Source organism: Lemur catta, chromosome 8 (assembly GCF_020740605.2).
Source record: "Lemur catta isolate mLemCat1 chromosome 8, mLemCat1.pri, whole genome shotgun sequence".
NCBI classification, from domain to species: Eukaryota; Metazoa; Chordata; class Mammalia; order Primates; family Lemuridae; genus Lemur; species Lemur catta.
Window position 1 is genome coordinate 71010757 of NC_059135.1, and position 72089 is coordinate 71082845.

The 72089-nt window shown below is 39.1% G+C and overlaps 2 protein-coding genes across 3 annotated transcripts; both read left to right on the top strand.

Moving 5' to 3' along the window:
- The first annotated feature begins 25056 nt into the window (after window positions 1-25056).
- Window positions 25057-42753, top strand: NMI (N-myc and STAT interactor). 2 transcript variants are annotated; one of them, XM_045559192.1, is made up of 9 exons: window positions 25057-25327; window positions 30300-30320; window positions 30770-30856; window positions 31692-31787; window positions 34664-34826; window positions 37488-37594; window positions 37682-37868; window positions 40718-40824; window positions 41588-42753. In XM_045559192.1, the coding sequence occupies exons 3-9, from the start codon at window positions 30776-30778 to the stop codon at window positions 41795-41797; spliced, it is 951 nt and encodes a 316-aa protein (XP_045415148.1). In that variant the 5' UTR covers window positions 25057-25327; window positions 30300-30320; window positions 30770-30775; the 3' UTR covers window positions 41798-42753. The 2 variants fall into 2 exon arrangements, with proteins under 2 accessions (XP_045415148.1, XP_045415147.1); XM_045559191.1 differs by lacking the exon at window positions 30300-30320.
- A 7456-nt stretch (window positions 42754-50209) lies between these two features.
- On the top strand, window positions 50210-59171 carry RBM43 (RNA binding motif protein 43). The gene is made up of 4 exons (XM_045558756.1): window positions 50210-50401; window positions 53620-53830; window positions 57212-57300; window positions 58157-59171. The coding sequence occupies exons 1-4, from the start codon at window positions 50399-50401 to the stop codon at window positions 58907-58909; spliced, it is 1056 nt and encodes a 351-aa protein (XP_045414712.1). The 5' UTR covers window positions 50210-50398; the 3' UTR covers window positions 58910-59171.
- Window positions 59172-72089: the final 12918 nt, after the last annotated feature.

Genomic DNA, 72089 nt, shown 5'->3' on the forward strand with positions numbered 1-72089 from the left:
TCCCTGAGGGTGAAGAAGCAAATACACAAGGGTTGGATAAGCTATTTGAGGATATAATGGAGGGAAATGTTCACAGCAGTATTATTTATAACAGTAAAAAGTGGAAATAACCCAAATGTCCATTAACTGATGAATGAGTAAGCAAAATGTGGTATATGCATACAATGAAATATTCAGTCACAAAAAAGAATACATCAAGTTAAGACATGGATAAAAACATGATGCTAAGTGAAAGAATCCAATGAGAAAAAGTCTATATTATCCTATTATATTCATATGAAATGTTCAGAATGGACAAAATATAGACACAAAAAGTAGCTAAGTGTTTCCTTAGGACTAGAGCATTGTGAGGATTAGGGAGTAAAAGCTCAAGGGTGTGGAGTATCTTTTTGAGGTAATGAATGTTGTAAAATTGATTGTGGTTATGATTGCACAACTCTGTGAATATATTATACTAAAAAGCATTGAATTATACTCTTTAAATAGGTGAATTATATGCTTTATGAATAAAGCTGTCACAAAAAATACCTCAATAAGCAACTACTGTATGATCCCAAAACTTTACTCTTGGGCACTGATCTTAGAGCAGTGGAAAACATGTGTCACATAAAAACCTGCATACAAATCTTCATAGCAGTTTCATTTGCTGCCCTGAACTGGAAACAAGCCTGATGTCCTTCAAAGTGTGTATGATTAAATAAACTGTGATACATTCATAGCTTGGAATACTATTCAGTATAAAAAAGAATGAATCATTGATATGCACAACCAAGACAGATCTCCGGGGATTTATGTTGAGTGAGAAAAACTAATCTCAGAAGTTCACATACTATACGATTTCATTTATATTATATTTCATAATGACAAAATTATAAAAATAGAGAATAGGCTAGGTGTAGTGGCTCACACCTGTAATCCTAGCACTTTGGAAGGCCAAGGCAGGAGGATGGCTTGAAGCCAGAAGTTTAAGGCCAGTCTGGGCAACAGAGCAAGACCCCATCTCTACAAAAAATTTTTAACAAAACAAAAGCTTAGCCGGGTGTGGTGGTGCACTCCTGTAGTCCTAGCTACTCAGGAGGCTCAGCCAGGAAGATTGTTTGAGCCCAGGAGTTTGAGGTTGCTTTGAGCTATGGTGACATCACTGCATTCTAACCCAGGCAATAGAGTGAGACCCAGTCTCATAAAAAAAAAAAAAAAGGAACAGATTAGTCGTTCCCAGGGGTCAGATATGGAGTGTGGGGTGGAGAGGTGTGTGTCTATAAAAGAGTAATGTGAGGGATTGTTGTGGTGAAGGAACTGTCTGTATCCTGATTGCATCAGTGTCAATAATCTGGTTGTGATATTGTACTGTAGTTTTGCAAGGTGTTACCATTGAGGGAAACTGGATAAAGGGCACATGGCACTATATATTGTCATTAAATACGAAATGTCTGATTTTGAATCAGAAGTTTAGTTTATTATGTCTCAAACAAGAAGCAGTACAATTAATCAAAGTATGTGCCTAAACTATCAACACAGTTTTGCCATCTTAACGGTAGCTTGTTTATGCCAGCAGCAAAGAAGCCTAGAGAGCAAGTGGCGATGAAATTGTGAAAGGTGTTTTCCACAGTTTGTTGAGAATTGAATATTTTTCCTTGCAAGAAGTGGTCCAAAGCCTAAAAGAAGTGGTAGCCAGTTGGTGCAAGGTCTGTTGAATATGGTAGATGACTGAGACTTTCCAAGTCCAGCCTTTATTTCCAAGTCCAGTTTGAGCAGCATTGCTTGTGCAACATGTGGTTGAGTGTTGTCTTGCAAGAGGGTTGGCCTGTCTCTAGTGACTAAATCTGGGCTGTTTAATTGCAAGCATCCTCATCGATTTTGTCCAATTTGTTGCTGTAGACATACGCTGTAATCGACTGACCAGGTTTCATGAAGCTGTAGTGGATAATACCAGCTCTGGACCACCAAACAGACACCTTTAGCTTTTTTTTGACGAATATTCTGTTTTGGACTGTGGTTCTGCACTTCAACTTTATCCAACCACTGTGCTGAACGCTTGTGATTGTCAAAAAGAATCCATGTTTCATCACAAATAACAATACGGTGTAGAAATGGTTCACTTTTATGTTGTGACAGGAAAGAAAGGCAAGCTTTGGGATTTCTCTTCTGAGAACCCATGCAGAACCCATCTATCCAGCTTCTTTACCTGGCCAATTTGTTTCCAATGGTCCAATATTGTTGGAATAGTAACGTCAAAGCTTGCTGCTAACTCATGCATAGGTTGAGATGGATTTGCTTCCACTATAGCTTTCAGCTCATCATTATCCACCTTGATCTCAGGTCACCCACATGGTTCATATTCAAGACTAAAGTCAATAGAACGGAACTTCTCAAACCATGGACATACTGTGTATTCATTAGCTACATCCTTCCCAAACACTTTGTTGATATTTGAAGCTGTCTGCACGGCGTTGGTTCCATGATGGAACTCATATTCAAAAATAACATGAATTTTTGACTTATCCATGTTTTCACAAAAATTGCTATTAAAAAAATTTTTGAAAGATAATCACAAGCCAAAACATGCCTTTGAAAGAATGAAGATGTACCTTCACACACACACACACACACACACACACACACACACACACACACACACACAAAGTGTCAAAGTGAAATGTCAGAGATATCAACTGTCAAACTTAATACTTAAGGAAATTGGACATTCCATACTTAATAACCTATAATTTCTTTCAACTACATGTGAATCTCTAATTATCTCAAAATTTAAAAGTTTAATTAAAGAAAAAAACACACACAAAGAAGGTGGGGATTTTGTTTAATATTTAACAGAAAAATTAATAATTAAAAAATTATGGTGGATATCTTCAAGCCAACTTTATATTCAGAAATGTTCCTTCTTAGAAAAGAAACACCCATTTCAACACCCTTTTTTTTTTAAATTTAATTTTTATTTTTATCCAAGTTTTAAAAGTGAGACAGTTCTAGAAGGCTGAAAATATGTCAACTTCTTGCCAGACCTCTCAACTTCTGCCTCCCATTCCCACTTTCAGAGTCAATCATTTAAAATTATTTCAGTAGTTTCTTCAGGTATTTACTTATGTTTTTCTATTATAATAGACTTATATGGCTATTTCTTAAATTTTCATTGTAGACACCATTCATTGATTTTCTACTATTTCATCTACTTTGAAAAATGAGGACTTAGCTCTCTTATTTCCTACCTTCCATCTCTACACGTCCCTATTTCCATCCTCCTTATATGGTTATATTAGAAACATAAACAAATATTAAATACTTATATTATTATGACTGTGCAAATTATATTCTCAGCTGAGTATACTATGGTTAAATATTCATTCTTACACAGATTTTTGTTTTTCTTTGGAGGTGATAATTGTCTTCCCCCCACTCCCCATTTATTTTGTTTTCTATGTACCTATTACTAATTTAGCTCCAAAGTTTCCACATAATTGTAAAACTGCTTTCAATACACATAAACGTATGAGCTAAATTTTCAGTTCAAATATCCTTGGAGACATCCCTACTAAAGTCCTGTATCCCCATGTTCTAATTTAGATAGTTTCTCTCAAGACCTCCTGGGAATTCCCTCTGTCTTGCTCTCCTTTTGAAGACTGTTTCCTGGATTTTATGTATTTTCCTTTCTTGATTTGTCTCATCTTAATGTAACAGGAGCTTCCTGAGAAAGGGGACATGGAAAGTTAATTTTTGAGAACTTACCGCTTACAATGTTTTTATGAACACTAGATTTGATAGTTTGCAAGAGAATATGGCTCTATATTGTTCATCATTTTCCCTCAGAACTATGAAGGCATTGTTTCCTAATTTTATTGAAAAGACTGTTTTCATTATTTTGTATGTGACCTATTTTTTCCTCTGTCTGGAAGCTTTTAGGATCTTTTCTTTACCCCTAATGTTCCGAAATTTGTCAATGTCAAGCGTTGCTCTGAGTCTTTTTTATTCATTGTGGTAGGTCCTTTGAAATGGGAACCGCATGTGCTTCATTCTGAGAATGTTTTTTTTTTTTCACATTTTACTTCTTTGTTCATTTCCTCCTTTAAATTTTCTCTATTTTTCTGAAATCCCTATTATTTGGATATTGGAACTTTTAGACTGATCCTCAAACTTTTTTTTCCTGTCTTATTTGAATGCTTTGTCTTTTTCCTCTTTGTGGGAGATTTTCTCAATATTATCTTCCAAACATTCCACTGAAATTTAAATTAAATTTTTCTGCCATAGTATTTTCAACCTCTAGCTAATAACTTCTTGTTCTTTTTTCTTAAATGCTATATATATTCTCTTATCCCTCTGAGAATATTAATTATAAGTTTAAAAAAAAATTCATGTGTTCCTTGCACTGTTGTGCACATACACATTTGTTTGTTTCTCTCTTCCAAACCAGAGGCTTTTCTCAAATGTCCAGTGATCCTTGGCAACTGGAAGCTCTGTACGCGTGTGAGGCCTGGCAGGTGGTGGAGTTTATAGCAGAGTGACTGGTCAGAGATCTGGCTGTTCCTGAGCAGTATCTGTTGGCCTTCTTTTCTGGGGCTGGTCACTTTCTCCAGAAAGGAATCTTCTACTCTTTTCCCAGGATGTCGGGGGTGGGTTGATCTGAGATGTGTGGGTTGGTGAGTCTCATTGTTCAGAATGTAGAATTTCACTTCATCTTTGTGTTGCCAGTAAATTACCTCAATCATGCCTCCGTATGTGCCTGCTATCTCTGAGTTTAGAGATTTTTCTGGTTTAATCTCCCCTGGAAATAATTTTAAGCCTTCTGCAGAAGATGGAGGGTCAGTTACCTGGCTGGGCAGGTGGTGAAGAGATCTAGTGGTTGAAGTGCTTTTACGCAAGCCATCAACAAGTCCTGTTTTCAGCCTGGTCCGCTTGCCACATTCATAGACAACTTGTGGCTCTACTTTCTGGGCCTGTGAAAGGCTTGGCAGCCAAATCTGCATGGTTCTTGGCATTGTCCACCCTCAACCCTACCGCAAACATTTAGTTTCGGCTTTCTCTAGTCTGCTAAGTCAATTATGGTAAGTATGTTGGGTTGACATAGCTTGGCTGCTATGATCCCTCCTATTCTCTCTGTGCTTATAAATTTTGAAGTGTTCCATTTTAAGTTTCTTTTTTTTTGTTTTGTTTAGTTTTTCCAAGTTCTCTCATGATATTTCACCTTTTAAAATTTCTTTATCATCATTTCGGTGAGATTTTGGGTAATAATGAAGGTAAAAGAGTGTTTTACCTTGCCATATTTGAATAGAAGTGCAAACTTCTTGCATTCTTATTGAAATATAAATGGTGATTGCTTCCGTAGGATCAATCTTTATGGAATATCTCTCTTCTCAGAAAGTCAGAAAACTACCGTGACACCATTTACTAGTTGTTCTCTGCTATCTGTTCTCCTATTCTTCTGTAGTAGGAATTTTCAGGTAGACATGAGGCCACATGCTTAAGGACTGTGTGTGACTTAAGCACACTTAAGCTCTGTGTGCGAGGCTTGCCAGGTGGTATATTTCACAGCCAAATAGAGGTGTGTCTGTGTGACTAATTTCTGGCCAATGAAATGTAATGAATTGATGTGTACCAATTCTGCTATCTAGAATATAGAGCAACGAGACAGAAAACAATCCTAGATAGCAACTGTGCAGCGCAGCAAGATAGGAAATGTGGATCCTTGACACCAAAACTGCTACCTCCTTATACTTAAAAGGTTATGTGGGGAAGAAATTAACTTTAACTCATATTTTGTACGAACCTCTCCTATTGCTTTTTGTTTATTTGTTCATTTTGCTCTCTGCCACCAAATCAATGTTTTAAATAATAAACAAAAATATTTCATGTTGAGGAAGTTGAGAATTATGAGACTTGTGATAAGGTGCTAAAGAGAAAGGTAAAAACAAAAAGAAGAAAGAAGAAATTGTTAAGAATAAAATTTTCCCATTAGTGATTTTATGTTTCACTAAGTTAAAACATCATTCCCTTAAGATTTAGAGAATACAAATTCTCATCCTGTTTGTGGGATTCTTTTTACCAAAATCTGTGTACCATGTATCTTTGATTTTTTTTTAATATGAAAATGTTGGAAAAAATAGTATTTTGTAATACTTGGTAGTTGACTAATCTTAGACTTATTTGAAAGTCCCATGAAAAATGGGACTCCTTTCTTCCACCCCTACATTTTAGTCAGACATGATATCATGCAAACCTATTACATTTTTAATAGTTTTTCTCTGGTGATTCAGCATCTTTCTCATTTATTCCTTTACCATGTCTAGGTTCTTGGGTTTGGAGAAGGTGATGTTAGACTGATATGTTTTATTTAACATTGACCAAAAATGTTCAGGAAGTTGATATTACAATTTTTGTTTTTAAGAAATAAGACTAGATCACTCTCTAAAGATTTTTGTTTTTCTTTATTATTATAGTTATAGGCATATAATTTACATACAATGAAATTCACAGACATTATATGTTTAATTCAATATATTTTGATAAAACAAGACATAAAATACTTCCAGTACCTGAGCAGTTTTCCTCATGTTTCTTTCCAGACAATATCCTTTGCTACGGTTTGGACGTTTGTCCCCCTCCAAAACTCACATCAAAATTTAGTTGCCATTGTAACAGCATTAAGAGGTAGGGCCAGCCAGGCCCAGTGATGTGCACCTATGGTCCCAGCTACTTGGGAGGCTGAAGCAAGAGGATCACTTGAGCCCAGGAATTTGAAGCTGCAATGTGCTGTGACCGTGCCTGTGATTAGATGATGCACTCTAGCCTGGCAACATAGCGGGACCCCATCTCTAAAACAAAACTTTAAAAAAAGAGGTGGGGCCTTTAGAGATGCTAGATCATGAATGGATTATGCTATTATGCACTCTTTCCATCTCTTTGCCCCTCCACTCTTCCACCACGTGATGATATAGCAAGAAGGTCCTTGCCAGATGCCAGTACCTTGTCTCCAGAACTGTGAGCCAATAAATTTCTTTTCATTACAAATTACCCAGTCTGTGATATTTTATTATAGCAGCACATACAAACTAAGACAACTCTCAGAGTTAAGCACCGTTTTGATTTCTATCCACAGATTAGTTTCACCTGGTTTTGGACTTCATATAAATGAATCATATAGTGGATATTCTTTGGCAGCTACTTTACTTTGCTAAATGTAATTGAGTACAATTTTTGAGATTCATCTATGTTGCTATGGGTATTGTTTGTTTTTTCTTTTTACTGATCCCATTCTATGAAAATATCACAATTTTAAAATGGATTTTCCTGTTGACAGATGTGGTAGGAGCTTCTGTCATGGTTTCCAGTGATCCTTACCTCTTGGTATTCATATTCTTGTATAATCCTCTTCCTTGGAATGTGGGCTCACCCTAGTGAATTTCTTCTAATGAATATCATGTGGCAAATGCAATTGCATGTCACTTCCAAGATTTGGATTGAAAATACTTGACTTCCACCTCTCTCTCTCTCTCTCTGGTTCTTGCTTGCTTGCTCTGATGAAGCATGCTGTCATGTTTTGGGTTGCCCTTTGGAAGGGTGAACATGGCAAAGAACTGAGGAAGACTTCCAACCAACAGCCAGTTAGGAACTCAGGCCATCCTTCCAACAGCTTGTAAAGAACTGAATCTTGCCAGCAGCCATGTGAGTTGGCTTGAAGTGGATCCTTCTCCAAGTAGAGCCTAGAGAGGATTGAAAATCCAATCAACATCTTTATTGGAACTTTATGAGAGAAGATGTTGTGGGTTTTTTGCTGAGATTCTTGATTCACAGAAACTGTGAGACAATAAATGTTTTAATCCACTAAGTTTCTGGGTAATTTGTGATGCACCTGTGGATAACTGTTACAACAGATATTCGGTTGTTTTTAATTTTTGGCTATTATAAATAACACTGCTATGAAGATTCTGTTTAGTTCTTTTATGAATATATGTTTTATTTAAAAATTATTTCTTGTAAATAAGATATAGTTGGATCTTGCTTTTTTCCACCCAGTCTGACAATCTCTATTTTTAATTGTGGCATTTAGTCCATTTGTCTTTAATGTAATTATTGATACGGTTGGGTTTAAGTTCACTATTTTCTATCTGTTCTTTGTTTCTCTGTTTCTCTTTTCTTGCCTTCTTTTGGGTAATATATATTAATTTAAAATATTTTATTCTATGTCCTCTATTGACATTTTTAATTATACCTCTTTGGTATTATTTTTTAGTAGGTGTTCTAGAGATGACAATATCATCTTTAATTTATCACTAACTATAAATAATATTTTACTATTAGTAAATAATGTAAGAATCTTATAACTGTATAATTCCATTTACTATTCCTGTCTTTGGTGCCATTGTTGCCATATATATGTTGCTTTTGCAATACATTGCTATTCTTTTTGCATTAAGTATATTTTATATATTTTATGTATTTGTACTTAAATATATTTGAAGCAAAAAGAATAGCAATGTATTGTAGAATATATATATAATTTATAGCAAAAATAATAGCAATGTATTAACTAAAAATGGCTTTTTATTTTTATGTAGATATTTATTAGGTGTGGATCTCATCTTCAGAGTATTCAGAGGTGCCTAATAATAAGATCTTATTTTGGAAGAAGAATAAAAGCCCTAGAATTCATTATCCCCAAAGAATAAATGATACCACAACATAGTGGTTACTTGGATTTCAAATTGTAATCCCAGCTCTGCCACTTACTGGTTGATGTGGCAATGTACTTATCCTACCTGGTACTTACTTTTCCCATCCGGAAGATGAAGATGAGAAAATCTACTTTACATGGTGGTTTTGAGGATCAAATGAAATAATCATTGTAAAGTCCTGTACCCTTAGTATACTCTCTGGCATATAGTTATCCATCACTAATGGTAGCTACTATCATTGCTGCTGCTGCTGTTGCTGCTGTCCATTTCATCTGTCTATTGGGGTATATTTTACACATAACACTTACCTTATCGTGTTAAAAACTTTTCTTGGCTCTGTTCCCCACCTTTGAGTTGAAGAAACCTAAGTTTCATGGGGATGAAGATTCAGCTGTATTTATTTTTGTTTTTTAAAGTAGTACCAGGCATTTAATAGCAATTCAAAAATGTTTTTTGAATAAGCGAATGAATGAGTGAGCATGTGTGATGAAAACAAGATTCAGCCCACTCAACTCTGGAGTGAGAACCATCTTCTTTTACTCATTGAACACATTTATTCAGCAGTTATTTGTTTTACGGCTACTCGATGCCAGGCATCAGTTCAGCACAGCAATGAGCAAGACACTCAAAGTCACTGCTTTCATGGAGCTTACAGTCTAGTGGCAGTGACAGATAGTAAACCAGGAAATAAGTAAACAAGGAAGTTATCAGATAATGGTAAGTGTTTTACAGAGACTAAAGAAGGATAATATGATAAAGAAAGACTGGGTGATTACTAGAAAAGAGAGTTGGGAAAGGCCTCTCTGAGGAGTTGAAATTTGAGCTTAGATGTGAATGGCCTGAAGGGGCCATGCAGAGATCAGCAGCGAAGTATGCCAGACAGAGGATGGGAAGACTGGAGCAAAAGCTCTGTGGCAAGAATGAACTTGGCCTGCTCTCTAGGAACAGAAAGGAGACCAAGGTGATGGAGCTTAATCAAAGGGAACTTAATGAGAGGGGAAGAGTGGGCAGTGGCTGGGACTGTGGGGCTGTGCAAGCCAGTTCAGGGATATGGAGTTGAGTCTATGTGCAGGTTTTTAAGCAGGAGATGACATGACTTAATTTATGTTTTAAAAAGATCCTTATTTAGGGATCTATTCAGAGAACAGGCATCTATTAGGCATCTATTCAGAGAATAACTTACAGTGAGTTAATAGGGGAAGTAGGGCATCATCTAAGGGGGCTTCTGCAATTGTCTAGGGAGAGCTGATGGATGGTGGCTTGCACAGTGGTGGCAACAATGGACAAGGGGAGAAGTGCACTGATTCGGGAATATTGTGGAGGTTTGATCTTGAATTGGCTAAACAGATTGAGGTATTAGGAGCTTTTAAGGATGGTTGATGAGTCTAAGTCCTTTATTCACCTTTGTTACCAGGAATTTAGCACTAAGTATTAGTCAAAAGAAAAGGATGTGGCAAGACTCAAAGACTTTGCTTATGGCTATTGAATCAAATGTAACGGTGGAGGAGAGTGTTGACTTGGGACTGTACATGGGAATACTGAGTATTTCCTTGGGAAGAAGAGGCCCTTGGCTAACAATACTTAATACATCCAGAACAAAGATACCAAAACAGACCTGCAGGAGATGCACAGAATCTACTGACATTCCAGCAATATCAGAAGTTGAAGATGCCAACATAAAAAGACCTCCTGGGCCTTTCTTTTAAGTGCATCAATGACTATGAGATGTGGAGAGACAATGGACATGGTCAACTAAAGTCTTTTTGAAAACACTTTCTAAGAGAAGACCATCAGGGTCCTGATGGAATACTTTTCTAGCTAAAAAGGAAAAGTCTGAGTGCCTTAAGGGTTAGGCCCAGTTTTAGCCATATGTGAATTCCCACCCAGGGCTTGGCACAATGCTTAACACACAATAAACCCTAAAAGCTGGGTGGAGGTTCAAGTTAAGGGAAAAATGACACTTGTCCCAGAGGGTAGCCCAGCCCTTTGTGCTCTGGAACTCAACATAAAATTTATGATTTTGGTCTTGGCTTTTATCCTGTTAAGGCTTAAGGCTAATCTCTCTTTCCTTGGAAATGGGAGGTCATAATCAATTCCAATTTTCCTAGGTACATTTAAAAATTAATTCATGTTTTTTGTTCAGTTGACAATTTTTGTGACATTTGATAATTGATTACCTCAATTCTATTCACTTATATAATAAACATACTTTATAAATACTTTCTTCATTTATTGAAGAAATAATGAATCTTAATTGGATAAAAAATGGAAAATACAAATAAACAAAGGTAGAAATAAAAGGCACCCATGACTTTACTTCCAAAGAAGCTTTATATATTTATGTAGGAGTTTTCTTTATGTATACACACACACACACAGACATACACACACATTTTGGGGAGAGAGACAAAAATGGGATCACTCTAGACCTAATGTTTTACAATTGGACTTAAATACTGTTTTAAAATATAATTAATAAGTGAGAAGAACTTTGAGTTTGAATTAGAGTGTGCTTATTTCTTCTTTTCTCTCTTTTCCTTGAGAGTATTTTTTCTTGTACCTTTTATAACATAGAAAATTATTCTATGAGACCAAGTGGGAAAAATGAATGAATGTTTAACTAAGGAAGATGTCAACCCAACTTACGGATTCAGGCATCTGGTGAGCAGTTGGGTGAGATGACCTCTGATTTCTCCAGCTCTGAGATTCTGTGAATGAAGACAGGAGACAAGAAGGAATTTGTAAGGACAGTTGAACAGAAAAGCGTGACAATGTAAGGGAGTTCTGGGAAAACAGATTGGGAAGATAGAGTAGCCTGGCTGCATTTATATCTTAGATTGCCAGGGCCTATAAGTGTGCGTCGGGAGAAATGTTACTGAACCAAAATAAGGTCTGCTTGCGCAGTGCAGCAAAGGCAGACACTGAAGCCGACAATTACAGTGGGAGAAAGAGGGATTTTTATTGCTTGGTGCCACACAAGGAGAACAGGAAGCTAACGCTTAAGACCCAAGCTTCCTAATGGCTTACAAGCAAGGGTTTTTAAAGGCAGGGGTCCACTTTAGGAAAGCAAAAGTTGCAGGCAAAATTGTAAATCAATACAGGGAGGTTATACACTGGTCTGACTCAGAGAAGTGGGATATGTTGTAGTGGGGAGGGGGAGGTTATGGTCATAAGTAGATTCAGAGATCCTTGGATTAGTGAAAAGGAATGTTAAGATGGCTGTGACTTTGTCCAGACCCCTCACGGAGAAACTTAGAACAAAAATGGTGATCAGAGTTCAAATCTTCAGTTCCCCTTATTTTCATTTTGCATCCAGTTGGGAGTTTCTGAAAAACAACTCAGGGAACTTAGTTGCCATCTTTTCGTTTCCACAGGGAACCAAAACACCTTGTGACTCTGGCTTGCTTGGAGGGCCATTGTTCTCATCAGCTTGGCCACTTTTCAAGGCTAGCTAGCCAGGTGTGTGGAACTTCCCTTGAAGGGGCTAAAGATTTTTCCTTTATTTCCATGCTTAGAGGGCCCTGGCAGGCTCCTAAGAGGAGTTCCTGCTCCATCTCAGAAACTTGTTGTGGGATTGGATGTGCGTGAAACAGGAACGCCAAGGTCAGGAATCTTTTTCATCTTCTTCTTCTTCCTCCTTCCACTTCTCTCTTTTCCTTTTCCTCTTTTCTTTAACTTTTGTGGGAAATGAACATCAAGTTCTCTCAACTTTCTGAGACTCCTCTTTCTTGAATTCCCATATGAAGTAATCTGAGCTTACTTCCCATGTAATGCGGGGAAGTTTGATGCCAGATATATAAATCTGTCTTCAATTTTCCTATGACTCTGAAAACAGTAAATCTCCCTAAAGATAGGGACTAATTATACTTACATCATTTTACAATATTGTACAAAAACTTGTATGCAAATAGGACTCACTAAAATTTTTACTTTTTATTTTTAATTGTAGTGAAATACACATAACAAAATTTACCACTGAAGGAAACCACAATATTTCCCCCTAAAATATTAAGGATTGTTAAATTAAAGATGCTGATAATGCAGGGGAACATTGTCTCAGCCTCTCTTTGCCTGATGGCAGGACATAAATCCTTCCTTACTGGACATTGCACTTGCTCATGGGCCCAGAGAAGTTACCAGAGGAATTTGGGAATTAGGAATTTTATGAGTTTCTCACATTTTCCTGCCTTTTAAAAGATTGGAACTGCTCTTTCCTTTGTCTTGTCTCCATGTAGGATTTATGGCTCTTTGTTAAAATGCTATTTAAGCCAAACCCCTAAGCCACTTCCTTGAGAGAGAAATACTTTTGAATTGAGGGTTCTCCAGCATGATGGGTACAGCACAGGATAATAAACTTCTGCTTGTTTTTATTTTGTTAATATGACTTTTGTTTTCAGGAGAATGTCTCAAGTAAGTCCCTAAAAAGGGAAAGGAAAGAAATTATGTTTTCTGGCCGGGCACGGTGGCTCACGCCTGTAATCCTAGCACTCTGGGAGGTCGAGGCAGGCAGATCGCTCAAGGTCAGGAGTTTGAGACCAGCCTGAGCAAGAGCGAGACCCCGTCTCTACTAAAAATAGAAAGAAATTATCTGGCCAACTAAAAATATATATAGAAAAAATTAGCCGGGCATGGTGGCGCATGCCTGTAGTCCCAGCTACTTGGGAGGCTGAGGCAGTAGGATTGCTTAAGCCCAGGAGTTTGAGGTTGCTGTGAGCTAGGCTGACACCACGGCACTCACTCTAGCCCGGGCAACAGAGCGAGACTCTGTCTCAAAAAAAAAAAAAAAAAAGAAATTATGTTTTCTCTCCTATGCCACCAATTTTTTTTTTTTTTTTTTTTTAAGACAGGGTCTCATTTTGCCCCCGGGGCTAGAGTGCAGTAGTGTCCTCATAGCTCACTGCAACCTCAAACTCCTGGGCTCAAACTCCTGAGGCACTCTAGGTGCCTCATATATGTGGAATCATATAATATTTGTCATTTTATAGATGACTTATTTCACTTAGCATGTCCTCAAGGTTCATCTATACTGTAGTGTATGTCAGATTCTCCTTCCTGAGCCTCCCGGATAGCTGAGACTACATGTGTGTGCCACGATGTCCAGCTAATATTTTCTATTTTTTTGTAGAGACAGGGTCTTGCTTTTGCTCAAGCTGGTCTTAAACTGCTGGCCTCAATTGATGCTCCTGCCTTGGCCTCCCAGAGTGTTAGGATTATAGGCGTGAGCCACCACACCTGGCTATCAATCATTTTTAAGTGTACGGTTCAGTGGTATTAAATACATTCACATTGTTGTGCAGCCATCACCACCATCCATCTCCAGAACTCTTTTCATCTCACAAAACTGAAGCTCTGTGCTCATTAAACAATAAATTCCTACTCATCCTGTCCCCTAGCTCCTGGCAACCATGATTTTACTGTCTGTATCTATGAATTTGACACTCTAGGTGCGTCATATATGTGGGATCATATAATATTTGTCATTTTGTAGATGACTTATTTCACTTAGCATGTCCTCAAGGTTCATCTATACTATAGCGTATGTCAGAATTTCCTTCCTTCTTAAGGCTGAATAGTATTTCATTATATGTATATGCCACATTTTATTTATCCACTCATCTAACTAAAATTATTTGGATGAATAATATGGATGATAATCCTGTAGCCATAGGTCTATTAAGGCCTCAGACTGCTTTTGGGTCCTGGAAAAGTTACCACTCTACCACTTGAAAGTTTTGCAACATTTCTTGATTTTATTTGACAGCCTAGAATTTTTTGAGGTGTTTTTTATTCTTGGACAGAGCTGCTGTTCTCCCAGGAAGCAGGGCATCTTAGGGCCAAGGCTATGGTAAAACAGGAAAAGGAGGGGGTCGTGGCCATAAGTAGGTTTATATTACCTCATTCAACAAGTATTTATAGGTCACTCCTGTGTGAAAGATGCCACCTTTGTTGCTATGGTAGCCACTGTATCCACAATGGCCAGATGGCTTTTTAGTGGAGAGAGTGGATGAAAGTGTTCAGTCAGTGGGCCTGATGCTGCTTAGACTCTGGGCCCGACTGTTGGAGAGAAGTCGTGCTTTGCACTCACACACGGAGTAGCTTGGTTCTGAGGATGTGCTGTATAGCAAACCAGCTGCAGAAGAGATCGGGGAAGATGCTTCTTCTAATGTTCATCCCCGGCACCACCCAAGCCCTACTGAGTCTCACATTACCATCATAGTATTTGCAGTATTTTTCAGTAAGGATCTAGCCACATGTGGTACAGGGCATGGCCCTCTATAGAATGACGTAGACAGAATAAACTTCCTCCTTTCAGACACTTTTGTATGTTATCGCAGTCGTCAAAGCATATGAAAAATCAGCTTGCTGCTGAGTCACAGTCTTGTCGGTTGCACACCCCTTCTCCTCCATGTGTCCACAGAACTGATGTAATTTCTCCAGAGATTTCTTGGAAAATAGTGACACTTTTTTTTTTTAATGCCTTCCAGCCATATAACATCTGGTTTGCAGGTTGGCTGTAATCTTACTTAGCATACATCGAACTATTTATTTACTTATTTTTTTTCTAGCATTATCTTTAATACCTATACTTAATGTTTTTGTTTTAGTAACGTGCTCCAAGAAATTTTATACAACAGAAACCAACCCAAAGATTAATAGAATATAAAAGATTTTCTACTTTTTTCCAAAGGGCAAAGCCAATCAGAATGAAATACGAGAAAGTATAGTTTTTCTAGACTTTCATGTCTGTACCAAAGCAGAGAGGTTTCCTTGTAAATAAGTTCTCTTCTTTCTTAGAGAAGGAAGTTTATTGCAGGGAGGGTTATTAACTACCTCTGGGAGTTGATAAAAGTGCCATCTCTTTGACTGGGTGCGTAACTAAAACTTCTCTACAGACTTTTAGTGTGGTAATGATCTCACTATTTTCTACCTCATGTCTACACTTTAGTTTACGTAAAAAGGCTGCTTTCCCTGATGAAGAAAGCCTTGTCTATGACACAGTTGTTCTTGCATTTTCATATGTCCTTTTTCCCTCCCAGTTAGACATGAATCACACTCTTCATACTGTGGCATGTGGTAATCATTAATTCAACTGGTCAAAGATGGTCCTCCTCCAGATTGTTACTGGCACTTGTTATTTGACTTCTATGAGTACAACTGGTAATAAGTGCGCTTTATCTGAGACCCTCAGTTAGCAGCACAACATTCTGGGAGCAGACTGGACCACCACACTGGCCATGTGGGTTCTCCAGCTTTCTGCCTCCCAGGTTGAGCAAGGCCAGGAGTTAGCCACTCAGATGCAATGATCTAAGAGGTGAAAACGGATGAGATTCCCTAAAGTAGCTCCCTCACTGGACCCGAAAAACCATTACAGTTAATTTTTTTTTTTTTTTTTTTTTTTTGAGACAGAATCTCACTCTGTTGCCCAGGTTAGAGTGCTGTGGCGTCAGCCTAGCTCACAGCAACCTCAAACTCCTGGGCTCAAGCAATCCTCCTGCCTCAGCCTCCCAAGTAGCTGGGACTACAGGCATGTGCCACCATGCCTGGCTAATTTTTTCTATATATATTTTTAGTTGTCCATATAATTTCTTTCTATTTTTAGTAGAGACGGGGTCTCGCTCTTGCTCAGGCTGGTCTTGAACTCTTGAGCTCAAATGATCCACCCGCCTCGGCCTCCCAGAGTGCCAGGATTACAGGTGTGAGCCACCGTGCCTGTCCAGTTAATTCTTTAAAAAAATTTTTTTATTGATATATAATATTTGTACATTTTTATGGGGTGCATGTGGTATTTTGTTATATGCATATAATGTGTAATGATCAAGCCAAGGTATTTAGGGTATCCATTACCTTGAGTATTTATCATTTCTGTGTATTGGGAATATTTCAAGTCCTCTCCTAGCTATTTTGAAATATATAATACATTGTTGTTAACTATAGTCACCCTCCTCTGCTCTCGAACATTAAAACTTATTCCTTCTATCTAACTGTATATTGGTACCCATTAACTAACTTCTCCCCTTTTCTCCTTCTAACCCGCACACACCATTCCCAGCCTCTGGTGTCTGTCCTTGTACTCTCTACCTCTGTGAGATCAACTTTTTTAGCTCTCACATATGAATGAGAACATTCAATATTTGTCTTTCTGTGCCTGACTTATTTCTAACATTAATTCTTTCAGTTGTTTTAGCTCTATAAAATTCCATTTAAGCCGGAGTCCTTAACCTAAGCTTTGTGGACTCCCAGGAATATATGAATGGCTTAGGGGATAAGTGAAACACCTGAAATTTTATGCAGAGTTTTGTGTGTATGTGGATACTTCTGCGAGGAGAATCCCTAGCTCTGGCAAGAGCCATTGTGATTGTTCTACATTTTGGCTATCTAATATTTTGTTCCAATATTTTGGCTACCACCACTGCATTTAAACTGAGTAACGTGCGTTTATTGAAAGTTCACTTGTACAACTGTATGACTAAAATAATAGATAGAAGAAAGAAAACAACTCAGGAAAGGGAAATGGTAAGAGGGATAAGAGGCCCAGTTTATCCTGGAGTTGTACGACTGCCCAGTTTGTTGCATGTAGAGACAGGGAGTAATTGATGATGAGGTTAGACAGACAAGCGTAGCCAGCCTGTTGTGAAAACGGTTTGGGATTGGGAATGTACATCTTATACTCTGGAGTTTGGGCTATATTTATTGGATGTCATCTGCAAGTGCTTAACATGTATTCCACATGATGAAAATGGCACTTTCAGAAGAAAAATCTGAAAGGGTTTGCAGGATGAAAGGAAAGAAGGAATCATTAGCAAGTTGAATTCCAGATGTAAATTAACCATCATTAAAAGTCCTGTGAAATAAAGCAATCGACTATGAATTTTCACATAAGAGGGAGTAGGGGAAAAGAGACACTGGCTATGGCATTAGGAATGAGACTGGACAGAATATTTGAAATTGAGTCCTAAGAAATCTGGGCCATCTGGTCACATTGTTTCTAGGAGGAGGGCAGATAAGGTTTGTGGCCACAGAAGGGGCCTTATGAACAGTAGGGAAACTTGAATTGCTGCTTGGGGTAAATTCAAAGTAGTGGGGTGGAGAGTAGACCACAAAAAGCCACTCAGCAATTACCTGTCTCTCTTATGCATAGTTCATAAAATAATATGGCAAAACTGGGAGGGAGAGAGGAAGAAATATCTTAGACAATTTGTTACCACTCAGCTGGGTCCCTTGCCCACCGCACAGAAGGAAGCCAATACACTGAGACAGCAGGGGTTGCAGTGGAGAAAGAGTTTAATATCTTAGTATCACAGGGTGCTGAGTGAGGAGACAGGAGGAATTTTTCAAATCTGCCTCCCGGAGACTTTTGGGGCCAGGGTTTTTAAAGGTAGTTTGGCAGACACAAGTTTAGGGAATTGGGTCTGCTGATCAGCTGGGGATAAACTCAAGGAGTTAGAAAGCACAAATTGTGTACTGGTGCTGAGACAGGACCTGCTGGATCAGTTTCCACGTATGGCGACTGGTTTGGTTGGCATCACTTGGTCACTCTGAACGCAGAGTCTAGAAGATATCTCAAAGACCTGTCTCAGGTTTTACAATAGTGATGTTATCTACAGAAGTGACTGGGGAAGTCACAAATCTTATGCCAGTCAGGGATATGTGACTCCTAAACAGTAAACAATCACAGGAAGGCGAGTGATGAAACAATGGCTGGTTGACATTCAGCTAGGCCCATACTTCTGTGGAAATCAGACTTCTACCACCGTTCTTGGCTTATGACCCTACAGTACTTTAATATAGGTGGTTTCATTGCTTTGACTTACTTGTTCTTACATGTTCTATCCAATTCTAAACCACCAACCAACCAAGCCTTGGCAGCCCAGTATCCCTCCCTAGAATGCACCGCACAATTCCTGGGGACACCAGGAGGCGTGGTGCCGTGCACATCCTGTGTCATTTCATGCATTTGCCTTGGTGACTCTACTCAGGTCCTAAATTGTATTATTCAACTTCTCTGGTTATTTTCTCTTATCCAACAATCACCCCTTTTCCCTCTTCTAATTATAGCTTAAAATCAGAAGATAATGTTAATATTAATAATACTGTTTAATTTTTCATTTACTGTTCAAGAAGTAATTTTATGTATATTAGCTCATGTAATCCTCACAAAACATAAATTGTTAGGTAAACATTATTATCTTCATTTTTACATTTGAGGAAACTGAGAAATTGACCCCCAGAAAGCTTAAGGGAAATATGATCAGTATGGGGGGAGGGGATGGAGGTATGACTACATGGTGAGTGCCAGGCGCACTGTCTGGAGAATGGACACGCCTGAGGCTCTGACTCAGGGGAATGGGCGGGACATGGACAATGTATATAACCTGAGCTTTTGTACCCCCATGAAGAGCTGAAATTAAAAAAAAAAAAAAAAAAAAGAAATATGATCAGTAGTAACATTTTTTTGATCACCTATTATGTGCCTGACCCATTACATAGGCCCAAGTTCACAGAACTAGTATGGGTCAAAGCAAAGCTCACTTTCATTCTCCCGGTGATTTTAAGGTGGTGCAATTTGCACGACAAGCCAACTTACCAGCTGTTATTCGTCCACCTGAGAAAACTTTTCTTTGAGTATTGGCACCAAAATTAGAGTTCTTACTCTTCAAAAGGTTGAAAAACAGCTGAGGTCATCAACCTCCCAAAAGGCAATAATGTTTCCTTTCCTATTCATAAAGTCACCAAGCGGTAAGATCTGAAGGACACTTTTTTGTTTTATTTTTATTGGAGATGAAGCTTGTTTTTATTCATAATTTCCCTAGAGGAGTTGTAGCCCTGAAAAAGATAAATTAACTCTGGCTCTATGTACTAGACATCGTCAAATTGCCCCATGCAGATGCTTCTGTTATTAAAATGAGTCCTGTGTGTGAGATCATTCTATCTTGTTACACTGTACACTACGGCAAATTATTTAGAATAAATTGAAATGAATAATTAATGAATGAGAAAAGAATACTCCTTTCAAGTTCCCAGATAAATTAGTCCTATTCTTTTTTTCTGGCTCCTTCTATTTCCTCTTTCCAACCTTTTGCGTCATTTTGACTCTTTCACCCTCATAGTTTATTCCTTCCTTTCCACTGGAAGCTGAGCTGCAAGCAAGGAGCCAATGCTCTCAGAAGGAGCTGGCATGGAAGACAGGAACAGCTGTTGCTCTTTTCTCAGGAAAAGCACACCAAGGACACCTAGAAATGCTTCACTTTCCCTCCATGGACCCACCAGCCAGACTGGCCAGCAGGAAGAGGACCCTGTGCTTCCTGATAGCCAAGTAGCACATACATCACGTCCTCCATCCTCTGGAGTGACCGCTTTGGTCATTCTTTGCATTTGTGAACCTGTTGTTCTACAGCCTTGTTACTCAAAGTGTAGTCTAAGAAATGTCACCATCAGCATCACCAAGAGCCTTTGGGATGCAGACTCTTTGCTCTAACCATACAGAGTCAGAATACGCATTTTAACAAGATCCTCAGCTGATCTGTATGGATATGGAAGTTTGTGAAGCACGGATCTGCAGGATGTCTTCTTGCCCGGAAACACATTTTCCCCTTTCTTATAACTATGACACACATTTCAAGGGAAACAACAGAAATCATATATTATATATTAGTGGAAATTATGTTTTTACTTATAACTAGGCCCACTGAGACCAATCAGAAAACAAATTTAACATAGAACAAAAAGTTGAGCTCTTTTGCCTGTTAATGTTTTTTAACATTCTGAATAGATTGTTGCAACCATTTGATGCCTCTTATAAAGTATTATTCAAGACAAGGAAATAATCAGAAACAACGTATCCAAACATAACCAAATCTTGCTTCTTGGCAATTTTTAGAATGCTTCATACAGCTCCTCAGGCAAAAACAAACTACAAATTCCCAAATCAGAAAACAGAGATAGTCAAGCAAAATAAATTTCTTCTAATATTTCTTTAGCTGCTTTCACAATGCTTATGCGTGTTTTCTTACAAACTGAGTTCCCTGAGAAGCTGAGTTGTCTTATTTGGATGCATTGCTCGATCCTTTCCCACTGGGGATTTTTGATGATAAAACAATCAGAAGTTAATATTTCTATTTTTCTAGCATTCCAAGGCTACATTCTCTTTGAATCTCTGAGAATCTCAAGATTCTTTGACCTTTTTCTTCCTTGAGATTTTAAGTTCAAACCAAGCAGGTGGGCTTCTCCTACCGTCAATTCATCCTATAAAAGTTTCTGTCAGAGCAGTCTTCAGTTTGCAATTAGACAAACAAAGCAGGAAATCATCAGCAGTATTCCCAGATTTTCTTAAAATAATTCCCTTAATGTAATATTGAGTTTTACTGCTTGATATCTTACAAGCTTGGATACTAAGGATAAATGTTTATTTCTGAGCCTCTAGTTCACGGGCAAAACACTTAATTGTTCCCCCTTTCTAGCATGATCAAAGACAATAGCTTCATTCTCTATCACAACAGAATTTTCTGACTGATCAGTTACGTTTATAAAACGCTAAGTCAGTGGCCCAGGCAAGATTCAACAAGATAAAGTCTTTTATTCTTTCATTTTATTAGTATTATTTTGCTTGGATTTATTTCTATTTCTAAATATTTGGTCTATTTCACAATATTTTATTCACTTATACAAACTTATTCACACACACAAACATGAAAACTTATAAAAAGGGGTTATAACATTGGGCCCAGAGTATTTGACTCCTACTCTGGTATTTAACAACTAGTTAGAAATAACTATTTATATAACATGCACTAGGTATAGTCACTGTACTACTGCAGGCGACGTAAAAGAAATTTTATGGTCTTTTTTGTTTTCTTTTCTTTTTTTCTTTTTTTTTTAAGGCTGGTCAAGTGAAGCAGTGGGAGTGGAGAAAGAACAAAGGAATCTGTAACTGGTTGTGATCACAATTAGCTGTAAACACTTGGACCAACTCATTTTATTTTATTTTTTAGAGACAGGGTCTCACTCTGTTGCCCAGGCTGGAGTGCAGTGGTACAATCACCACACCCGACTATTTTGTTTTTACTTTTTGTAGAGAAGCGGGGGCAGGAGGGGGGATATCTCACTATGCTGCCTAGGCTGGTATTGAACTCCTGGCCTCAAGTAATCCTCCCTCCTTGGCCTCCCAAATCACTAGGATTACAGGCACAAGCCACTATGCCTGGCAAAAGAAATTTTAAAAATGGTCTTTTTCTTAAAAGTTCTTCTCTAGGAAGAAAGACCAAACGTAAAAGAAATGTGCAAGAAAAATTGGAAAAACAAACAAACAAAAAACCTCACCACAGTATGAGATGCTAACAGGTACCATTTGCTGCATGCTTACCACAGGCAGGGAACTTGGTTGCGACTGTAACTCATTTACCACAGCTCTATTTTACAGATGAGAAACTTCAGTAACTTAAAATTGTAATTCAAAAGCACTTCTGACATCAAAACCATGCTTCTTACTATATAGTACTGCTTGTTTAATAAAGCATAAGGTATTTTCCTTTATCGTTTATATATTTCAATGGCAAACCTCCTGAAAACTAGAATGATGTTATTTAACTCCTATGCATTTCTGGGCATGTATGTTCCAACTTTCCCTGGGATGAACTGCAAACGAGATTACCAAAATCTTAGCAACAGCAGCATAAGGTTGGCGTATTACAACTTTTCTAAAAGAAAGAACATAATATAGTGGATATCAGGTAGCTTTCTCTTGGTTTACATACCCACTAAATTGTTGGTGGCTCCCTAGCCATATTAGTCCATTTGGGCTACTATAACAAAATATCAAAAACTGGTAGCTTGTAAACAACAGAAACTTATTTCTCACAGTTCTAGAGGCTGGAACTAAGATCAAGGCACTGACAGATTCAGTGTCTGGGGAGGGCCTGCTTCTGATTCACAGATGGTGTCTTCTCTCTGTGTCCTCACTTGGTAGAAGAGGCCAACAAGCTCCTTTGGGCCTATTTTATAAGAGCACTAATTCCATTCATGTGGGCTCCACCCCTATGACCTAATCGCCTCCCAAAGGCCCCAGCCCTAAATACCATCACCTTGGGGGTTAGGGTTTTTTTTTAATTTTTTTGAGACAGAGTTTCCCTCTGTCACCTGGGCTAGAGAGCAGTGGCATCATCGTAGCTCACTGCAACCTCAAATTCCTGGGCTCAAGCGATCCTCCTGCCTCGGTTTCCCAGAGTGCTAGGATTATAGGCTTGAACCACCAAGTCTGGCTGGGTTAGGATTTTAACAAACTTTGGGTGAACATAAATGTGCAGTGCATTGCACATGCCTCTAGGATTTTTCACCTGACTTTTTTCTCAGCCCACCTCCTCTACCTTAATGAATTAACTCAATTTTTATTTCTGTGAAGGAAACTTTCCCTGACCTCCTGCGGGAACTAATTCTCCTTTGTCTTTTACTACTTCTGGTATTTTACCCCTTTATTGCACACATTATACCGTATATAGCACTAGGGTGTGCGTGTGTGTGTTTATAGGAATTCTAGGAAGAGTTCTTTGCCATCTGGTGGGGGAGACAAATGCATAACATAATATATATCTCATATCTATGCAGATTTACATGAGATGTTCAACAGTATCTCACAGGCAACATAATATTTATTGAGTGCATAATAGACACTCAGTAAATAAGTTTTATATTAGAAGATGGTGTAATTGAGTAAAGCATTACTCAAATTGCCCTATTAGAAACTCCCCAAGATTTTAATAGCTGTTCCTTGAAAAAAACGAATTTATTGGTCAAATTACTTTGATAAACTCAAAGTTGAAAAAGTTAATCTTTTCTAATGCATGATTTAATTTTTCCCTGCAATATTTCATAACTCTTAATGTGCTGGCGTACATTGTGACTCTCCAAAAGTGAATTCTGTAGGCAGCATTTCCTAATCTTATTCCATCTTCTCCATGTACCACAGAGCACAGTTTGGAAACATCGGTTGAGTGTAGACTATGATATCATTGTCATCATGTATTAACTGATTTGGGGTCACCTTTCAAGCCTTAGTTTCTTCATCTGCAAAATAGGGACAATAATACCTGTACCTAATAATGTTGTTGGCAAAATGAAAAAGTTTACAAAATGCCCAGGAGTTCTTAGCAGATGTTAGCAATTACAATTATTAATAATAATATGTCCAGGATCCAACTTTTTATATTTAGGTCTCCAGCACTTTGCAGAGTACCCGATTGGAAGCTGAACTGAATTCAGACTGTTAGCACATGGCTCAGCTTTAGAATATAGTTGTCTAGAAAGGCTTCCCTCTTCAAGGTATCACTGACTTGGAAAAAAAAAAGGTTTCCTCTCTACACGTATCATTTGCCTTTTTTCTCCTTTTACATTGGAGGAAACACACTGGATGCCCTTTTGACAGGATCTGAGTCAATATTAGGTTAGTCTTGTTCTGGCCATGGTCCTGTCCCTTAGTATCTTCTTACAAAAAATAAAAATAAAAGAAGAAATGAAGTTGAACTAAATAACCTTGAGAGTTCATACTTCCTCTAAAATTCCAAGGTAAATGGAAGTGATTCTTTCTCAAATTGTAGCAAATAGAATTTCGTACTTTGTAACTGGGATGATGAGCACCAAAAAGTCCTTATCATTCACCACTTTCTTTTTTTTAATGTAGAAATGTCACTTGAAACTGCTTCCCGTCAAGGTTTTTGATGTAAAGGAATTCTACTTCTGTTAATCTGTTATTTTAGGCCACTGTATCAGTTATTATATGGGACTAGCTAGCATATAAACTAGAATTTATGCCTTGAAATCATTTTGCTTCATCTCCTTCCCACACCTCTGTTTATGAATGAGCAAGCGCAGCTGTGGGGTGGTTCTTTGTGTAGGATTAAGAAACACAGCAGTTCTTGAAATATGCCAGATGTTTGAATTTCCATAGGAAAAGTTCACACCTAGTGAAGTATTTATTTGCAAGCTTCACAACAAAACAAAAAATAAGAAAACTTTCAAGGGACATGGGTCACAGAAACCAACCAAACACCGCAGTTTACCCAACTTCATGACCCAGGGGACGTTGAAAAAGACACAGAAACGTTGATCTTGTGGTGGCTGCAAAAATTTGTGAACGAAGATTATACTCACTGATAAATTACAACGAAAGTTACAATCTAAAGAGAGACTTCCGCTTTGACTGTCTTTATTTGGATTCTACCTACTTTTCCAATAATATGTCCTGCATACACGCAAAAAAGTGGTTTTAAAAACATGCCCTCAAATTAGTATTTATGGAAACTTCGGGAATGCTTTTGAGATAATCCCTGCAAAACAACTACGTTTTAAAAATCGAAAGTGAAATTAGTTATAACCTGTGTCTGGACTAGTCAGTGGAGACACCAGATGTGGCATTCGTCGCGGTGGTTAGGTGTCGAAGAACTCTGTGAAGGCCACGTCGTTCATGCGAGGGACACCTACATCGAAGGGCACCGCAGACCTCCCAGGGAGCTTCCGCGGGAGGCAGGGCCGGGTCCGGGGCCCCGCGCCGTCCCCGCCCGGCCCCTCCGGGGGTTCCGGGCCCCCGTGCGCTCGCGGTTTCCGGGCAGGGAGAGAGCCCGGGGCTCCGGGGCGCTGCGCTCGGCAGGCGGACGCGGGTAAGTGGGTGTCCCGTTCCCCGGCTGCCACCCCGGCTCTTAGCAGTCTCGAGCGAGAGAGCCACGGAGGGGCAGGGCTGCGGGTTCCGCAGGGCGGGGGCCGCGCGGGAGGGGGTGACGCGGGAGTGGCGGCTCCGCGCCCCCCGCCCCGCCGGGCCGCCCGCAGTCCCCGCGCTGAGGCCGGGGCGCTGCCGAGCGGGGGCACCTGGCCCAGCCCGCTGGGCCTTCGCTGGGCCTTCCCTGCTTCTCACCCCGTCGCCTGTGTGCTTTGCTTCATTCGGGGAAATTGAAACTTAAAGTGATGTGTGTTTCCCCGCAGTTTCATGGAGTGTCACTAGAGAAAGTTCTTAGGCAAATGGATTGCTTAAGGAGGCTTGCCCTTGGCAGGAGTAGAGTTGTGCAGGCATGCCTCGCCTTTCAGAAGATGCAAGGTTTTTCTTGAAGGAGACAAGCAAAGGAGAATACTATGTACGCGGTCTATACGACACGTATACGTTCTGTTTCCTTCTTCTTGCTGCCAGGCGCGCATACAGGAAGGTTCCATTCTATAGGGCCTCGCACCGCAGTGATAGGAGGTGATGGTGATCTGTGTTGGCTTTTTATTCGCTGCCATAACAAATGACACGGATTTAGTGGCTTAAACACAGACACACAAAGAGTTTGTTATTTTAGGATTGCGTAGCCCAGTTTTCACGGGGTTAGAATCAGAGTGCTGGCCGGGCTTCCTCTCTGGAAGCTCTAGGGGTGAATCCCCTTCCCAGCTTCTAGAAGCTGCCCACCCTACTCAGCTCTGTGGCCCTTCCTCCATCTCAGAGCATTTTTCTGTGGTTACATGTCACTCTGATTCTCCTCTTCTGTCTTTCTCTTTCACTTTTAAGGACCCTAGTGATTACACTGGGTCTCCCCAGATAATCTAGAGTGATCTCCCTATTTTAAAGTCAGCTGATGAGCAACCTTAATTCAATCTGCAAACTTAATTCTCCTTTGCTGTGTAACTGAACATATTCAGAGATTCTTGGGATTAGGACATCTTTTAGGGCACCAATATTTTGCCTACCACACAATTGTGTAGGAGGAAAAAATTATTGTACATCTCACTTAAGCAAAGAGGAGACATATCCAGATATTAACTAATATGCTGAAGGAGTGCTGGAGGAATTATGTAAGTAGACAATTTATACTGATTACAAGCTCTTAAGACTATTGTCCTCCCTATTCTCCCCCCCCATATCCTCTTGCCCTTCTGCCCTTTGGCCATGTTATGGCACAGCAAGTAGGCCCCTCACCAGATGGCCAAACAGATACCAGCACCATGTGCTTGGATGGACCTCCCAGTCTTCAGAACTATGAGCCACATAAATCTCTTTTCTTTATAAATTAAAAAAAGACTGTTGGCATTGTTACAATAATTAAAGAAAATCAATTAAATAATATTGCAGTTTCTGCCCTCTGGAAATGTATTAAGAGGACTTCAAATGCATGTGATGTCCTGAGCACAATAAATACCCGCGTCAAGATACCACACAATTCCATAAATTGAGTGTTTTCAATGTGTAAGCTGGTAACGTGCTAGGTGCTCTCAATGGATGCAAGGAGGAGTAGACAGGGTCCCTGCCCTTAAGATCGTTACCAAAAAATGACACAGGTACATGAATAATTAAAAGAAATAAAGGGAGGGGGAGGTGACGTTCTTTGGGGGAATCAGAAAAGGCTTCAAAAACTTGGGGGAAATTTGGAATGGACTTTGAATAGTAGGATTTCATTAGGTAGAGATTAAGGTTGGTAGGGGAGAAGAATGTGACATATTGAGGGACAGGAGAGAGAAAAGGGACCCTTTACGGGTTCTGTGTGGTTAGGGAACTGGGTTGAGGAGTTGTCTAAATAAGACTGGAGAGTGAGTTGGGATTAGTTTGTGTCAGATCTTGGATGACCACCATTAGAAAGATTCTGCTCTTGATATAATAGGGACCTATATGTATATATGTATGCGTGTGTATGTATATATACATATGGTTTAAAATATATATATATCATCTCAAACCATCTCAAACTTACAGAAAAGTTGTAAGTACAGTAAAACAACATTTCATTTTCCTGAATTATTTAAGAATAAATTCTAACCTGATGACCCATCACCCTGGAATACTTGAATATATATTTTCTACAAAAAAAGGTGTGCTCCTACATAACCACAATACAGTCATCAAAATCAGGAAATTAATAGTGATATGTTACTGCCATCTAATCATCAGATCTAATTCACATTTCACCAATTATCCCAATAATATCTTGTGTAGTGTAGAAGCCAGGGGAAAACTTCCCCTTTGCCCTCTGAAGGTTTGCTGAAGAAATCAACTGATGAGAGACAGATTAATAGGGAAAATGGCATCCAAATATATTATCATGCATGGGGGAGAATCCCTGAGTGATTGCTGCACTACGCAATGGGGTACAGATGCTTATATACCCTACTTTTTAGGGGAAGGGAGATGGGGAAGTTTGTAAGATTTTAGGGAGGTAGTAAATGATTTTTAGGGAATTCAATGGGCTTGAAGAACATATAATGGCCTGGGACAAAGTCTCTTGGGGCCAAAAAACTGACAATGGTTTGTGATGAGTCTGTCTAGCTGTGTTGACAGACTTAAGTCTTTCTTCCTGTGATATGAGTTCAGTTAATGAAAACTCAGGGAAGGGACCAGAGGTAATTGTTTTCTTCCTTGGCCGGCTGAGAATTTAGTTAGATAAGGGAACTTCAGAGAACAACTTCGTCTGTGCTTTGGTAGACAGAGAAATGAGGGGGCGGGCAGAGAATGTCAAAGAGACTTTGAGCCTTCTTCAATTCAGCATGTCAAAGCACCATATTTCCAGGGTTTCTGAGCCTCAACAGTAGCAAGAGTCCAGTTCAGAATCATGCATTGCACTTAATTGTGATGTCTCTTTAGTCTCCTTCAGTCTAGAAGTTTCTTGGTCTTTCCTTGGCCTTCATGAACTAGAAACTTTTGAAGAGAACAGGACAGTTGTATTGTAGACTGCACCTCAATTTAAGTTTGTTTCCTCATGCTTAGATTCAGGTTATGCAACTTTGGCAGAAATATTATCAAAGTCATGCTGTGTTCTTCTCATTGAATCCTATTATATGTTACGTGATTTTGATGTATTCCCATTATTTACTTAATTATCTCATTATGGTGGCATCTGCCAGGCTTCTTGACTGTAAAGTTACTTGTTTCCCCCTTTGAAATTAGCATTTTGTGGGGAAGTATTTTGAAACTAACTAAATATTCCTTTCTCCACCAAAATTTCCAATTTATTTGGACTCAGTTTTCTATTTTACTCAATGGATTTAATCATTACCACCATTATGTGTTTTAATCTTTAATTTATTCTCAGATGTGGCCAGTGAAAGCCATCTCAAGCAGAATCTTTCTAATGGTGGTCATCCAAGATCTGACACAAACTAATCCCAACTCACTCTCCAGTCTTATTTAGACAACTCCTGAACCCAGTTCCCTAACCACACAGAACCCGTAAAGAGTCCCTTTTCTCTCTCCTGTCAAAACAATCTTTTGATATGTTTTCATCATTCTTTAAGCACTTCCTTGCTCGTCTTGGAGTTTTTCTGTTCTGGTCCTGGGATCAGCCATTTCTCCAAAGAGCTCTGGTTCCTTTCTAGTGGAGACTTAGAAACCAAAGTCTGGGTGCTGGCTATGCTCATTGCTATTGTCTCTGTTCCCAGGCCTTCTCAGCAGGCAAAGCTAGGGTACATATGTATTTGTTTATGTATAAAACACACACACGTTTATATCAATCTATCATAAACCATGAAATTACATTCATACATCCAGTTCCAATCAATAGGATTCATTCTAGCTTTCTCCCTTTCTGTATTTACAATTACCTTCTCTGACAGTGAAACACCTGGCTCCTATTACCTCCATATGTTTATTTACTTGGTCAATTCCCTATGTATACCTTTGGCCACTGAGAGTTCTTTCAGTTGGCTCCTGTGTCCCTTTCACATACTTCCTTTGTTGTGTGTGTGTGTTTTCTGAGTGCTTTTTATTTTTCTGGAGCTATAAGATATTCTACTCTCATCTTGTATATTTTCTGCCCCAGACCTAGAATCAGCCGTTGCTCCAGGGAGTCCTGGTTCCTTTTATTGGGGAATAGTATTAGAAACCAAGATCTGGGTGTTATGTGACCCCCCTCTGTTTTTGACACTCTTCTGTTCACATTGGGTAATCTAAGACATGACTAATTTTTTGCTAGTCTTCTATTTTATTTTTAAAGAGGAATAGATGTCTTCTGTTTCTCTTTCAAGAATAATGAGAATTTAGCCATTTGAAATCTTAGAAAATTATATTGCAGATTGGTTATTAATCTAAAAACATAAGGAGAGTCATGATATCCTTTGTCCCATTTTTGAGCTGGGAGTTTTTCTATCTCAGTAAATTTATGTGCAGGTGGGAGTTCTTAATTTTTTTTTGTGCCATGGACTCCTTTGCCAGATTGTGAAGCCTATGGCCTTTCCACACCACTCCCTCAAAAAAGTTTTTTAAATGTATAAAATAAAATATATAGCATTACAAAGAAAACCAATTATATTGAAATATGGTTATCAGAATATTAAAAAAGAAAATTATTGAAATAGTAATATATATCGATATATTATAAGACCTAGCAATGAATTTAATAATTAATGTAGAAGTCAGGTCAAACACAAACAGTATTTCAGCGTATCTGCAACAATTATTTATTTATTCTTTTTCTTAGGACCCTGACTTAAGCATTACGCATCAGTTATTATTCTGTGATAATATCTATGCTTTCTACTGGTCACTGTCACAGGTGCTATGAATACTGCTGTAGTTTGTTGCCATATTCATAATTGGAGAGAATGCTAATTTTCAGTTAGAGGCTATTAGAAATAAACATGTAATTTTTTTTCTCATCCTCGTTTATAAACCCACAGGATCATTTGTGAACGTTCCAGGTAAGAACACCTTTGTAGAGAAATGCTGTATTGGAGGCCTTTTGATTTTGTTTACATTTGGGGCGTACAACAGGGAGAATTATATGTTTAAATCAAAATTTTTGAAAAAGGCTGGAAGACCAAAATAGTAGACTTTTACAATGGAACATAATATTATGATCGGGATGTGAACTACAAGGGAACATTGATGGGCATAATTTTCTGTACATTATTGTGTTGAAAAGGAAAGGATTTTTAAAACCATTTTATATATTTATAGGTGTGAAAGTTGTTTGAAATACAGACTGTTTTTGGATATAAGCCACATGGTAATAAAGGCTTTGATGATAGGAAAAAAGATATAGCAAAGAAGAGAGGTCTCTTCCATAAAAGGATAAAAGTTGTTTTTTCTTTCTTCTTGAATTTATGTGTACATATGCTATTTTTAACATATTTATTTTTTATAATAGCGAATCATGGCAGCTGATAAAGACAACAAAGAACAAGTTCTTAAGGAGCAATGGCCAGACGAATTTAAGAAAGACGGACAAAATGAGGTGAAAATGAAATTTACTGGGTATTATTAAAAATTAATTTATATCTAATAGTTTTGCAGTAAGGCTTTTTTTCAACTAATCCCATGACAGATTAAGTAAGGCATGTCTTATATGTCTTTGTCCAACATGACCTCGAATTTGGGAGACTATGAGGCTTTTCAAAAATGTTTGACTTCCATTATGTTATTCAAGCCTTACAAGAAGAGTCACATTTCTATTCTTTCTCATACAAAGCTTACAACATTAGCTGCTTTCTCACTCGCTCCCTCATTTCTTGGATTTGCACCTAAAAATTGAGGGTTTAGTTAGCAATCATCTGATCAGACCCTAGGAGAGAAGAGAGGCTCAGGTAGCTTAAACAACTTACCCAGGGCCATATGTCTGTCTTGTCAAGGCAGCTGTACTACTGGAATCACAGCTAACTTTTTTTTAAACTGCCCCAGAGTAACATTCCACAATTGTAGTGCAATTTAAAAGTCACATTGTACTTACAAATAGCGAGGAAGGGAGTGGATAGAGCAGTGAACTAAGATTCATAAGATCTGAGTCTCAATCTTTGCCTTACTCTAAAAATTTCTATGACTTTGGTCCAGTGTGAAAGGTCATTTCCTTATTTATATAATGGAGATAGTAATAATTGGTGGTGTTAGAATAGACAGGTGATGATGTAAAATATTTTAAAAAATACATTATTCACATAGTCAGGTTTATTCTGAGACTGTCTGATGCCTTTCTTTGCCATGTTCAGGATGAGAGAAATTTATTGTCTTGAGTTCATTTATAAAAATGAGTTCAGGGATGTTTAATGTTTTTGGTACCATTTGATATTTTTTAGGGATTAATTGGTCAACTGACAAAGGAAAATGCTCAGCTAAAGGAAGAGATCCAAAAGCTTGAAGCTGAGATACAAGAGGCCACCAGAGAATTCCAGGTATTTAGTTATTTTATGTATCACATTTTTAATGGACACATACTTTTAAAAAAAAGCAATCTAATTTACAAAATTCACTTTTAAAGCATTATAGTCATCCATGGCACAACCATTTTTAATAGCTCATAACGGAAAACAACCCAAATATCCCTCTATACTAGAATGAATTAATAAGTTGGGGTATATTCGTACAATGGAATACTACACAGCAATGAAACATTACTGAAAATGAACAGACCATAACTATAGGCAACCACATGAATGAATCTCATAAACATGATGTTGATCCTAAAAAGACAGAAGGTGGCATACTATATGCTTCCATTTAAAGCACAAAAACAGGATGTTCAAATTCAGAATAGTGGTTACCCTTAAATAGTGGGACACAGAAGGAACCCAGGGGGTTTCTGAGGTGTTGTCATGTTCTCATTGTCACGTTGCTAGTCATGTGTTACCTTTGTAAAATTTCATCTTCCAGAAATTTCATCATAACACGATATACATACTTTTCTATTTACATGCTTCAATACAATTCACAAAAACAAAAATTAATAAAATTTGACCCTGAAAATGGTCATTGCCAATCACTTTGGGATCAAATTCTTGGTTTTCTCACTGAGTTCTTTTATTATTTTCCTCATCCAAGGTGCTGTGGTAATGTAAATGAATTTCACAGTTTAAAAAAGTTTGACATACATTAATCCTTACCATTTAAATTGTCTCCTATATTTTCCTGCATTTTAATTATATATAACTTTCATCCCTTTTTTTCTTTTTTAACAACCCAGATTGTTAAAAGCTAAAGCATTGCCACTTTTTGTTTCTGAGATGGGAGATAGGATATTGAACATCAGGAAGTGAGGTTCCCAGGGTTTATGAGATGAGTGACTTCTTGCAGAAGACTCTGTTAGGATTCTGGTTAATTCTCAGACTAGAACCAGAAGCATTTAGTCTTTTTTCTTATTTGTACAAATAAATAGGGTACATGTGAAATTTTGTTACATGTATATAATGCATAGTGATCAAGTCAGGGTATTTGGGGTGTCCATCACCTGAGTACGATACATTTTTTTAAAGTATAATTACACTACTCTGATAGCAAACATTGAATTTATTCCTTCTATCTTACTGTGTGTTTGTACCCTTTAACCCACTTCTCTTCATCCTCCTCCTTCCCCTCCACTCACCCTTCGGGGTCTCTGTTATCTATCTTTCCACTCTCTACCTCCATGTGATCAAATTTTTTAGCTCCCACATATAAGTGAGAACATTCCATATTTGTCTCTTTGTGCCTGGCTTATTTCACTTAACATAATGACCTCCAGTCCCATCCATGGTGCTGCAAATGACATGATTTTATTTATTCTTTTTTATGGCTGAATAGTATTCCATTGTGTATGTATACCACATTTTATTTATCCATTCATCTGTTGATGGACACTTAGGTTGGTTCTATATTTTCGCTATTGTGAATAGTGCTGCAACTAACAAACATGTGAGTGCAGGTACCTTTTTGATACATTGATTTCTCTTCCTTTGTGTAGTTACCCAGTAGTGGGATTGCTGGGTTGAATGGTAATTCTATTTTTAGTTTTTTGAGACATCTGCATATTGTTTTCCACAGTGGCTGTACTATTAATAGTTTACATCCCCACCAACAGCGTATAAAATTCCCTTTTCTCCACATCCTCACTAACATCTGTTATTTTTGTCTTTTTAATAATAGCTACAGAATCATTTGGTCTTACAGCTCAAAGCATTTAGTTTTACAACTCAAAGCGTCTTTACAAACCAGCCAGCCCAGTTGGCCCACTTTATAGAGGACTGAAACTGTGATCCAGAGAGTTTAAGTGAATTGCTCTCTGTCACAATGTGGTCAGGAATAGAATCAGTCTTTCTACTCTAACTCTAGACAGTTCTTGGCTTCTCAGGGTATACTGGATATTTCCACATTATTGGGAAATAAATGCTCTGCCTTTTCTCAGGCATTGGAGATTGTTTTGAAGTAAGTCTTACAGTAATCAGAAATTTTACTGGAGTTACATGGAAAGATAAGAGTAAATGTAAAATTAGATCAAGTGACTCATTGAATATTTCTGATCTCCTTGTGATAAACAACTTTTATTTCAGCATGTGAAATAACCATGGGAAATAGAAATGCAAACACATAATTCATTTATGCATTGATATGTAGTTGTGTAAGTTTGTTAATCCCAATGATTTTAAGCAGCCAAGTATAAACACCTAACTTTATTCTCCAGGTTACAATTCTTGTTGATAATGTCCCTTCACTTTTTTATAAACCTAAGTTGTAGTAGTGGTTAAAAAGTTGATGGGCGGGTGTTGGGGACAGTGAAATTTAAATATGATACATTTAAAATCATCTAATTCAGGAGTCTTTCTTTTTGGATGAAATTATATGGTTTACCATAAAAATAATTATAGTATACCCAACTCTGTATTTCATACTTCCTTGCAATGAAATTAAACATACTCTCTAAAGATTGCTTTGTGAGAGAGTCTGTTATTGGCACAGTTGTTTAAAAAGTACTTATCTACATGAATGATGTAGGCTTTAGAATTGAACACCATACGATATTGACCAGTTTAAACACTGATTAGAAAAAGTGAGAGGATTATATATTTATAATTTCGTCTGTGAAATGATATTAAAGGATCAGCATTTGATTACATTACTGAGTACTTACATGGGAAGAAGCAATTACTCAAGATATTAAATAAGACCACACTCAATATTCTGTGAGGTTCTAAAATTAGTGGAGAATGAGATATTGGATGACAAAATCACATTATCATTAGAAGGACTTAAGTTATTTCTTGTCTTGATTTTAATCAAATGTTTCTGTTTGAATTAGGTTAAAGAAGATATTCCTGAAACAAAGATAAAATTCGTATCAGTTGAAACTCCTGAGGATGACAGCCAGTTTTCAAATGTCTCTTGTTCATTTCAAGTGAGCACAAAAGTTCCTTATGAGCTACAGAACGGACAAGCACTTATCACCTTTGAGAAAGAAGAAGGTATGACTCATGTTAAAAAATATGACCATGTTTTTTGGAAAGCACTTGGACTTTCAAAGATCTTTCATAGCTATTTGTCTATTACTGTACAATTTTTACATATATCATTTCTTCTCATCCTCAGAGTGACAATCTGAGGCAGGTATGATTATTTCCATTTTATAGACGAGAAAACTCTGAGATGTTAAGTGCCTTGAATATGATCACTTATTCAGAAAGTGACAACTCTGGGACTCATATCCAGGTGTTATGATGTCCAGTACCAGCCTCTTTCTATTCTACATGCTACCTTAAAAGGATAATGACAGTAATAATGTTTTAAGGTAGTATACTCATTTTATACTTGCATAACTCCATGGACACAGCAGGATAGGATAGTTATTATTTTATACCTTAAATATAGACATTTTATAGCCGAGAAAACAGATTCTGAGGATGTTTGAGTGATTTATCTAAGGGCACATAACCAGTGAATGGAGAGAACCTGAGCGTTAGAGATTTGGGATGAGACCTGATGTTTGCTGAGTCTGCCCAGGTGAGGGCCCTTGCTCAGAGCTGGGAGTGCCTTTATGAGGAGGATCTGGCTTTGGGTGCCACCTTTGTACCTGCCTAGAAGCATGATTTGGGGTGGGTTCTTTATAAACCTCAGGCTTTTATGACAGGCGCTTTGTGGTAGTACCTATTTCATGAGGTTGCTTTGAATATTAAATGAGAAATGTTGATAAAATCCTTAGCACAGTGGCTAACACGTAATAAATATTTCAGAAATGTTAGCTGTTATTATTGCTATATGTTAGAAATTTTCAAGGTAAGGTAACAGAAGCTTAGAGAAGATGAGGAACTTGCCCAAGGTCCATACAGTTAATAAATTGCCGAGGTGAGAGCCAACCCCCGAGTGCCCACGTACTTCCCACTGGACCAACATTCCTCTGAGCAGGCTACTGTCCCAGGCCTTTGTTCTCATATTTAAGTTACGGGGTGGGACCAGGTGGTCTTCACAGCCCTTCCAGTGCTCAGGTTCTGAGAATCTATCATTATAACCCACGTCTCCTGAAAACTGGTCTACCCCTGTAGCCTAAAATAAATGTTAAAAGGAAAGGCATTCCAGCAGGTTAGTATACGCACAAACAAGGCGGATGTCCCCAGCGTGCTGTCCTTCACCCCGGAGCCACCCCCGCAGCTGAAAGTGGAGGAGGAGGCCAAGAGCCACATTGATGGTTGGCAGTGGGCGGTAATTGGGATACAACTGAAAGATGTAAAATGTAATGAGGATTCTGGAGGCAGGGTTTCTGCACAGCAAATACCTGGGAATGGTGGGAATAGGATTCTCTTCAGAAACAGCAGCATCACTGCTTCTCCCCTTGACGTGGCTCTGCTGAGGTCCCAATCTCCTGGGACAATGATACGTTTAAACACAATTAAAGAGGAGTTGGCTTTTGACTATCATAGTCACAAAAGTTGAAACACAAGTGATCTCTCTCAGCTGCGTCAGATCACCAGATGTTGGGGGTTTTCAGGGGAGTGGGAGGAAAAGGATCTTCTGAGTATTACTCATTGATTCTTGCTGTTGTTATTGTCTGTTGTCCTTAGCAAAAAAAAAAAAAAAAAAAAAATCATCATCCAAGTTATAGAGTCATGGTGTGGTACAGAGAGTTGAATTCCCATAAGACAATGCCCTGTCTTCTGGCTCTGTTCTCTCTTCTTCCAGCTGTGCTGTGCTCTGCGGTTGTCATAAACACTTATGAAGTTTATAAGACAGAGCGTGAACATCTCTTATCTTCATGATAAATTAGAATAGCAGCTCCCAAGATAAACAACTCAAGTGCCATAAACTCATGTCACACAATTAAAAATAAATATTCACCCACATACATTTTAAACTGATATATACTTGGTCTCTGGAGTTCTAATGACATTTGGCATAATTGTATTACCGAGCCTCTCCCATCTGTGTGGGCAAATTAGACTTGACAACTTTGTGATTGGGATAGCAAGACTATCAACTTTTTAAAGAATGATGTCAAGAGCATTTTAGCAAAAGTAGAATTCCTCATTAAATATGGCAAAAAAAAAAAAGACTCACTCTTTTATATTCCTACCTATGTAGTTTTTAATATGTAATCCTTGGGAAGTCAGAGACAAAAATGAATATATATATATTTCTGTAGTGCTTGTAACATATGAAGGAGAAATGACAAATGATAAAATTAAGTAAGATTAAGATTAAGTATAAAAATGACACTTAATCACAAAAGTTTTCCCTGCTTATTCAACATGGAAGGATTTCTGGCCATGCATTAATATTCTAGGGGAATTCCGTGGAAATGCTGTCAACAGTGGAAAGAAAGGGTGTGTGGCTGGACTGAAATAACATATGAATTTCTGGAGGATTAGCAGGCTTATCTCTTAAGAGATTCATCTTAAGAGATGCCTCTAGAACTTGATAAGAATTTCTACATTGTAATTTTTGCTGATGCATTTTGACTTTAATATAATCCTATTTTGGTGGCAAGACCATTATTACTTGGAAATCCCAAGCAAAATTTTAAAGTTAGATCCTTTAATATTAAAGCAAATTAAAAACATTCAGGATAATTTGTTCTTAAAGCATAAAACTTTCTTAAAATATTAGAAATTAATACTTCTCAAATTATTTTTCAGTTGCCCAAAATGTGATAAGAATGAGGAAACACCACGTGCAGATAGACGACATAAACGTGGAGGTTATAGCCAAGCCGGTTCCGTTAAACTCAGGAGTCAGATTCCAGGTAGCACCGCGATTAAAATATTTTGGATTTCTATTAATCATGGGCACTTTTCTCATTTGTATTTCTAAATATGAAACCATTTTCCAGGTTCACGTAGAAGTCTCTAAAATGAAAGTCAATGTTACTGGCATTCCTGACGAATTGCCTGAAGATCAGATGAGAGACAAACTAGAACTGAACTTTTGTAAGTCCCGAAATGGGGGCGGAGAGGTGGAAGGCGTGGACTACGATAAGCGGTCCGGAAGTGCTGTCATCACGTTTGTGGACATTGGAGGTACACGCACATTTAGAAAATTAACAAACACTGTACCGTTTCAATTACGTTCTGCCATTTCTGAAAGTATTCCTATTCTACTTTTTTTACTTGAAATTTACTAGCATGATAACTGGGGATTTTTTGTAATCTTCTAAAATAGTAAAGTACAGAAAATAATTTCCATGAGTGCCACTGAGAATGATAATGTCACTACAAATAATACATCTGTAAATGTCAGTGCATTGTTATCCCGTGCCAGGCATGCTACTAGGTGTCCATATATTTATCTCCTCTGATCCTCGGCACAGCTCCAGGGTAGGTGATAGACTCCTTTTCCTGATGAGGAAACTGAGTAAAGAACAACCAGATGTCTGTTCTTTTTTTCAGGTAGAAATGGACTTTTGCCAGATCGTTTTAAGGTGGTTGACATTCTTATGATTGAAAACAGACGATTCTGCGGTTGCTATTGTTAATGTTTTCAAGTGATTTTTAATGTAAAAATCTCTTGTTCTAGTTCTTAGGGCTTCTCTTGGGTTTACACATATAATAGAAATTCAACTATACTATTAAAAAATATTGATTAGATCTTTTCATTACAGACTAATACATGCTTTTTAAAGAAAATTGAAATAATACAGAAGAGCATAAATTTAGTTAAAAATAAGGCATTTCCTTAAAATTCCCTTTCTCCTACTATGTAGTTAGTTATGGTTAGTTGGGTGTTTTTCTAGAGCTTTCTCTGGGCACATTCAAACACATCAATATGCATTTTTGACCTTGGCCATTGGATGATGGGCATCCTAGTGGGGTGTGTTATAGTTAGAAAGAGCCACAAAAGGAACAGGTGTTGAGGGCTGCCTTAATATATTGTCTTAGAAATGGACAATAACTTGGCAGAAATTTCCAAGGATCTAGATTTTAATTTTCCAAATTCATATATTCAGTTGGTCTGTTTATTGTTAGATGGTCCATCTCTTGTATTAAGAACAATCCATGAGAGACTTATTTATAAACTAGAATGCAATTTAAAACTCTACAGTGAGAGAGAATAGGATACTAGCTTGAGAATCTGTGCTCTTATCCATCTGGGGAGATCCTCCTGGAGGTTATGTCCAGCAAAAAAAAAAAAATAGTTCCAAAGATTATAGTAGGTGACTTCTGAAAGATGTAAAGGTATTCTGCAGATAGATATTCCAGATAATTCATAAGCTGCATCTTACTGACATGTCACAACAACCTATGAAATAGGTGTTGTAATTATGCTGTTTTTGCAGAAAAGGAAACTGAGGCTTCAAGAAGTTAAGCACCATACTCGAGGCCACATAGCTAACGAGCAGCAGAGCCAGGGCTGAAGCAAGTCTATTTGACTCAGGGCCTGTACTCTATTTTTTTTTTTTTTACTGTGATAAAATATACACAATATAATATTTACCATTTTAATCATTTTCAAGTGTACAATTCAGTGGTACTAAGTACATTTACAATGTTGTACAACCATCACCACTACCCATCTCCAGAATTTTTTGTCATCCCAAAGTGAAACTCTGTACCCATTAAACAAGTCTCCATTGCCTCTTCCTCCAACCCCTGGTAACCAGCATTCTACATTCCGTCTCTACAAATTTGCTTATTCTAGATACCTTGTATAAGTGGAGGCATATAATATTTGTCCTTTTTGTGTCTGGCTTATTTCACTTAGCATAGTGTTTTCAAGGTTCATCCATGTTGTATGTATCAGGATTTCATTCCTTTTTAAGGCTAAATAATATTCCATTGTGTGTATAACATATGTACACACACCACATTTATTTATTCGTGTGTTGGTGGACATTTGGGTTGCTTCCAGCTTTTGGCTATTGTGAAAAATGCTGCTATGAACATTGGTGTGCAAGTATCTGTTTGAGTCCCAGCTTTCAGTTCTTTTGACTATATACACAGAAGTTGAATTGTTGGACCACATGATAGTTCTATTTTTAATATTTTGAGGAACCACCATACTGGTTTCCACTGTGGCTGCACCATTTTCCATTCTTACCAGCAATGCACCAGGGTTCCAATTTCTTCATATCCTCGCTAACAAGGGCCTACATTCTTAATCACTGTACCATATTGCTGATCCAGAGAGGACTAGGGAGAGGAGTTAGGAAAAAAAGGTAGTTGGGTATTCTCAAGAACTGCTTCTGTTAAACTTTATGCAATCTGGACACATTACCTTTCTGTACTCTAGGAGAAAAAAATGGTGCTAAAAAGTAAATCAGACTATTCTTTGTGTTGGAGAAAACTGATGGATTTTTATTTGCCTTCACTTTTTCTAGATGACATTCAATCCCCTCACCCTCCTCCCACCCTTTGGTTAGAATCATTACTTCAGTTTACTGAATCTCACATATTAGTGACAGGACTACTAAGTAATTCACTATATATGTGTGTGCATGTATTATACACATATATTATAAATTATGCATATATTGAAAAAATATGTATATGGTATTCTAATCATAGTCTTTGAGAAACTAGGAAACATTCCAGTCATGTTAGGATGAGTGGGTTACTTTCTGCAGCTGACTGCTGTATGTTATGTAGCTCAAGGTAGGTCTGTCTGAGGACATTCCAGCCCTTTGCACACTGACTGACTGCAGGGAATTATTCAAGACAGAAGGACCTATTTAAACCTCATTATAGTTTGGTCTTGTAGTTTTCAAAATTATGTACTGTGAACTCCATTTTCAAAGTGGACTGTAGAATTTCTTAAAAATTAATCTTTCCATGCAATGTTTACTGTAATATTGTTTTGTTTGAAGGAAGTTTTAACTTTGGTTTAAAATGTTTATGATATTAAAAAAAGTATTTTTTTGCTTTGCTTTTAGTTGCTGACAGGATTTTGCAAAAGAGAGAATTTCCTCTTTATATAAATGACAGCTGCCATAAAGTTACTGTTTCTCCATATGTAGAAAAGCACTTGAAAAAATATCAGGTAAGGTCATCTCTTTTCTTTCATTTTGGGAACTCACGGCCCAACCCCATCCCACAGCAAATAAAGAAAAAGTTATGAGTCTGTTACTATTTGAATCTTATCAGTGAGGAATATCAAGATAGTTTGTTCACTTCATTTTTGTTTGGTGTAGAATGAGTTTGCTTTTATAAAGATTATCTTAATGCAAAGCTGTACATTATTTATTATATTAATACAGTTTTTAAGCTGAAATTAGATAATGGCATAATCTTTATTTTTATACACAGAGACATAGCTACATTTCTCTCTTGTGTCTCTTGTCATTGGGTATGAGAAATCATTCCTGTTCATTTTCTCCAAACTCATTATTTTTACCCCAAACATACTCCCTTTTCCTGTTCCTTTTTAGGTATCAAAAGGCTCTACCATCTACCTTGCCCACCAACCTGAAAGCTAGAACTCATATTTAACTCTTTGTTTTGCTTCACCTTCAATATCCATTTGGTCACTAAATCATGTCATTTCCACTTCTGACAACTTCTGTAACTGCTCCTTCTGTCCTGAGCTGCCCTCCCTCCCTCTTTGCTCTCCAGAATACCTCGAGAGTTAGTTTCTGCAACTCAGATCTGGTTCTTACATTCTCTTGCTTTAAAAATCTTCCTAAGATTCCCATCTCTTCTAAGATAAAGTCTAAAACATTAAGCAGAGTTTATGAATGTAAAGTTTTGTAATTCAAAGCTCTTAAACATTTTTCTGTTTATCTTTTTTTTTTTTTCCTGCTTAGGTATTTTCAGGACTATCTAAGAAGACAGTGCTTCTGACTGGAATGGAAGACATTCAGCTGGATGAAGAAGTTGTGGAGGATCTAGTTGGCATTCACTTCCAACGGGAGAAGAATGGCGGCGGAGAAGTGGATTTGGTCAAGTGTTCTCTAGGCTGGTCTCACATAGTGTATTTTGAAGAAGAGACTGATGGGACCTTACAAAGATTATAGCTTTTGAACCCACATCACTGTAAATGTTTGACAAAAATGAATATCCTTTCCCTTAAAAAGAAACTTTAGTTTTTAGTGTTCATTTATTCTTGGATTCCGAATGTATTTCCATGTTTTTGAATTCTTTTTTTGTCTCAAACTGTGCTGCATGTTTTCAACTGCAATAAGTACACTGTATTAAAAACCTGTTCTGTTTATAGATTATGTGAACTGGTGCCATGTCTGTTGAAATTCACCATAAGCGATCCAGATGTCCCCCTGCCCGTGTTGGCTCATCTTGTCACGGTCATGTGAGCCAATTTGGTCTTGGCCCTGTGTTCACCAATATGCAGACTTGACTCTTAGCATTTTCCAAGAGAAATGCAGTTACATTTAGCAGTCTGTGATTTCTGTAGACTTTACAGAAGATTCGAGGGCTTTTGAGAGGGATCGTTTTCCCACTTTGTGTAGCATTTCAGTCCACAACTCCAAAGGTTCTCAGCACTGACCGTGGTCTTTTTCTCGAACTTTCCTTCACCCGAGTGCCAAGTGTCCCCTGTTTCCTTTCAAGCCATCCCCTCTACAAATAGAAGTTGTAAAGACCAGCATTTTCTTTCTTTTACATGTACAATGGAAACAATCGGTGTAAGAGATTGAAAACTTTGGAATAAAGAGAGAGGTAAAGACAAAGTTAGTGTCTCATCACTCATTACGCTAAATGCTGGGGAACACATTACCTGCTCTCTAGGGGCTTAAAAGGTTAGTTGGAGAGAGACCCGGTTTATTAGCATCCCACTGTTTTTAAACTTGCAGAAACTTTAATGATAAAATTAAAGGTACCTATTCAGAGAAGATAAAATTCTTTTTGGTAAGGAATCTTTGGATAGCTTTTATTCTGACATGTTTCATGGATAGCCAAAAGCAGAATTAACTTCAATATTAAAATGCTGGCAGAAATAAAATGCTTTTAGAAAATGTTCTAATCCTAAACCTATCCAGTGCTGCCTCCCATCTAAAACAAACAAAGGAAAACCTCGAGTTTTGCTTCTGATACTTTATTTTTAGGTTCTGACATTGTATTACAATCAGAAGTACTCATTCCCACATGTCTTTTAGGAATTAGAGATGGCGCCTAAAAACTATACAGTTTATAATAAATCTCATATTTACCATTTTAAAAAGCTCTCCTGTCTATGATTCTTTGGGAGTAGTAAGACTATTTAAAGCTCTCAAAAATATTAAGAAGAAAACTTTAAAGTGCCTTTTAAATTTACATTGTGCTAGTCTCACTAGTAGAGGGTATTATTTATTGCCTATCAGGAAGAATTTTTTTATTTTTATTTTTATTTATTTTTTATATTTAGGATCCAGTTTGAAAGAGTCACTTCTGTTTCTTCTGGGGGTCTTCTTCAGGCAGTCAACTTGATAATGTCATTCAATTCTGAATTTTTATAAAGTTTTTAGATCAATATAACTTGTCTTAGAAAATGATGTTTTTCCTTTGGGTTCCTTTCACCCCCACCCTAGTGCAGTCTGGCTGGAGTCAGAAACCACGCATTGGCTCCCTTGCTTATGCCTACACTTTTAGAGGCGTTACAGGAGGAAAGCTATCTTTGAACACTTACCAAAAGTACTGTGTTGACTATTTATCATATCAAATATTAAGTACAGAAGCCTTAAAATGTGCATCCAAGATAAGACAACTCCATTTAATGTGTGAAAAGACATTGCCAAAATAATAAGTCAGAACAGATAGATATGTGCAATTGTAGGTCCCTCTTGCTGTCTGTTGATTTATCAGTCAGGACCAGCTGGGTGATGCCATGGTAGCAAACAACCACCGAGTCTCAGGGGCCTAACAAAATAAAACTTGAATTCTTACTCATGCTGAATATCCAGCACAGGTTGGTAGGGGACGCTGTCTTCATCACTTAGAGGCCCCATCTTGAGACATGCTTCCAGAATCAGGGGGGCGGAGGAGTGAAATCTGGAGAGTCTGGCACTAGACAACAAATGCTGTGACCCAGAAGGAGGACCCTTGCCCTACTTCTAATTCTTTCCTTTCACATCTCATTGGTTAGAGATAGTCACATGGCCCCATTCAAATATTAATATAAGGGAACTAGAACATTCTTTCTTGTAAAAAGTTAGGAGAACCAGATATGGCTGAACCAGAACAATAATCAGTATAGTCTGCCCCGTCCCACTAGCCACCAATATTTAGTTCACTCTTTGTCACACACAAAGTACACTCATACTTACCTCCTCCCCAAGGGAGAAGAAATAAAAATTCCATCCAATCATGGTATCGAACTGAAAGTATATGAACTCAGAAGTGACAGGTGGTGATTTCTACATCAGGTTTGAATGTTACTCCTCTTTATCTAGAGACCTCCACACACCCAGTATACAGGGATGGAAATGGAATAAGTGCAATAAACTGTGCTTGGAAAGGGAAAGGATGGGAGACACAGTGTTCACTTGGCCAAAGTGATTCTGAAATCCCATTGAGCAGATGTGTTTTCCATACCCCCAGGCTGTGGAATTTGGATTAGGCTGTGGTTCCAATCCCTGGAAATTCTTCTCTTGCTCATTGTCCCCACAGCACCTGAATGTTGTTTTTCCATTATTCTTCTTGGCCACATCTGGAAATGGGCATTTGAAATCTATTCTTCCTGGATCTGAAAAGCTTCTTCAGTATACTTCCTATGATCAAGATTTGGGACCAGAGTTTTTAAAGTTTTGAACAATCACAGTGTCTTTAGTCTGGGCTCATGGTTGTTTGGCTGGTACAACTGAAAAACTTAATTAGGTGTGTTATCTATTTTATTCCAGTCAGCTTATATGTGCTAATAGCCACACCCACAGTTCTTTTCTAGACTTACTTTTTATTTTTATTTATCTTTTGAGACAGGGTCTTGCTCTGCTGCCCAGACTGGAGAGCAGTGGTGGGATCATAGCTCACTGTAACCTTGAATTCCTGGACTCAAGCAATCCTCTTACCTCAGGCTCCTGAGTAGCTAGGACTACAGGCACATGCCACCATACCCAGATCATTTAAAAAATTTTTTTAATAGAGATGAAGTCTCACTATGTTGCCCAGGCTGGTCTTAGACTTCCAGTCTCAAGCTATCCTCCTGCCTGGGCCTCTCACAATGCTGGGATTATAGGCATGAGCCATCAGGCTGGGCCTAGACTTACTTTTTAGAGTTGCTGTAACTCTCTGCTTTCTTAGCCCCATGTTTCTATCCCTCTCTTCACTTAGCTGTGGGTACTTCAAGTCTATCAGTCTTTAGTAAGTGAGCCACACTTTTAGTATCTTTTCCTTAAGCCGTTTTGTCCAGTTGAAAGGGTTTATTAAATTCCACAACCTTAATTGGCATTTTTGCTCTGGGGGACCTTAATCTGTTCAGAGATTTAATTGATTTGATCACTGATTTTATTCTTGTCATAAAGCAGAGTTCTAATCAGTCTTTGTTACTTAAAGAACTTTTCAGTTTTACCTTTTATTGGGGAATGTGAAGTGCTATTTCTTCCAGTGCTACAAGTTGAAAGTCTGTATTGCTGGACTTCCCCTATTCTTTTTTATTTCTACTTTCAAATTGGCCAATTCTTTCCTAAGTTTATTTCTTTCTTGTATTACTTTGTCAAATGAACTGAATAATAACAGACATATACTACTAATTTTCTGTTTCCCACACTCTTTTTTTTTAAAAAAAAACTACAAGCTAATTAGGTGCATTATCTATCTTCCAAGCTATCATGTGATAATTTTACTAAGTGTTTTTCTACTATGGAATACGGATTACCATCCTTCTAATCCCTGATAACTGTTTTCTTATTACCTGCCACTTGGCCCTTAAGCCAAAGCCATGTATTTTGGGTAGTGTTGTAGACTATCTTTTTTTCTTCTGACCATAGAACTACTCCACGTCAGAATACCAATTTCGGTAGCAATCAGAACAGACTATGCGATGCTGGTGTGACAAATTATCTCCAAACTTCAGAGACCTAAATAAGACAAAGTTTTATTCCTTGCTTATGCTACATGTCCATGATGATTCAATGAAAAGATGTCTGTTCATGGTAGATGCTTAGGGACCCATGCTAATGGCAGCCACCATGTTTTTTTTTTTTTTTTGAGACAGAGTCTCGCTCTGTTGCCCGGGCTAGAGTGAGTGCCGTGGCATCAGCCTAGCTCACAGCAACCTCAAACTCCTGGGCTTAAGCGATCCTCCTGCCTCAGCCTCCCGAGTAGCTGGGACTACAGGCATGCACCACTATGCCCAACTAATTTTTTCTATATATATTTTTAGTTGGCCAGATAATTTCTTTCTATTTTTAGTAGAGACGGGGTCTCGCTCTTGCTCAGGCTGGTCTCGAACTCCTGAGCTCCAGCGATCCGCTCGCCTCGACCTCCCAGAGTGCTAGGATTACAGGCGTGAGCCACAGCGCCCGGCCATCAGCCACCATCTTTAGTTTTGCTGGATGTCATGCCAGAGGAAGAAAAGACCTTTGAAGGGTCTTTAACTGGCAATTACATTTTTGGTTCAGAAATGATACTTGTCACTTCTACTCACGACTCAGAACTAAGCATATGGCCCTACCTAACCATAAAGGAGCCTGGATGCTCACTCTTACCATATGTTTCGAAGGCAGGAAGCCAAAAGAAAGATGCTCATTCTTGAAAAATATACATACTAATAGTATAATGAAGATAATAAAAATCACCCAAAATCCACATTTTAATGTCCTCCTTTCTATTCTTTCCTCCCAATCATATCACATTTCATCTTGCAAATATACCCTCTGTTAGTTATTATTTCCCTATTTTTGGACATTAAATTTGTTTCCAATTTCTTCACATTTATAAATGTTATAATATATCCTTATGTGACTTGGTACACAAATCTTTTTCTGCAGTTCTGACCTTACTTTCAGGTGATAATTATTAGATTGAAGAGTAAAAAGTCTTCTAAGGGTCTTGATCCATGTGGCTGGAATTGCTTTCCAGAAAGATAGACATTGGTTTGTACTTTTCCTAACAGTGCAATAAAGGACTATCTCATTGCTCCCTTTCAGCATTGAGCACTTCTGCTCTAAAAATGATTTTCTCTTTATCCTATTTTTGGAAATTTTCATAAACATATCCCAGAGTTTTATGAAAATAGTTATCAAGATATAGGTAAAACTTCCATTAATGGGTTTTGTTTTTGTTTTTATGGTATCACATCTTAAAAATGTTAAGGAAAATGTTGACCAATTTGATTTTATTAAGGCTTCAAGACATAGAAAAGTATAGTGAGGGAAGAGGCCTTATAATTGGGGCTATAAGATATTAAAACAAGATTTTCTCTGATGCAGTTGTAGTTAGTAATAAGCTGCTAGAATTATTTTGCCACACTTGGGGTCCTGCTTTCTCAAGGGTGTTGAAATAGTTTGGCACATACAAGGTTAAAGGTTACTCTATGTCAGGTTCAATGGCATAGATGGGTTGATCAGCGTTCCCAACTCTAATCCTAGAACTCTCTTCATTTCCTGGAGAGGACTGAGAAAGACATTCAATATGAGCAAATATATGAAAAAGATATTTTTAGAGAGGGGCCAGGGTTATGTTGCCGCCCTACCCAACTGGGTTGTATCGCCTGCTGCACAGAGAGAAGCCAACACACTGAGGCAGTCAAGATTACAACGGAGAAAGGGTTTAATTCCACAGAGCGCGCTAAGCAGGAAGATAGAAGAAATTTCTCAATTCCATCTCTCTGAGAATTTGGGAAATGGGGTTTTTAAAGGTGGTTTGGTGGACAAAGGATTAGGCAATTGGGTTTGCTAATTGGTTAGGTCTGGGGCAAGATCATAGGGGTGAAGAAATCATCTTCTTGTGTTGTTTAGTTCCTCGGTTGGGGTCACAATTCCTGTTGAATCAATTTCTTGGTATGAGCCACAGGTCTGGGTGGGTCAGCCAATTCACTGGAACCCTGGGACCTGGAAGATATCTCAGAAACTACATTTAGGTTTCGAAAAGGTGATGTTATCTAAGGAGAAAGTTAAGTATCTTTATGACCAACAGGTATGTGAGTAGCAATTATGGGAAAGCAAACTAGGAGACAGTGACTGATTATTATCATTATTTTTAGTTATGCCTGTGCCCTTGCAAAGTTTAGGTACTTATCACAGTTCTCACCTTGCACCCCTTTATTAGTTTGTAAAGGGCGGTTTCAGTTATTAAGCTGGTATAACAGGATGGTAGATTAACTGGTAGGACAAATTAAGACTGGTGATCAGAGCCAGTCTCTTTGAAGAGGGGTCCTTCTAGCTAAGACCCAAATGACAGCAGGAGCCAGTCAAGTGAAGATCAGGGCAGAGCTATCCAGGCAGGGGCACAGTACAAATATCATGCAAACCTCCCAGGCTTGATGGCTACTTGTGTGGTTGGAGCAAAGGGTGAGGTCAGTGCTAGGGAATCTGGCTGGAGAAAGCCAGTCAGAGTCATTTTGGTCTCGTGGTGGGGAATGTGGACTTTATTTAGAGTGCAGTGGGAAAACAATGAAGTGTTTAAACAGAGGTCAAGCCTGATTTATAGACTTGTGGTTGCAAAAATGGACTGAGGAGCCAGGGAGGATGGAGACTGGATCAGGGTGGTGGCGGTGCAGTTGGAAAGAGTGACTGACACTGGGTGTTTTAGAGGGCCAGTTTTGATGGGTTGTACTAATAAGGATGAGGAAAAGAGAAATCAAGGAAGCCAACCGAGTCACGAGCTCATGGCCGGATAAAACTGCCATCTCCTGAAGGGGGAGAAAGGGAGGACGGAGAGTTCTGCTTGGTCTTGTTAAATTTCAGATGCTCCTTAGACATTCACATGGGCTCTTAGATATATGAATTTGGAGATTAAAACATAAATTGGGGAATTACACATAGATCTACTTCATTGTTTTAAAATCTTCATAGCCTTGTGCCTTGCAGATGTACCACCAGCCATATAATAAATATCTCTAGTCATTGATAAACTAGGTAGATCTCAGTTTATAAAAAAATATTACCTGTATTACAAGCAATGCACAATTAAAATTTCTGTCCAATATCTTAGTGCAATTTATGCACTAGAACTTCAGTTGCAGTTCTAAGAGTGGAATTGCTAAGTCTATGTGCATTGTTACAATGTTTTTGCCCTTTACATTTTGAAAAGGGCCAAAATCTTTAGAAATGCATGCACCTATCTATGCTTGCACACTGGTGCTTTCTTACACTCAGGGTAACACTGGGTATTATCACACTTTTCAATTTTGCCAATCTAATTGAGGAAAAATGGTATCTCATTATGATTTTAATTTATATTTCTTTACTAAGAATGGATTGAGCTTCTTCATATCTGCCATCCATCTTGCCTTTCTTCTTCATGCATCCTTTGATTTGATTTTGAAGCTTGTACGTAGATTCCCTGTATCCCCGTAGGCGCCAGACTCAGGGGTCCAACATCAAGTGGACAAGGTGGTGAGCTCTGTTGGTAGGGATGGCCGCTTTCGTCCTGTGCTCTGCGCTCCTGGCCAAGGACTCCTGAGCTGGGCTGGGAAGGTGAGGAGCACACGGGCAGGGGGTGGGGTACGCGGAGGAGAAGGCACAGGTGTGGTGTGGGGGAAGGGGCAGAAGGCTGGGGGGATATCATTAATAATAATAAGGGCGCAGGAAAGCCATACAGATTTCACTGACTGCAGATTTGTTGTTGTTGCTTTTTTTTTTTTTTAAGAAAAACTTCAGTTGCTATTGCAAAAATCATCTGCATGAAGCAGAACTTGGTTTCAATAACATTAGTAGAGAATACGTTCTAGAAAGTGGAGGTAATTGGCTGTAAAATTCTGGCAGCTGTTTAACAGAACAGTTTCAGATGGTTAGGTTGAGGCCAACACCTAATGAGGACGACAGCCTTGTCTATGGGGAATTTTGAATAATACCTGGAGAAATATTACACGGCACATAAACCAAATTGAATTGTTTTCACAAGTGTTGGGAAGCTTCATGTAGTAAACGGTTTTTTCCACATGCACTTCAATTTCATTGCATGAGTGGCATAGAACACCTGAACACGGAAGAGAGCACTCATGTAAGATATTTAACACCTTTATATAATAGTGCACGCGATTCAAAATGATTTCGCAATCATTACACCTAGGGCTTCTGCAACCACAAGGTCACGGTCATGGAATGCATGGGACCCAGTATCAACATCCAGAAAGCAGCCACCACCTTTTATGTATGTTCTCTGCATTTTTCCTTCATTAACTCTGCCGTTGCTGCCGCTTCTTACCAAAACAGATAAAAACAAAATCGTAATCACTGACTCATCACCCAGAGAATTCCCCAAGTCCTGCTGGGGAATCCTTCGGGCCTCTCTGCAGCGTGCTTTCCAAAGTTGCACAAGTGCCCAGGGCGTCTGGGCCGGTGCTGGCGGCGGCCCTTTCCAGGGCGAGCTCCCGAGGGGCCGCCCTCTTGTCCAACAGTCTCCCGGGGAGCGGGAACCAAAAACCGAAACCAAAACCTGCCTGCTCTGCCCCCTCCCCGCCGCCCGCGCTCCGCCGGCCCGGGGCTTCCTGCCGGCCGCCGCCGAGGGCGCGTTTCTTCTCCGCCATGGCAAGTTGTTTTGGCTTTGGGTTTTGCGGCGCAGGTCCGTGCGGGTACCGTCGCCAGGTGCCCCCAGCAGGGCGCGGAGCCTGGCGGAAAGGGCCAGCGTGCGGGCGGGGCGGGGCGGTGACGCCCGAAGTCGCGGCCGGCCCGGCGGCCCCGCCCCGCTGCCCGGGCGCCGGGGACTCCGCTCTTTCGTCGGGGAGTCGCTTGGCTGCCCATGTTAGGGCTGAACTGTTGCCCTCCCACTGTTGGGGGAACAGAAATGGACAGAGGACCCAGAAAGGGAGGCCGGAGCTCCCTTCTGGAAAGGGCTAGTGAGAACGAACTCGAGCCCGGGACTAAGCTAGGGGGGCGCGCTGATGTCTTCTGCCTTAGTGGGAATTCTCTTCTGTGGGCTTAGTGCTTTCTCCAGAGACACAAAGGGCCCTGTGTTTTCACCATCTGTGCTGGCTGGGAAGAAGAGCTAGCAAATTCAAGATTTAGCCTTCTGTGTTCGGTGTTCCCCCCCTTCCTCCCCCAATCAAGCGCTTTGAAAGGCTTGGCAGGGCCTGTAATTCCTGGTCTGAAATGCTGGCGTCCCGGAAATGTAGAAGCAGTTGTGCGATGCAAATGCCTTCTTGTTTACCTGATGGCAGTAAAGCCATCCTCGTTGAAAATAACTGATTTTGAGAAAAGAAATATAAACAAATGCAGTGGATTAATCTTCTAATTACTTTTTCCTAGTGCCTTACTTACACAAATAAACAGTTTTTCTTGATACCTTTTCGCTTTCTGATACGACGGCCAAAAGTCTCTTATAACACAACATCGATGGAGGGAAAAGTGCCGTCGCCTTAACATCTCTTGCCTACACTGCTGCTCTTGTTCCAAAATCCTTGAAAGGACTTTCTCTAGGAAATTTCCTTTTCTTTTTAATCATGGATAGAAGAGATTGATAATTGTTCAAAATTGCTCATAATTGACCTCAGTAAAATTATATATGTTAGCTTTACTTTTTCCAACCCATGAATGAAAGTTAAGGAAGAATACTGGCAGGTCATTAAAATACTAATTTATTAGAAGATTCATCACAATTAGTTCTTACAAAACAGGACTACACCTTTATGTTTTGTTCTCCTACAAATATTGGCTGGGAGAGAAGTTCTTTTGATTTTAAAGATAAATTACATTTAGACACTTGAATAAAAAGGCATAGTATTTGTACTGATGAGGGCATAGAGGTGGAGGAAGATTTTTCTGAATTTAAATTGATTGAAAGTTTGTCTTTGGCATTGTTGAGGTGCAAAAAATGATTTCCCAAGAGACATATAACCAAATGCAGTGAATGAATCTAATAATTGCTTCCTAGTGCCTTACTTACAAAAATAGTTTTTCTTTATACTCTTTGTTTTCTGATATGATGTTATGCCTTTATTCTTACACTGACAGGGTTGAGTGTTTCCATTTTATTCTGTAAACATATTTAAGTCTTCAGTATTTTGAAGACTTAGCAGGTTTAGTCTAAAAGTTAGAAACCAATAATAGTGTTTATGTTATTACGTAACCAGTAAATATTGTTCCTAGCAGGGCCTAATTAATAGTGATAGTATGCTGTGATTCCTTTTTCTCCTATTGGTCTAATGTTATGTGTATTTTTCCTTTTCTACTCAGGAAAATGTTTCCAGCAGCTGGGTCAAATGGATTTTCTTTTCTTTTGCATTCCTTAATTTACTCAAAATCATGCCACACTTTGGTTTGCTTATTATCTTTAAGCTGGGGCCCCTTCGAATGCCAGAAATCGGGGAGAACTTGCTCTGGGGTGTGCATGCTAGCAGGTCAGGTTCTCCCTAGAGTGTTCGTGAGTGTTCAGGCTTTTTAAATTTTTTTTTGAAGTAAAATAATCCTCAATTTTTTTTCCCTGTGGTTTTGGCCTAGCTGCCTTCATTGCAGTGTGTTCTGTGTGTACTCAAGTTTGTGCGCATAAACATCGGGAATGTGGGGAGACAACTGGAGCAGTTATTTTACCAATAGCCTTTCAATAAACCCTTGCTTTTGGTCCCTTTTTTCCTTCCTGAGGTTCGACTTTGCAGGTTGTTGCCTTTCCACTGCAACCTCTTTTCCTTATTCCGAGTTAGTTCCTTCCCTCTGTCTTATCCTTCCGTATACTTCTAAGTATTTTCAGTTTTCCAGAAATTTGTTGAAATCTATGTTGATTGCTCCCCTTAACAGTGTTTATTCTTTCTTTCTTTTTTTTTTTTTTAATTCTTTTGGTCTCATTTTAAGGGGTTCTTGGGATAGAGAGGACCTTGTGTGTGTACTTAGACGGTCTTCTTAACCTGGGAGGTCAGAAGTAGTTTGCTTTTCTCCAGTGGAGCCCCACTCTGAGTACAGAGGCCTCTGGACTGAGAGCCCAAACTCCATTACTCCAGCCATGAGACATCCTGTCCTTCCTTGGGTATTTTATGTTTGAGCTCTGGTATAATCAGGCTGGACTAACTGCACAAAAATTGGGGGAAGCTTATAGGTCCACTTCCCTAAATGGGCTTTGTGGACAAATTTAGGATAATATAAGAAGTTCAAAGAGAGTGAGTCCAAGGAAGCTTCTGTTTTCAGTTGGTACTCTGTTCCCAGCATGGTGGTGGCAGGGTCTGCGTAGGACGTACTTGGCTGTAGTTGAACTTCATCTCAGATATGTGCTGGAAGACAGGATTTACTGCATCACTGTCCCCATGTTACTGCTGGGTTTTTTGGGGTTTTTTTGGCTTTTTTTAATGGTGACTTTTCCCTCTTCTGACAATAAAGAAGGGGATCTGTTTCTTACTGGCTTATGTACTTTGGACTGTACAATCAAGAAAACGTGCCACCATCTCCAAACTACCATGCTTTGTGGTTAGTTTGACTTTTTTAAAATTTTAGAATTTATATCTCTTGATCTTTTTCAGTAACTTCTGCCATTATTTGTAAGCCTTCCTAAAATCAGACAAATATTAATCAGTATTTTCTACTTACTAAAAAAGGGGGTCCACTTTTTATATTTAACTTTCAAATTCGTAGAGTTTATGTTGGTATATGGTGTGAGGCAGGGATCTATCTCTTCCCTCCCCACACACCTCTTTTTAAAAGTATCCAGCCAGTTATACTAGTGCCTTTATTGAATAAGATAGTCTCTCCCACTGGAGTGTGATGTTGTCTTTATTAAGTAGAGTCTTAAATTTTTAAAGAGCATTCTACTGTTTCTCTTATAGGCATCAGTTTTGAATCTCAAGGAATCCAAAGCTTCTGAAAGAACAATTGTCGTTGGTGGTCTTCCGGTTGACTTTTTAAGTGCTCGATTATTGGTCTTATTAGTGAAGAGTTACTTCGAAGATATTAAGAGTGAAGGTGGAGAAGTTGAAGATGTGATATATCCAACAAAAACCAAGGGAATTGCATATGTAATATTCAAAGAAAAAAAAGGTATTTCTGAATCAAATTTTTGTAATCTTAGAAATACTTCTTCAATGAAGTTAAAAATTGCATTTCATTAAAATGATTCATGGGGTTGATGAATTGTAGCTTTTTAAAAAATTATTTTATTCTGAATATAAAAGTGGCATAGTAATGCATTTGCAAGAATAGATGTGAAAATGGCTTTTGATAACATTGCTAGTGACTGGCAGATTCTTGAAAACTGTTTTTTCTTTATTTTGAATCAAGAATGATTTTTATATGCAATGTTCTTTTACTTTTTTTTTTTTTTTTTTTTTGAGACAGAGTCTTGCTCTGTTGCCCGGCTAGAGTGCCGTGGCGTCAGCCTAGCTCACAGCAACCTCAAACTCCTGGGCTTAAGCAATCCTTCTGCCTTAGCCTCCTGAGTAGCTGGGACTACAGGCATGCGCCACCATGCCTGGCTAATTTTTTCTATATGTATATTTTTAGCTGTCCAGCTAATTTCTTTCTATTTTTATAGAGACGGGGTCTTGATCTTGCTTAGGCTGGTCTCGAACTCGTGACCTCGAGCGATCCACTCAAACAATCCGCCTGCCTCGGCCTCCCAGAGTGCTAGGATTACAGGCGTGAGCCACCACGCCCAGCCCAATGTTCTTTTAAATTTCGACTAATCCCATGGAATTGCAGTAGTCTTCATTATATTAAAAGCTGGAAGTCCACTAGTTGCTCTTCAAGACCATGAACAGACTGGCTATTTGATCCCTTTTCACTTTGGCTATTTTTAAGAATAGGAGCTATTGTTTTGGATTCCTATCTGAGAGTTACATGGATTCACTCCTGGGTACAGGAGATAAGAAACAGTTAATTCATAACTTTTATATTAACCAGTGTAGTAAAAAACAAAGCTCACACACTCACACACACACACATACACACACACAAAAGCCTTTCCTTGAATGAACCCTGCCTGAATAAAACAATGAAAGAAAAATAAAAATAAAATTAACGGTATGTAGTCTAATTCGTAAATGAATGAATATTGAAATAATACCCACTGTGTGTATATTTTAAGGCTTTATGTAGTTTTAATTGTTCTGCTTGTTCTGTGGTTATGTCTAAGACTGTAGTATATAATTCTCTTCAAAGTATATCAAGTATTGTGAATGCTTTGGTTCAGATGTGTCAAATTAACAGTAAAATAACAAATATACCACTCAACAAATATACCACATTTATCTTGGGATAAAAGTGATACATTTTATTGTAGAAAACTTGTAAAATACAGAAACAGAGAAGAAAACCATGACAAAAATATATATAATCTCATAAACAAGATAACTACTTTGGGAATTTCCAGGTGGCTTCAACTATATAATTATACTTCTGCTTCTCCTTGTTCAAACCAACAAATGGATATTCTGATATAGTATCTGCTTTATTACTGATAAAGTTGAATTGAGAAATATAGCTTAGATCTGAGATCAGATGGAGCCATTCTGTTCCCTCCCCCCATCCCTGACATGGGTGGGGAAGTTGGGGTCTGCAGAGCACACATACCCCTCCAGCCATGAAGGTGGTGGCGTTCTTTACAGCTTAGTGCTGGCAGGATAAATTGCCAGAGAAAGACGAGTCTCCATGCCAGCCTCTTGGAGGTGAAAGTACCACATAGGGGTAGGAGCAGAGGAAGAAACGTTGCTCTGCTTGAGGGAAGGATTTTCAGTGCCTTTAGCTGTCATCTTTAGTTAAGTCATTCCCTCTCAATGGGGATGTTCAGGTAAGGATGGTGGGAAGGGCTTTTTATTCTTTCTCTAAGGGTATGGTAGTGTTGTTGGAAGTTAATTTTTTAAAAAAAAATTTTTATAGAGACAGGACCTTACTATGTTGCCCAGGTTGATCTCGAACTCCTGGCCTCCAGTGATCCTCCCACCTCAGCCTCCCAGAGTGCTGGGATGAAGGGCATGAGCCACCTTGCCCGGCCTGGATGTTAATATTTATATGTTGAATTGGTAACTCAGAGAAAGAGAGGGCTCACTCATCCATTTGCAAATATTTCTTGAGTACCGATGATTTGGCAGGCAACATTCTAGGCCCTGAGGTTACAGGAATGAATGAAATAGGCAAAATCTTTTCTTTCATGAAACATGCATCTGTGGGAGTGGACAGATACTAAACAGAGGAGTATATGTTATGTTGGGTACTGTATTTACATGTAACATTTATATATATGTTTATATGTTAATATATAAATGCTGCGAAGAAATGTGAAGAAGAATAAAGGTAAGTATGAGATGGGGAATGCTGTTTCGATAGGGTGGGATGGGTAATGGTCTGTTTAGAAGACATTCGAGCAGAGACCTAAATGAAGTGAGGGAATGATTCATGCAGGTAAGTGGGAAGAACATTCTAGGCCAAGGGAAGGACTGGTACTTGTGGGGGAGGGGAGCATGCTGGGTTGTTTGGAAGAATAGCAAGGAGGCCTGTGTGCCCACAGGGGATGAGCAGGGGCGAGGGGGAGGAGGTGTGGCTAGATGGGGAGCCGGGCCGGTCTAGGCTCAGTAACTTCTGGGTTATGACAGCATGTCTGGGATTTTATTCTGGGTGAGATGGAGGATTTTGAACAGGGGATTGACCAGAGGGGACTGATGAGTCTAGCAGCTGTGCGTGACAGGGTGGCAGCAGGGAAGGGGACGGGAACTGGGGGCTATTTGGAACTTGCTGGTGATTAGAGGTCATTTTCAGAGGTGGAGAAGACTGGGGATAGAGTACATTGGGGAGGGGGATGGTTATCAAGAGTTGAGCTTTGGTCAGTGAGACGAGTGTTAGTATAAGGAAGTAGAGATTTCTACAGGCAGAAGGGAGAAGGTTGAGGCTGAGGGTAGAATTTCGAAAGCCATACGTATAGAGGTGGTGTCTAAAGCCATGCAAATTGTTGAGATCACCCAGGGGGTGCGTTTAAGTGAAAAAAAGAAGTAGGAGGCCCAAGGTCTGGGGCTTCTCAACATCTAGGGGACAAGAATTGGAGGATAAGGAAGGAGACTGTGTGTGCCAGCCATTGAGTTAGGAGGAAAACCAGGACAGTGTTGTTATGTGCAAAAAGGTGAAGTCTCCTGTGGCCATGATTAGCAGAGTGGGGGATGTACTTTTAGGTTTTTGTTTTCTACTCATGTATATACCCCATGTGTTTCCAAAAATGTGATAAGGATCCTATGTACACATAAAATGAATTTTACTATGTTAAAGTGCAAGGAAAAAGCTTTTGAATGTTGACTTTAGAGAAAAAATGTAGAAAAACATCTTAGACATTCTAAATATCTAATATTTAATAGTATGTCTCTATTATTATTCACATTAAAATAATTATGAGTGTATCATGCCACAAACACTTCTGATGCCAACGTTTCCATTTAGTTGCAGAGAATGTCATCAGAAAACAGGAAGACCAGCTACCAGGGCAGGTTGGAGGTGTTCGTTTCCAAGTCTCTCGCTTTGATGTTGAGGTAAGGTGTGATGCTGAAGCTCGGGGTCCCATGTCTGTTTCCAAGTCTTTCCTATGTAAGGAGACACAGAGCGCTCTCACCCCATGACTTCTAGGAAAGGAAATGCAACCCCCCTAACCCGAATCAGTGTTAAAAGCCAAATCTATCTATTGCAATTTTGGTCACTGCCTTATCTGTTTCTGTCTTTCTGTGTGTCCCTCTTAATGCTTTTCAAGTAAGAATAAGCTTTTATACTGTTGTGAATGATGTCAGGCACCAATCTGAAGACTTATTCTGGGGAAAAAAAATTTAGAATGAACATTAAAAAGGAGCATCGAAGAGACAGGAAAGGTGGATATACAAGGAAAAAGTTAAAATTCAAAGCACTGGCTGACTAACTTTATCGTGGAAGAAACTCAGGGTTGTGTGCAGCCATCTAATGAACTTCAGACTGAGGGTGGGGACAACTCTAGGGAAACCCCTATCCATAGAGCAGAGCCAGAGCTGTTTATATTAATGGATTCTGCGTAAGACTTTGTTTCAGAACAGCACTCTGCCTCTAAAAATTATTTGACTGCTTCTGTTTTGGGGTATGTGGCGAGAGGCTGTGAATCCCCAAATGAACAACATGGGATCCCTTTGATGGGCAGCTCTGGTACACAAAGCCAGGAAGACTGGGTTAGGCAATTGGGGTCTGGTTTAGGGAATTGGGGCCTGGTTTAGGGCAACTGCTGTGGAGACAAGAAAGTGGCAGAAAAGAACGTATTTGTTCTGATGCTCATTAAAGTAAAAAAAAAAAAAAAAAAAAAAAAGAACATATTTGTGTAGTCTGCTCCATTAGGCAGTGAGGTTTTAATTTTTCTCTTTTTAATTTTAGGTCTTCAGCTCTGTAAATGCTACCCTTGATCTTTCTGTTTTTCGGAGTCAAGTTATTCTAGAGAGTCTGGTAATGGACTTGAAAAAGAAAATCCCAGCGTTAAGCTTTGGTCCTTTGAAACACAATGGAAGAATCTCCGTGGAAGGATCATTTCTGGATATCAAGAAGCTCAAAGAGTCTTTGCTATTGAAAGCAAGGTTTCTTTTAGATAAAACCAGGAATTTTACCAGTGAGGGGAGAAAATGGAATAGACAAAGCCCCCAAAGGAATCCACAGAAAAGTCCTAAGTCTCTGGAGTCACTCAGGCCCTTAGTACCTGAGACAGCTAGAAGCAGAGAAATGCTTGTGCTCGACACAGACGTTTTCCTTTACCTGAAACAGAAGTGTGAATTTTATGAAAGCACACTGAACAAATTCCATATTCGAACGCAGGAGAGAGAGGAGGGTGGGATCACCACAGTTTTGCTAAAACCAGTTTGTTGTCAGCCTAACGAGACAAAACATGTAAAAGAGCTCATTGAGAAACGGTCTTCTGCTCTTCACTTAAAGCTTAGAAAAGAGACATTTATTTTGGAAGGAAAGGAAAATAGAGAGAGAAAAAAAATTAAGCAGGCATGTGAACAGTTAGGTTCGAGGTACCCTGAGGTTCTGATTAACTTTCACAGGACACATGTTGACATTATAGGATCCTCTTCTGACACTTACCTATTTAAAAAAGAGGTCATGAAATTAATAGGGCAAAAGGTTAGTTAATAAAATCTCAGCAATAGTAATGATAATGGCTGCTTTCCTTTACCGAGCAGGGACCATGCTGTATACGAGACTAGCTTTACACACCTTATCTCATTTAATCCTTATGACCATCCTTCATCATGCTAGGGGAAGAAAGTAGGATTTGGAGCTGTTGAACACTTACCTGAAGTTATCCACCTGACGACAAATGAGGCTGGGGCTTCACCCAGTCTATCTGATTACAAAGATAATATCTAAGGAATAAAATTTTGAAAAAAACTCACCAAACTTTGAATGAATCTTACTTTCTCTGCAACTCCAAATTATTAGAAAAAGAATTAGCCCTAACATATGACAAGTTTGGGTGATTGTTATTATGGCATTGGCAATGTTTTAACATTTACAAAGTTTGCATTTACTCCATACAGAGTTAGAGTACTGGCAAAAATCACTTGGGAAACTACTTAGATAAAAGGTATTTCTGATTCTGGTACATTCCATTGCTACAAGGCTGCTGGACATGAGGGACATTTTTACTGCCACTGTTGTTGAAACCATAAGGGAGTTTCGGTCTAGGTCCAGTTACTTGTTGCACAAAGATCCAATTATTCAGACACTAGGAATTGCTAAAGAAGAAAGAAATTTTTTAATCTGACAGATGTCCTGTTGGGAGAATGGGAGAACCTGCCTGAAATCTGTCTCTCCAACTAATGGAGAGCATGGGCTTTTTAAGGAGGGGCCACGTGCCTTGGGACAGGTGGTGGTGGAACTAACAAGGGGCTACATGCATTGAGGGAAGGTTGTGGGCGATGGTGAATCTTGGGGTCAGGAAGTCTGCCCTGGGGCCTTCAGAATCTTAGCTCCTTTGTCTTGCAGAAAATCCATCATTTCTGGGAAACAACTCAAAAAGTCAAGTAGTTAGAGGATTATAAAAAGCATATAGGGGTCATTGAAATTTGCTCATAGAGCCAATACCACTACTTATAAGTGCTTACATAAAATATTGATTCTCTTGTTATAATTATGAAAGTGGATCGTAGGAATTGGGTCATTCTTGTCACACCCAACTAAAACAGTATAAAAGAAGCCAGGGGGGAAAAGTACCCTGGGGCACGTAACATTGCTCCAAGAATATAATTCTCTGTGAGCCTCACCACTGAAACTGCTTGCTGTAACCTGAAACCAGTTTTATCTTTAGCTGCTGAGATAACTTGCTGCAACTCTAGGACTAATTTACCTACTGCCATGGTCCATCATTCAGAGCTTGCCAGCTCCCCAAAGCTTTACTGATACCAATGAACTTTCCCACATAACATTCTTCTTTTTTTTCTTTTTATTTTGAGACAGAGTCTCACTCTGTTGCCCTGAAGAGTACTGTGGCGTCAGCCTACCTCACAGCAACCTCAGAGTTCTGGGCTCAAGTGATCCTCGTGCCTCAGCCTCCCGAGTAGCTGGGACTACAGGTGTGCACCACCCTGCCTGGCTAATTCTTTCTAGTAGAGACAGGGTTTTGCTTTTGCTCAGGCTGGTCTCGAGCTCCTGACCTCAAGAGATGTCCCCCCCCCCCCCCCCCCCCCCCCCCCCCCCCCCCCCGCCGCTAGGACTACAGGTGTAAGCTATCACGCCCGGCCTCTGAGCAACTTTTGTGCTTTAAATTTATTATAGGGCTTTGTACTTAGTAAGCATCTAATAAATATATCTTCATTGGTCCAGGAATTTTCTTTTTGTGCTATATAGTCTTCTCCCTTGTCAATGTCATAGTACTAGTATTAATTTCTTACTCCCATGTTAGAATGTCTCTGTATTTCCTACTTGTACTATTTCCTCCTGTGGAGGAAATTCTCTCTGGCAAGACAAACTCAAGTAGCAAGATATCCTTCTCTTTTGTATTTTTGTCAGGCAGGTTGGCCAGTAATTGCTCCTAGCAGAAAGGTACAAGGCAGGTTCCCAGAAAGTGCCTGAAATGGTTCTCTCCATTTGCCTATCTTTTGACTAGCTTTCACCAGTGAGACAAAAATCCCTTTTGACTTATTAATAATAGTTACGAGGATTCACTGGGTCTGCCTACTCTGGTATCTGGTTTTGTCAGCTATAGGAGACTATTCAGGGATTCTTTAGGTCTATAAGCAGCCTACCCATTAATGCTTGATGTATTAAAGCTGTAATTAGCAGAAAATATGATATAGCATACATAAGTGTGTTAAGACTGTCCTGCAGTTAGCATATTTCCAATAATGCTCTCAAAGGCAATAGGGGTAGTGTTACTGAAAGCTCAGCACTTGTCCCCGAGGCCACATCAGAAGAATGAGGACAAGTGGTTTGAGGAGAAGGAAAAGGAAATTTGTTAATTTGCTGGCAAATGAGGAAAATGGCAGATTCGCATCTTAGAGTACCAATTTTCCTAATCATAAGCAGAAATACAGAGCTTTTAAAGGGAGGGTCCTTAGCTTCAGGGTGTTGTTCAACTACAGCTGATGGTTCTGATCTGTCCCATCACTGGGGAAGACAATCCTCTGACCCCTGACCCCTGCCCCAACCTCCAACCTCCAACCTCTGCAGAACAGTTCTGTTGAGCCCTCTCCTGTGGTACAAAGAACAAAGGACACTCCCCCTGCCTCTCCTGACCTCCTGAGGCAGAGATGAAGGTTTCAATCCCCCAAAAGAGGGGGAGGAGGTTTTAAAGAGACAGAAAACATTTTTACCCTGTTTTTCAGGCTGTTGTTCCCTCTGTTACAGTAGAGTACACCTCTTTTTAATTTTCTATGAAATTCAATATTGGAGGAAGTCCATCTAATGAATATTTTACTGATTCAGATATTAAGAGTATTCAAGTATATGGACTTTTGGGGGTGGGTGAGAAGAAGGACATGGAATATTATATAAAGTGTGTCTCAAAGTTTTTATGTTGGAGAAGTCTGTTTAAAATGAATAAGTGGGCCAGGCACGGTGGCTCACGCCTGTAATCCTAGCACTCTGGGAGGCCGAGGCGGGTACATTGCTCGAGGTCAGGAGTTCGAGACCAGCCTGAGCAAGAGCGAGACCCTGTCTCTACTAAAAATAGAAACAAATTAGCTGGCCAACTAAAATATATATAGAAAAAAATTAGCTGGGCATGGTGGCACATGCCTGTAGTCCCAGCTACTGGGGAGGCTGAGGCAGTAGGATGGCTTAAGCGCAGGAGTTTGAGGTTGCTGTGAGCTAGACTGACGCCATGGCACTCACTCTAGCCCGGGCAACAGAGTGAGACTCTGTCTCAAAAAAAAAAAAAAAAAAAGAATAAGTGATTTCATGAGAGGAATAAAAAGGTGAAATATAAGAAGAGTAGTATTTTTGAGGAATGTGCCTGAAGGTTGGGAAGAACAACTTGTTTCTCATGAAGATAGGTGTTTATGGGTTAATCGTCTAAAGTTTATTAGACATGACAACCAAAAGACAGCTTACCCACCTTCCTTCTCTCCTACAAGCTGCCTCTTAGAGTGAAAATCCCATGATTTCCTTCCCTCATTCTGTAAGTTGCCAAGCAGGTTGGATTCTGGCTCCATACCAGTCCTTGTATTTGTTTCTTCCTTTCTTTTCTCCATGACACTACTCTAATTAGCTCCTACTTAAGTCATTGCAATAGTCCTCTAACTGGGCTTCCTGGCTTGAGTCCACCCTCATCCCCTTAATCCATCCTGTACACCATGACCAGATGCCTATGTTTAAAATGATTAGTTTGAACATCATGATGCATTGAACAACAACAACAACAAAAAGTAGAATGATAAGTGGTCTGGGAGGCTTAAACTGGCTGACTGGTGTGAATTGTCGTACCTGAAATTTGATTGCAACATTTAATCTTATATTCCCTTTCTTATCCATTTATAGTATGTATTTTCTGAAAGGTATAGCCTACGCATGCTCATAAAAGATTTAGTATTTCATTGTATATTAACTGACATTTTTGGGACTTTTTCCATATTTTCAGATGTGAATAAGTTTCTTTTTTTCCCCCCTAAAGCTAGTAAGCATCACTTACTTATCAGCAGTCCTGCGTGACAGGACACTGCCTGTGTGGCAGACAGGCAGTGGAGTGATTGGGAGCATGGCATGGGTTTCGTAGCTCGATAAATCTGAGATTGAATTTTGGCAATGCTCCTTTTGACTTGTGACTTTGGTCTTTTTTCACATCTATACAATGGGGATAATAGCCATGACCTCCTAAGATTTGTGATAATCAGAATGAGGTCCTCAGCATGGGGCTGGTTCCTTTAGCAAATGGTAGCCATTCCTCTTGTTGCCAAATGCAGGTTTGTCTGCCTGCTGAGAGGCAGACAGGAGAGGTGAGTGTTGGTGAAGGAAATGTGGTTATTCAAGGGCTGGCAGCCTGAGGAGACTGCGGACTATCATCTCAAAGACCATCTCGTCTTTCTTTGCTTTGCTTACTGAGCAACTTACACAGTGGGTACATAGTAGAAAACAAGCTTCGTGCAAGTCATCAAGACTTGTTCGATGGTTATCAGCAAACAGTAGATCATCTGGTGGATCTCATCATCAGCTCTCTGTGGTTGGTCTATTCCAGACTCTTGATCTGTTTTTCCTCAAGGGCATTCTCTAATCTTGTGCCCAGCAGCTGTGCAAACAAGCTGCAGGTTAATTCTAAACTTTTAAGACAGAACAAACCCTCAGCACACTGGAACCAAAATGGCTTCCCTATAATGCTAGCCTAGCAAGGTCTGAATGACCCTTGGGGTGTGTTTACACTCTCATGCCTGTCAGTCAAAGGAGAGAATGTGACAAAGCTCAGAGTGATAGCTAAGATGATTTGCTTTTGCTTCAGGCCTTTTCCTGCAATAGGAAGAACATAGGAAGAGGGATCATGCTTGATACTGCAAACATCTTTTATCAAAGAGAATGCCCTCCCAAGCAGTTTCTTCACAGGCACAGAGATATAACTGAGGCAGGGTTCGTTGTTCTACAACCTAATTTTAAGAGGGAATATCTGACTTCTACCCTGATGTTTTTCATGAGTTAGGGTTGGGGGAGGGGGAAGAGGTAGTGGTTTCTGTCTTGGCTGGAGACAATGGGCAACTCCACCTCTGGAGAGGGCTGAGCTCTGGCTTTATTATGTTAAGGAAAAGCTCACTCCTCATGTCTGGGCTATCTTAAAGGAACCGCAGCTGTGGCTCTACATGGTGGTCTGCCTCCAGGATGCTTTGGTGCGTTGGACCAGCTTGGAATAGATTCTTTTGGTTTTCAAATTTCCCTCTTGAATATTTTTATTTTAGTGGGGACAGAGGGGTAGTGGGATATACTTTTGTAGTTACCTTTATATTGTAAACCATGCCATGTGGTCAGAAAATTGCTCTAAAACCTTTTAACTGATCTATTCTGTTTCATCAATGTCAAAAGACAAAATAACAAGAAATCTAGTTAAAGATCTTAATTGGCTTTTATTTGCAATTCTAAAGTTGAGCAACACCTCATTCTATAGAATAGAATGAGCGTTTTGATGAGCTGAGCAGAGGAGGTTGGTTTTATTGATAGAAAAAGGCTGAGGAAGGCAGAAACAGAGAACAAAAAGTGAATTGGTTGTTTCAAACTTAAAGATTAAAGCTGGGGACTTCCTTATTGTGCCAGCTAAAACTGGCCTGTTCTGCCAAAGGTCAAATAAACGAATTAGTTTTCTCTTGGTAGCATGAAATTTTAGCATGAGTGGCTCCATTTTGGTTTGGTCCATTAGGCCTGGTGTAGGAGCTCAGTCCAAATCAATGGCTTTCTATAAATTTTATTTAACACCACACTGAGGCACAAGATAAGGTCACAGTTTAAAAAAAATATTTAAACTGACAACTAATCTTTATTATTATTATTTTTCCAGTTGTAAGAAGGCTTTTCTTTCTGTTTTGGTGTTCTCTCTCTAACTATAAAGTCCCAGGGATACTTACACAGCAGGAGGGGTCAGGCCCGAAGGAAGGAAATCTACTAAAGCTCCCCAGTCTGCCATGGGAACCCACTCTGCTCTAGTGGTCTGTCATTCTAGTACAGTCCTTGTCACCAAGGTTACCAAGTCCTGTGGCCATCATGTATTTGGTAGTAGCTTCTGTAGGTGGGGAAAGAAGGCTCTTCCCCAGTTACATTCAGCGGTGTTCACTGTATGCCAAGGTAAGCCAGCTCTCAGGGACTTGCATCTTTAGGGACAGAGCTCTCTCCTCTTACATAGTCAGTCCTCATTGTTCACAGAGTCTGTATTTGTGGATTTTCTTATTTGCTAACACTTATTTGTAACCCCCATTTGCAGATTTGCACAAAACGACAAAAAATTTTAGTCTCCTGACCTGCATGATCCCAGCAGAGGTTGAACAAGGTGACTCTCTTTCTTCTTGTTTCAGCTCTCTTATTGCAAACAAATGTCCTTCTCAAGGCCTATTTAACACCACGTTTTTCACATTTTTGTGCCTTTTGTGGTGATTTCACTATTTCAAATGGGCCCCCGTGAGTAGTGCTGAAGTGTTGAATAGTGTTCACAAGCTCAAGAAGACTGTGATGTGCCTTCGCAGGAAATATATGTGTCAGATAAGCTTCATCCAGATACGAGTTTTAGTGCTGTTGACTGTGAGTTCATTGCTAATGAATCAACAACATGTATACATATATGTATATATATTTTGAGACATGGTCTATCTCTGTTGCCCTGGCTAGAGTGCAGTGGCATCATCACAACTCACTGGAACCTCCAACTCCTGGGCTCAAGTGATCCTCCTGCCTCAGCCTCTCAAAGTGCTGGGATTACAGATGTGAGCCATCGTGCCTGGCCAATAACATATATTAAAGAAGATGTCTTTAAATAGAAACACACATAAAGCAAGGTAATGTATTTTTCAGCTGACAAAAATGTTACCAGAGGCTTGCAGGAACCTAATCCTGCACCTGTCCCAGGAGTGATAGTTCAGTATTTGCTAGTTCATTGTTCTTGAGGACTTCATAGGACATAACTACCAACAGTCAACTGTATATGCAGCCATTTCCCTAAGATGTGCCCATAATGCCAGGGAGGATGAGTCAGAAATTGTCCAGTAAGAAATTGTGGAAGGACCAGACGCTCCTAGTTTCCAAAGAGTCATACCTGTTCCTCTTGCTGTTCTCCAGTGGGCTGGTACTTACGTGTGCTCCCTACACTTGACCTTAGCTAAAAAAAGAAGTAATTACATGTGGTCTCTAGACAAGGGCACTCTGTCCTCTTTGTCACTGCCATTAGCTGAGGTGGAGTGGGAATGTGGCACAAGGAGGAAGGGTAATCTGGAAATGCAACTGTGCAACTCACCCTGGCCCATCTCAGGCAGTCTTCTTCCAGCCCTCCTTCTGTGGTCTCTCTTTTGGGCCCAGATAAGAATAAAATTCCTCATTTTGGCCTCAGGCTGATTTGTAGTGGGAACATTTACTGTCTTGCTCTCATCTCCCCAACATATAATTGCAAAAATAAAACAACCTGACACTGGTACATTTCCCCAGATCTGAGCTGTCCCATTGTAGCCAAGGACACTGTGATAGAGAGTGATGTAAACACTGCAAACAGTTATCTTGGGGTCCTGTTTGCATCATCCCCAGAGTAAAACCTCAGCATGCACCAGAGAGTGAGGAGTAAATCAGCACTGCCCACAGTCAAGTCAGGTTTGAGCTGGGCTGGAGATTGAATCCACATTCAATCAAGACTATGTTGGATTTTGTTGCTGAACCTTAGCTTTCGGTGAAGGATTCAAAGGTGGCGATGTTCTCCTAATTTGGTATTCCCTTGATACACTTGAAAAGATTTCTTACGTGTGCAAGAGAGGAGTCTTGAAGAGCTATGTTACTGCTACCCTGGGGATTCCTGTATAAAGGACTTTGGGTGCCTTCATCTGGTGTTCAAGAGATGGCACTCAATTTACACCTTGCCTCTCTTTTGACTTTAATTCCGCTTTATTTCTTCTTTCAGGGATATGCCTTTTTAAAAATGGCTTGTGGCAGAGCAATGATAATTTTAAAACATAACTATACAAAAATATCTGTAAAACTTTACATTTTGGCAGAAAATGCATGCATTTCCATATACTCAGAGATGTGGAAGTTAAAGAAAACAAGTCTTCCCAGATTAGGTGTATCTTTTCTTGCCCTCGCTTTCTCTCTCTCTCTTTTTTTATACCAATTATAACACTTTGTATAATCAATTATATTTTAAGACATATTAATTTAGTATATGCCAATTATTTATAATACTTTCTATTCTTCCCTCTTCTTGTCACCTGGTGCTATAGCCTGGTCTTTATTTTTCATCATTCTGTGCTAATGACAGAAGCAACCATAAGGCAATTAATTTATTTTAGAGAAACTCTTGTCTACCCTGGCCTCTTCCTAACCCCAATACAGTAATGAATAAAATGAAACAGTAACAGTTTGAAAAAAGAGAGCTATTAAAACAGTAGGGGTACCTTGGAAGCAGCAGTGAAATACTGTGGCGTAAACAATGCTCATGCTACTTTGAGTGATGGCATCTGACACCCTCCACCATAGAGTGAGGAATCCAGTGAGAAAATAAACATTTAGCTTCTGACGCTGTCCTTGGCATTCAATAACTGTTATCTTTCATAACTAAAGACAAGAGGGTAATTCCTTTCTCATTGTTGAGTAGTATGATGTAAGAAATACACAGCTAAAAGGTTGTACGGCATGGCACTGTTTACATCAGGATTATTTTTCTAAATTGGTTTGAGAATCAGAGGCAGTAACAACCATCCAGCACTAGAGAGAGCCAGATCCCTTTCTGATGATTTCTTCTTTGTTTAGCTAGAACACAGCGGCTCTAAGCCCATGTTTGGATTCGCCTCTGGACTTGTGAATTTAGTGCTCGGCCTTAGTTCACAGACATGATTACACACGCGTCAGAAATTTAAAAGGGGCTCCAAGCCCCAAATCATAGACTTTACAGAATAAAGTGTTATACATCAAAAGGGACCCAAATACAATCTATGGATCTCGTTTGCATCATGAGTCAAACAAACCAGCCTGAAAAAGATGTTTGTAAGATAACTAGAAATTTGAACAGGAACTAAATACTATATTATGGAATTGTTGTCAATTTTATTAGGTGTGATAATATCTTGGTAATGTTAAAATTTTCTTTCTTTCTTTTTTTACATATAGTTTTTTGAGACAGAGTCTCACTCTGTTGCCTGGGCTAGAGTGCTGTGGCGTCAGCCCAGCTCACAGCAACCTCAAATTCCTGGGCTCAAGTGATCCTCCTGCCTCAGCCTCCCAAGTAGCTGGGACTACAGGCATGCACCACCATGCCTGGCTAATTTTTTTCTATATAGATTTTTAGCTGTCCATATAATTTCTTTCTATTTTTAGTAGAGACGGGGTCTCGCTCTTGCTCAGGCTGGTCTCGAACTCCTGAGCTCAAGTGATCCTCCCACCTCGGCCTCCCAGAGTGCTAGGATTACAGGAGTGAGCCACTGCACCCGGCTTAAAATTTTCTTAACTTATAAAGATACATATGGGAGAATTTCTGTGTGAAATTATATGATACCTACAATTCATTATAAAATATTCTAATAAAGTAAGTATGTGTGTGGGGAGGAGGGAGGAATAATAGAAACAAAATTGACAGCATCTTGGTAACAGTTGGAACTGGAGTTCATTGCATTATTTGTTCTACTTTTGTGAGTTTTATGTTTTCCATTAAAAGTGAAAATAAAAGCATACAGACATTATATCCTTACAATATATATTTATGATCTAGCTTATCATTTATGGCTGATGTGTATTTCTTAAGTTACAAATTCAATTGTGCAAGAAAATATCCTTTCCCCCATAATTGAATTTAATTTCTAGCTCGATCTTCTATTCCACTAGTTGTCAGAAGCTAAATATCATTTAATTCGGAGTAATCTCACATTGCATGGAGTCAAAAACTTAATCCAAGATGATTATAGTCCATTCTGGATTTTCCTACCTCATCTGCCAGCAGAGTTGCTGACTGAAACTAAGGTGGTGGTGGTGGGTTGGGGCTGGTTCTTGGCTGTCACCTCTAGAGTCAGACACCTACTAAGACAACTTTGATCCTTTCTTGGGTCACTTTGTCCTTGATGACGGCCACATCATCTGATGACCATCCACACAGCCTCCCCAGATCTGCCTTTCTGGGGATCTCTGCCTGCTTAGCCATTTCCACTCTACTTCCCTGTACCTTGTTTGCCTTGGAAGACCCTGGAGGACTTATTTTAGTATATTTGCCACTTCCTCAGGTTTGGGAACAAAGGCACAGGTGCTTCCTACTTTCAGCTCCCTTAACAAATCTGGGAGCTTTGGGGTTCAGTCCTTAGAGGAGAGGGACATACACAGGCCACCTTCTTAAGGCAATACTTCAATGTCTAACATCTCTCCCTGAAGCCTGTGCTGAGTTCAGTCCGGTGGGTAGACCTAGGCCATAGTCTTCTGTAACGTTTGATTATGTCATAAACATGCCCAATGTCCTTCAGCGCTCTGGATGCAGAGAAGGGTCATGGGTTCATAGGAATAATGAAGAAAAATTTTCTGCAATTAACATAATAAAATTCTGTCCTATTGAATAACTTAAATTTAAAACTTGACATTTGCTTCTCATACATAAATTGGGAAGCAGTAGTAAATAGTAATTTCAGATGTAGGTTCTGGGCTTAGAGAGACCAGTGTTCTAATCCTCCCTTTGTGTCTTTTTAGTAGGGCTCAGGCACAAATTAATTAAGGTTTTTAAAAAACATTTTTTTAAATTTATAATGCAGAGGCAGTAATATCTACCATGCAGTGTTTTGGGGAAAGTTAAACAAGAATATGTATATAAAGTGCACACAGAGAATTTGACCCTTCGTATAAATCCTATAAATGACAAGCATTTTTTATTATAAAGAATAACAAAAACAGGAAAAGCCTCTAATGCAATTTTTGCATCTGGTTACGGAAACTTTCTCTCATAGCTTCCTAAGTTATTAGCTCAGGTCTTAAAGGACCACATGGGAATTTGGTGCAGCCTCAGGCACTAAACTTAGAAAAAATTCTCTCTTTTGTATCCCCTCTGAGGTATATGGAGCCCCAATTTCCATGGTATTTTAAGAAATGACTGCTTAGATTTCATTCCCAGTGTGGCCCATCCTTTATGAACTGTCAGTGGAAAGGAAGCAGATGAAAGGAGGAATTCCAAGAGTACAGTATCCCCACGACCTCATGAAACAGGAGAAAAGAAACCAATTTCTACTGGACAAGCTTCTAGAGGTTTATTGCCAGGACCTTCTTCTGCTCAGAGTGAAAAGAAAATTCAACCAAATGCCATGTTCCTCTCTCACATTGCAAGAAAAAGCAAAGTGACTTTTCTCAGGCATCCCACCTCCTCCCTTTGATGGCTTTGGTGTTCTGACTAGGACAGAAAGATAAATTGCTGCTCTGTTTCACTGGGAGAACTTGACAATGATTCCATGCTGAACTGGTTTCTGATTCCTCTTTGTCTTGGATGTTAGATTCCAATCCCCTGGGTAGAGATGTCCAGCTTTGTAACTAGCCTCCTTCTAGGGGCAGTATGGTGCTGGTAAGTTACCAAGAATTGGTTTGGAGTAAAAAACTGCAGTCTCAGATATGTACAGGTTCTCTACCCAGGTGCAATCTATGAATTAATCTCATGCACCCAGAGAGTGATATTACATCTTAATGCTTTAGTGCTTAAAGTAGGTTCTGTGAAAAAAATGTGACCCATATTGAGAAATCAGTTGATGTCGCAACACTATTTAACACAAACCTCTCAGATTAGAATAGTTTTTAAAAAGTGTCCTTGGCGGGCATCTGTATTAGTTTCCTAATACAGTTGCGGCTAGAACGCTTATGATTACACTGGGTCCACCAGGATAATCCAAATAATCTCTCCATCTCAAGATCCTTAACATAATCTTGTCTGCAAAGTCACTTTGCCATATAAGGTAACATATTCATAGGTTTGGGGGATTAGGACATGGACATCTTTGGGGGCTGTTATTCTACCTGCCGTGGTCCACCTCTGTCCCCCAAAGCTTTACTTCCATTCACATGTAAAATATATTCACCCTGTCCCATCTCCAAAAGTCTCCATCCATTCTAGCATCAACTCCAAGTCCAGAATCTCATCTAAATTTCACCAACTCAGAAGTCCCAAGTCTCATCTGCTTTGGGTGAGGCTCTGGACATGGCCCATCCTGAAGCACAATCCATCTCCCTCTGCGAACCTGGGAAGCTCAAGAAGCAAGTCGTCAGCTCCCCAAATACAGAGGTGGGATAGGTCTAAGATAACATTCCAGTCCAAAAGGGGAGAAAATGGAAGGGGTAAAGGAGTCACCAGCCCCAGGCAACTTTGAAATGCAGCTGGGCAAACAGCATTAGGTTTCAAGGCTCGGGAATAATCCTCTGTGTTTTGCAGCTCTGCCCTCTGGGCTTGAGGCTCTGTCCCTGGAGTCATCTTTCTTTCTCCATGAAGGAGAGAGTGTATTTGCAGATGAATAGTTTTATTAGCCTGTTTCCTGCCTGTAGAAATATATATTTTTTTAATTTCAGAATATTATGGGGATACAAACATTTTGGTTATATGAATTGCTTTTGTACAGATTGAGTCAAAGTCATAAGTGTGTCCATCACCCAGATAGTGGGCATTGTACCTGTTAGGTGTTTTAATTCTTCCATGGTTACGAACTCCACGTAAAATTTCTTCCCAGTGCTACTCTTTTCTGAATTCTCTAAAATGATCTATAATTTCCCAAAGCACCTTTATGTAAACAAGATTTCAGATTCTAAATATGTATGGACTTTTTTTTGTTCTTAACAGGATTTTGAGTTTTCTGATAGCCAGTAAACTTGAGATAGCAGCTTCTTATAGAAATAGAATTGTTCAGCTAAATCATTAATGCAGTCCTTGAGAGAGACGGTAGGCACAAATAACTGTGTTCTGTGGGGCAAGCCTAACAATTCTTGGCTAATGAATCTCTTCTGCATTACCTAGACAAAAACCTTCGTGACTCATCTTGAGTTTAGGCTTTTGCCGTACCTGCCCTGTACTATACTAGTTTTCTATTTCTTTTTGTAACAAATTGCCACCAACATAGTGGCTTAAAACAACACAACTGTATTATAGTTCTGGAGGTCAGAAGTCTAAAATTTGTCTCACAGAGCTACTAAAATCAAGGTGTCGATA

Bases quoted from the DNA above. Each gene is read 5' to 3' on its own strand.
- NMI (XM_045559192.1), top strand. From the start codon at position 30,776: ATGGCAGCTGATAAAGACAACAAAGAACAAGTTCTTAAGGAGCAATGG. The intron at 31,788-34,663 runs GTATTTAGTTAT...TGTTTGAATTAG, and splicing joins AGGCCACCAGAGAATTCCAG to GTTAAAGAAGATATTCCTGA. The intron at 34,827-37,487 runs GTATGACTCATG...ATTATTTTTCAG, and splicing joins CACCTTTGAGAAAGAAGAAG to TTGCCCAAAATGTGATAAGA.
- RBM43 (XM_045558756.1), top strand. The intron at 53,831-57,211 runs GTATTTCTGAAT...GTTTCCATTTAG, and splicing joins AATATTCAAAGAAAAAAAAG to TTGCAGAGAATGTCATCAGA. The intron at 57,301-58,156 runs GTAAGGTGTGAT...TTTTAATTTTAG, and splicing joins TCTCTCGCTTTGATGTTGAG to GTCTTCAGCTCTGTAAATGC.